This window comes from Eulemur rufifrons, chromosome 11, assembly GCF_041146395.1.
Source record: "Eulemur rufifrons isolate Redbay chromosome 11, OSU_ERuf_1, whole genome shotgun sequence".
Lineage (NCBI taxonomy): Eukaryota > Metazoa > Chordata > Mammalia > Primates > Lemuridae > Eulemur > Eulemur rufifrons.
In genome coordinates, this window is record NC_090993.1 from 14,267,709 (window position 1) to 14,339,326 (window position 71,618).

The following is a 71,618-nucleotide window of genomic DNA, read 5'->3' on the forward strand; positions in this document are numbered from 1 at the left end:
TGTGCCCAGCACCCGCGGCCTTGGTCACAGCCCGAGAGCCCGAGGCAGAAAGAGAACGTGTTTTCTTTTTTAACATTCACTAAAATTAACACACACATATTACGGGTAAGAAAGAGAGTCTACAAATAATGTTTCATAACTTTAAATTATTATAAGAAATACTTATTTTGCAATTAATTTCCATGTATCATGACTTTTCCCCATTTATCATGTTTTATCTGTTAAAAACTTTCAGGCTTTTTCTTTCCTTTAGTTGCAGCGTGTTTCTGTATTGATATTTATATTCAGTTTTCCTTGTTCCAGATCAGCGCAGGGTAGGAAATCTCCCTCCCTCCCTCCCCCTTCCTTGATTGTTGCTAAGTCAGCGTGCGGGTCCACAGCTCCCTGACTGTGACTCAGAGTTGTTAAGTCCCGACTCATTCCGACCACGTGGAGCCAGAGAAACAGCAGAGGGGGCATCCCAGGAGCCAGCTCTGGCCCTTCCCGCCACCGAGCCAGGGCGAGGGTGTTTCTCAGGGCCTCTCCCCAGTGCCGGGGTGTCTGGCTGAGCTCTCTTTGCCTTCACTTCACCCAAAAGCTGCCTTGGGGGCTGCTCCCAGCCCCCCCTGGACCCCATCAGAGGCTGAGGAGGATTTCAAGGCTGGCCCTGCCCTCCTCAGTCCCCTGTCTCTGTCCCTAAATTTCACTGCCAAACCCATTTCCTTACCTTGTCTTCCTCTCCAACTCCTCCCTATCTCCCAGGCCCTCGTACTTGCAGTAATCCCCAGCGGGAATGACTTGTGGATTCAGTGGATACTAGAGCTAAAATTCTGAGAAGAAAAATAGAAGCAAATTCACCTACACTAAAATATCAAATTTGGGGTTCGGGGAGGTTCGGGCACAGACAACAAGACCCCAAAGTATGGTGCTCTGACACGCTGAGCGCTTCGGACTGGGAGAATTGGGAAGGCCTCGGAAGCTGCCTCATAGAACCCAGAACTTTCCAGTCTTCTCTCGCCTCCCCCAGCCCCACGGCCCTTAGCACAGGGAGGGACTCTCTTTGGGATTTCCCTGTCTGACTAAGGAGAGGAGAAGAGACAGAAGGTCATCTCCATCCTACTAGACTTCTCTGTTCTTCCCAGGGCAGCACCTAGAGGTCATCCACGTGACAAGGCAGCCTCTGTTGCAGCGCCCTTTGCCCCTCACCTCTCCCTAATCGGCCAGCCCCCCTCATACCCACGAGAAGCATTTGCTCTTCAACTCCCCTGGTAATCGCTTACAGCCCTTGCGTTGCCGACACTTCCCACAGCGCCCTCTCCCCGAGCAGAGGGTGTGTGAACCTCAACTACCTGGCCCTGCCGTGAGTCTCAAATGCGCGGACTCCCACGTCCGTGCGTGTGCTGAGAAATTTGTATGTCTTTTTTTTCCCGTTAACATGTCTATTGCCAATTCATTTCTGCAGACTGAGACTCAAACCTTCGGAGGGAAAGTTTAAACTTCCCTACAGAGGGATTTCTATTCATTCGTGTCTCCTGAGCTTTAGTGGCATGTGAATTCAATGACCAGCATCCACCAGAGACTGTTTTCTCTAAACAGAATGAAGTGGATTTCCAGCTCAAAACGGAGCAGCGGGCATGTGTGGACGGAGGGAGGAAGAAGAAAAGGGAGACTCATGAGAGTCAAGAAATTTCCCCCCTTTTTTCTATAGCAGGTGGCGAGACAGCGGGATCCTGGCCTTCCTTGCTGACTGCCTGTGACATCGCTAGACAGCTTCCGTCAACACGACTGACCGTGTGGTGTTCTTAATTATTGACAGTTTGCAATTGTACTTCGCACATCCAGCATGGAGTTTGGCCTTGGTCCTTGTCCCAGCCTTGGTTGGGCATCCCTTCAATAAGACATCCTGGGCAGAGCATTCCTTGGGGATGATTGTACTTCCCAGGCCTCTGGCCTCATGTTTCAGAACATAAACTTACATCACGCATAATGGACCAGAAATGCATTTTCTGTGAGCTTTTATTGCTTAGAAGCTTTCAGAACTTGCCTCAGTCCTCAAATGCAATATTTCTCGATTCCCACCACCCAGTTGGACCAAAATAGAGCCTCCCTCAACCCACGAAGCACATGCACACTTTTCATCATAGATCAGAAGAGAGTACATTGCTGGGAAAATCTGAAATTGTCCAAGCTATGGGGACAAGAAGCTAAGGAAACATAACTCCAAACTTCACAAGCATCTTCTTGGTCCCCATGGCAAAGAGCTTGGGGAGGAGCTGGTGACAGTCACCCACACAGCTCTTGAGCAGATCTCCAGTTTCCAGAAGGGGAAAGTCCCCAGAGAGCCTGAGGCTGTTGACACTACTGCCAAGAGTGGTCCCGACTCGGGCTTCGAGTGTGAAGCAGAGGCTTCCTTTCTCCAAGTAGTTCTTCTCTGAAAGTCTCTTGCCGGCTTCCGTGGTAGAGAGAGACACCAAGTCGTGGTGGGAGGGCAGGGAAAGAAAACTGGTTACAAACCCCAGCTGGTAGCACCACAGGAGGAGGTCAGACCCTATTCCTAGAGAGTAGGCTCGTCACTGGCCCCGCTGTGTCCAAACTTGTGAGCTTCCACAGGTTACCTAAACTTTTGGCACTTCAGTTTTCTCATTTGTAAAATGGGATGACGATGTCTTTTAAAAAAATTATGTTAGCATGAAGATTAAATAATAATTATGCATATGAATCGGTCAGTGTACCCTGGCCCATAGAAAGTAGCTTAGTATATAATAGCTGTTGGTAGTATTGCTGTACCCAAGCAAGAAGCTGGAAACTGGGAAGAGTCTTAGAAGTACTGGGTGTTAGAATGGAACGAACCCTAATGGTCATCTAGTCCAACCAAGTTCAAAATCCCTGCCATGAGAAGGCAATGGGCTTCTCTTCCCCTCTCTGCCCTGCCCAGGCCTTTTCCTTTCCAAGCTGCCATTTTTTCCACATACTCAGGATAAAACCACAGGCCTGGACTGTCTTCCCCAAGCTTGAAAAGGCTGCCCTTTCGTAGGCCAGGAGCGTGGCTCACATGGCTTCATGTGCCACGCTCTTCCCAGAACTGCTACAATATGCTGAGTCTTCGTCACATTGTAGGAGTTGAGAATACTCCTCTGCAAAATATGCCTCTTTCACATAACGGTTATTTTGAGCTGATTATTTTGAGAAACTACAAAAAGAGGAGAAGCTCTAGAATCAGAGTAGAACTTATCCTTTTGTATAGGAAATAGACATCTATAAAGAAAATCCCCGTTTGTAAGAGTGTCTCCCTGTCTGTGCCAGGAAGAAAAGAATGACTCTGGATCACTAGAAACTCTTATCAATGGCGAAGGCACCAACTTAAATCTGCATAACAAACTTTACCCTTGTTTACCATGCTTTTCCTTATAACGTTTCCATTACTGGCCTCCCCACTGCCCTTCCATTTTCAGTTGCTTATAACGGAATACCTGACAATGGGTAATTTATTGGAAGAATTAATATTTTTAAAATATTGATGCTGCCCAAAATAATCTACAGATTCAATGCAATCCCTATCAAGATATCAATGACATTCTTCACAAAGAAAAAACAATCCTAAAATTTATATGGAACCACAAAAGACCCCAAATAGCCAAAGCAATCCTGACTAAAAAGAACAAAGCATTATACTGCCTGACTTAAAAATATACTGCAAAGCTATATTAACCAAAATAGCATGCTACTACCATAAAACAGACACATAGATCAATAGAATGGAATAGAGAGCCCCAAAATAAAGCCACACATTTACAGCCAACTCGTTTTTGACAAAGGTGCCAAGAACAAACATTGGGGAAGGGATAATTTCTTCAATAAATGGTGCTAGGAAAACTGGATAACCATATGCAGAATAATGAAACTAGATCCCTATCTCTCTCCACACCATACACAGAAATAAAAACAAAATGGATTTGACTTAAATCTAAGACCCGAAACTACAAAATTACTAAAAGGAAACTTTGAGGAAACACTCCAGGATATTGGTGTGGGCAAAGATTGTTTGAGTAAGGCCTCAAAAGCATAGACAACAAAAGCAAAAATAGATAAATGGGATCACATCAAGCTGAAAAGCTGCTACACAGCAAAAGAAAAAATCAACAAAGTGAAGAGCCAGCCCACAGAATGGGAAAATATATTAATTCCATCTGACAAGGGATTAATAACCAGAATATATAAGGAACTCAAGTCAGCAAAAAAACCTCAAATAATCCAATTAAAAATGTGCAAAAGATCTGAGTAGACACTTCTCTAAAGAAGCCATACAAATGGCCACCAGGTATATGGAAAATGCTCAACATCACTAATCTAAGCAGCAGAGAAATGCAAATCAAAACCACAACGAGATACTATCTTACTCAGTTAAAAATGGCTTTTATAAAAAAAGACAAGGAATAAGGGATGTTATGATGATGTGGAGAAAGGGAAACTCTCTACACTGTTGGTGGGAAAGTAAATTAGTACAAGTTCTATGGAAAATATTAGGGAGGAAACTCAAAAAACTAAAAATAGAACTACCACACAATCCAGCAGCCTCACTACTGGGCGTGTATCCAACAGAAAGGAAATCAATATATTGAAGGGTGTCTGCACTCCCATGTTCATTACAGCACTATTCACGGTAGCCACGATACGGAATCAGCTTAAATGCCCATCAATGGATGAGTGGATAAAGAAAATGTGGTCTACATGCACAATGGAATGTTATTCAGCCATGAAAAAGAATGAAATCCTGTCATTGCAGCAATGTGGCTAGACCTGGAGGGCATTATGTTAAGTGAAATAAGTCAAGCACAGAAAGACAAATGTCACATGTTCTCATTCATATGTGGGAGCTAAAAAAGTGAATCTCGTGAAGACAGAGAGTAGATTGATGGTTAGCAGAACCTGAGAAAGATGGGGGAGTGGAGGATGAAGAGAAGTTAATTGATGAGTACAGAAAATATAGTTAGAAGAAATAAGAATTACTGTTCAATAAATCAGTATGGTGACCATTGTAAATAATAATCTACTTTATATTTCAAAATAGCTAGTAGAGAATAATTTGAATGTTCCCAGTATAAAGAAGAGATAAATGTTTAAGGTGATGGATATTCTAATTATCCTTCGCCTGATAAACAGCGGAAGGTCAATAATGTTGCCATTCTTGTTTTTCCAATAACATGAGCCAATACAAGCAAAGAAAGAGGAGGCAGACAGGCAGGCTAGTTTTGCAGCCAGACGGCCAGTGCAGGAGGGACAGGCTCACACTCACGGTGCCTTGGAATCTGCCTAGGATACCTTCCCAGGTCATTAGGACAAAAGGGAAAAGCCTACAGTTTTGACGTAAAGCAAAGGTAAGAATCTCTGGGTTTTCTGATTCGGGACTAAATGACCGGAATGTGGCTTCCTCTGCCACATTCAGTCCAGTCATTGGTGCTGGGAGGCCAGGGCAGCTGGCGCGCCCTGGGTGTCGCCCTCAGTCTTTGGCATTTGGCTATAGGCCGCACCGAGGGAAGCCAGGCTGCAGGCAGCTCTTCTCTGTCTTGGAAGCCAAGACGGTGCCTTTGGCTGGGTGCTTTGTCTGAGCCTCGTCATCGCAGGAGCGGCTGCTGCAGACACAGACCCAGAGAAAGGGAGACACGAACACTCGTCCCTCGGGAGGAAGAGGGCTTCGGAGTCGTACAGATTTGGGTTCCAATCCTGGACCTCCCTTCTTAGATGTACAGACCGTCTCTCTAACCCTCGGTTTCCTCCTCTGTATGCTGGTAACTAACAATGCCTGCCTCAAGGCTATGGAGGGGACCCAGCGAGAGCGCGTGAGGCCAGCGCTGAGGACAGCGCCCGGTGCAGGGCAGGTGTTGGGAGCCTCAGCAGCCTCAGCAGGAGGAGCTGCAGGAGCTCAGCAGCTGCAGGAGCCTCAGCAGCCTCCACTGCTTACACGTGAGCACACGGGGCCAGCAGCGATGTTTCAAAAACCAGGCACCGAGCAAGAGGCGCAGCTGCGAGAAAACGCTGCAGGCTCAGACACCCACGGTCTTGAAGCCAAACCACGTCTTCCTGAGCGCCCCCTTCCCGAAGACTCCGAGTGTCGCTTGAAAGAGGCGCTCTCCTGTCTCCTTTTTTTCACAGAAGAACTTCCAGGTTTAGTGTTTAGTGGAATAAACATTGTACAAAGGGTCTTGGGAGTCTAATAACAATGTGATGAATTGAAGAGTGAAGATTTAGGTGGCATCCAAAATTTTCATCCCTGCCCTTCCAGCCCTGCGCTGGTACCTCTGTGGGGCGGGGGCGGGGCCCGGGGCGGGGGCGCGGTGGGGCCCCCCCCAGCAGGCTGCAGGTGTGAGTCCACGGAGGAGCCATTAGGTTCCTGAGAGCCTGGGAGTCGCCAGGCTGCCTGCAGTGCCAGGCAGTGTAAGCACGTCTCCCTCCTGGCATTGCCGCAGGGGAAAGGAGGTCTAAGTCCCAGGACACAGATACGACACAAATGGAGAAAGATGAACAAAAATGACTGTGAGACCCACCCCTGGCGTGGCTTTGCCACCTGCCAGCAGTTCTTGGGCCTCTCAGGGCCTCTGTTTCCTCACCCGGGAAATGAGCAGCCCAGACCCAATGGATGGTTTCTAGGGTTTTGTTTTTCAGTTTTTGTTTTAGCAGCAGAACCTTTTCTTTAAGATAAGCCATTCGCAGAAGCCCCGTATGTAAAGCAGGACCTGCCTAGTGGAGTCGAGTGAGGACCCAGAGGCTGGGTGTCCTGTCGGGTCGGCACCGCACGGGAGCACAGGCCACCTGCATGGGGGGCGCCCCCAGGTCTGCACCTGCCCCGTGTCCCCAGGTAGACACAAGTGTTTGCAGGCAGGGGCAATCCTAGCGCGCTCGGGCTGCCCGGAGCCCAGCCCCGTGCCCGCCCCCAGGTGCAGGTCGTGTCTGGGAGCCGGAAGAGGCAGGAGGTGACGTCAGTGAGCGGCGCCCTCTCTGCAGCAGCATCTCCCGGACCTGTGGGCTTCATGGGGTGGCCACTTTTTCATTTTGCCAGACACGGGTGTTAAAAGAGACAATTTTCACTATTTCACTACTTCAAAGAAAGGGCATGTTAGCAATGATAAAATGGCCCGGCACTTGGGGACAACTGCTCTAAAGCCACTTCATGTCCTGTGCTTGACTTTGTAGTCTGCCTGTCCTCACAAGCTGGCTCGGCCTTGGGCTGACCCTCCGTCCGTGGGCCGTCCAGGTCTGCCTCCTGATGGCCCTCAGGCTCCCCAGGCTACGACACATCTGAGCCTTGAGTGTTGTCGCCTTTGTTGGCACTGATCGCTGTGACATCTCTGCCTTTGGTCCAAAGTCCTGTCTGTGCTTTAATAAAACATGACAACTGTGTCTTGACCTCTGGGACAAAGCAGCCCTGGGGTTATTTAAAGTAAACAAAACAGCCTTGATCACCAGAACTGCCCAGGGAGACAGGGACAGAAGCAAAGCAGTGTGGGCCCTGTCCCCAAGCTGGGGCAGCCACAGAGACAAAGCCATGTTTTCTCAGCCCCAGGAGCGTGTCAACTGAGTCCTCCCAAAGTGAGTGGGGGCCACTGCTGGGAAGGAGCCCTTGTCTGCGGTGGAGGGCGAGGGTGTGCTTGGGAGGGAACCGGGGAGGCTGCTTACTGGGGAAACAACGCAATGGCGCTTAAAGAATGAGGAATCTGCCAGGCCAAGGGGGGGGACACCCAGCAGAGGGGCAGAGCAAGTGGTGGCACGAAAGACTAACAGTGTCACTAACTTTGGGAGAATGTGCCTATATCATCTTTCAACTAGACCATTTTCTTGAAAGTGTGATGAAGGCTCCACTAATAATCATTCTATCCACAAAGGCCTGAAAACTAACTATTAGATATGTAAGTGCCAATGTGCTTCCAGAAACTCTGCTTTTTGGCCACCTGCGCTTTGCAAGTGACAGTCCCGTCACTGCAACACGGCAGTGGAGACGTGAGCTGGAACCGGCAGGCGAGGAGCCGTTTCGAGGGAAGCTGTCGTCTCCCAGGAGGCTCACCTTGGGTGGCCCCACAGGGAAGAGCTCCTGACCGAGGTGTCCGTGTGGTTTCCTGTGGAAAGTTCTGGTGCTGGGCGGGTTGCAGGAAGTTTCCTCGAGGGGCAGAGTCAATTCCAGGCCACCATCCGAAGCTTCGGGCCCATGTGTCAGAACGTGCACCCCTTCTGCACGCAGAGCAGCCTGCCAGACACTGCAGGGGAGACAATGTCCCCAAAGTCACCGACCCCACTGTCCAGTAATTTGGGGTTTAGAGAGGGCTGCAAGACGAGGGTGAGGGTTTGAGTGGATTTCCCTGCGAGAGGCCCAAAGCCCAGTGAAGGCTCCAAGGCTCATCCGATTTGCGGACTTGGAAAGCCAAGGGAAGGCCAAGTGAGCTCTGAGTCTGCGAGAGGCTGGGGTGGGGTGGGGCGCAGGGAGAAAGGGCGCAGGGGGTGCGTTCCAGGCCGAGCGAGGGAACTGTTCTGGTGCACGCACGTAAATGATGAAAGAGGGACGACTTCCAACCCCCCTGTGGAATGGCCACACATCTTCCTCAGAACGGCCGGCAACTCCCCCTGACTTCTTCGGGAGGTTCCTCCGTTGGACACACAGGCCATTCTCTTCATGCCCCTTCAAGATCAGGCCAGTAGGGTCCCAAAGGACAAATCACATGACTGGGTCAGCACACACAGGCCGGTCAGGAGGGCCTTTGGACCACGAGGGAGAGGCCGCACAGCACGCCCCGGGCTTCCCGGAGCAGATAGCTCAGCCCACCAGCATCCCCGGGCTCACAAGCAAGCACGGAGATGGCGCTACAGAGGGGGCTGTGGGTTGCACCGCGTCTGTCCGAAAGATGTTAATGTCCTGACCTCAGGTACCTGTGGATGTGACCTTTAGTAATCGATCTTTGTGCATCATCAAGTTAAGATGAGGTCGTTAGAGTGGACCCTAATCTAGTGTGACTGGGTCCTTACATAAAGGGGAAATTTGAACACAGACAGATACCAAGGGAGAGTGACGCGAAGACACAGGGGAAAAGGGGAAATGCTATCCACAGCTGAGGCTACGACCAGACAGGACAATGGCCTGAAACAGACTCTCATTCACGACCTTCAGAAAAAACCAACCCTGCCAACACTCTGATCTCAGACTTCCAGCCTCCAGAACTGTCAGACGATCAATTTCTGTTTGCAGCCTAAGTGCCTGTCAACCCATGAGTGGATAGAGAAAATGTGGTGTGTATACCCATGGAGCACCACTGAGCCATGAGAAACGATACAAAATATCTTTTGCAGCAACATGGCTGGAACCAGAGGCCACTACCCTAAGTGAAGCAATTCAGGAACAGAAAAGTAAGGGTCGCATGTTCTCACTTAGAAGTGGGAGCTAAGCTGTGACCCCACGAGGACACACGGGGTGATAGAACAGACAGGAGAGAGTCAGAAAGGGTGAGGGGGGAGGGATAAATGATGACAAGGTACATACGGGGTACAGTGTACACTGCTCGGGTGACGGTGCACCAGTAGCTCAGACCTCGCCGTTATACAATATATACACGTGACAGAATTCAACTAGTACCCCCTAAATCTATTGAAATAAAAAAATTTTGCTTAAGCCACTATTTGCTAACAGCAGCTCTAGGAAACTAACACAGGGGTGTTAGTTTATTAATTTTAAAACTCTCAAAAGTTGATGATAAGGATAAATGATGATGGCTCAGAAATAGATGTCGGTGTTGCTTGCTGAGATGATGTGTTAGCTCTGTTCCACGTGAGGCAGTGCGGCGAGTCACTGTCTCGTTATTGGCATTCCTGGCCAAGCGGCATCTGACGGATCCCCTCCCCAGGACAGTAGCGGCGCACGCACTCCAAGCAGGCGGGTTTCTGCACGGAATTTCAGGGGCTCACGTGCCTGCACCCTAGTGTGACGAGTTAAGAACAACAGTGGCGTTGGCTGCCTGAGATGTCCCTGTGGAAACCTGAGAGGGGACCCAGCCGTGGTCCGCTGTAGTCTTGGGGACGGCACGCCTGTCTCCGTGCTGCGGGAAGTTGTCACAGATGATTAAGGACGTGCCCCGAGGATGTCGGCACCCATCGTGACTCAAGCCCCTGCCCGCGAGCAGGAGCCGTGTGTGAACTGACCCCTCCCCTGGCAGGTCAGCACCGCACCGCGTGGGCAGCGCAGAGGTGACCCGCTTCATCTGCTCACGTGGCACCCAGCGCTGTCCTCGCACGGCCCAGGGTCCTCCTCCGGCTTCTGTGAGTTTGCTCCAGGACAAAATGAAAGGCAGTCACAGGAAAAGGCTGCCCCCGACTCTCCTATGCACCCCAGTCATATTACCCCCACCATCGGGGCACCCACCCGAGAGGGTCACGCAGCCGGCCGCTCCCTGACTTTCCTCACCTGTCCCGTCTGCAGACGCCAGGCTGTGCTGCTGCAGGTGCCTGTGGACAGATGGGTTTTTGCCACATTCTCTGGATGGGGCAGAGCCTGAACTGGAGCAGCCCCCTCCTAAAACACTCACTGCCCCTCAGAGCGGAAAAAAACTCAACAGATAAAACCACTGCCTGGCGTACACGACACTGATTTCCCTCAAGGGAAGGCTGATGGCCCCTCCGCGTCACTCCCGCCGCCGCCTGCTGCTCCTCCGGAAGACAGGCTGGTGGGGCAGGGGACGAGTCTCCAGGGACTGAGGTGTCGCTTAGTCAAAAGTGTCCTCGTAGGTATCAGACTTGCCTCTGCCCTTCGCCGTGGCTTCGGTGGCTCCACAGGAAAGGACAGAGGCGCAAATAGAAACGGAGACGGAGTGAGAGAGACGTGGTGATGGACGGCCTCCTCCTCTTCGGCACATCTCGCTGGCTTTGCTGCATCTGATGCTGTTTGTTTTCCAACACGATTGGTGACTTGAAGAAATATTGCGATCCGATGCCCATCCCCCCTGCCTGTCTCCCTGTTGGGGGCTGAGTTGTGTCCCCAGCCTGCCCCGGATTCACGTGTTAGGGTCCTAACCCCCAGCCGCTCAGAACGTGACTGTTTGGAGATTGGGTCTTTAAAGAGGTGATTAAGGTAAAATGAAGTCATATGGGTGGTCCTAATTCCATGTGACAGTGTCCTTGTAAGAAGAGGAAATTAGGACACAGACACACAGAGGGAAGGCCATGTGAAGGCCCAGGAGAGGATGGCCATCCGCAGGCCCAGGAGAGAGGGCTCAGAGGAAACCAACCCCGCTGACACCTTGATCTCAGACTTCCAGCCCCCAGGACCGTGAGAAAGAAATTCTCTTCTTTAGCCCCCAGTCTGCGCCGCTTTGCTATGGACACCCCAGCAAACTAATACATTCCCCTGGAAACACCTAATGTTTGCAAAGAATAGTTAAAATATTAAAAAAAAAAACAAAAAAACCTTTGTAGCCATTTTCTTTTGTAGTCTTCCAACAACCCTGTATGATATGGCTGTGGCTGTCTCACAGATGGAGGAACTGAGGCTCGGGGCGTTAATGCAGTTTACTTCTCCAACAGCAACGGGCGGAACCAGGGCCTGGAGCCAGCCCTCGCTCCCCGCTCTCGCAGAAATTCTCTTTCACCAGCAAACCCACCTCGGTGCAAAGCTCCTGGGCGTCTGTCCTCTCCACGCTTCACTACACGAACACGGAACGTTTATAGAAATACCCAGTAGGGACTGGCTCCCTGCCGCCCTTCTCCTGGACACTGTTGCCTGCGTTCATCCTCCCTGCTGCTGATGAGCCTGTGTCCCAGCCGGACGTCCTCGCGGTGCAGGGACTGGCCCCACGGAACACACGTTCGTAAAGTCCGAGTGTCGAACACTCTAGCTCTGTCCTGCTGCGGCACGCAGGGAGCCAAAGTCACGCTGTGCGTGGAAACACAAGTTTGAGGGGACTGATGGGAGCACTTACACACACCAGAGCATCTAGGGTCTGAGGAGAGCGCGCCATGGGCAGCCCAGAAGGAATGGCTGCGCTCAGACGCGTCCTGCAAGGTGCCGCTTCACCGGGCTCCCCGCGCACCTGGGGCGTCAGGACCCTGAGGACAAATACGTGTTTACCTCATTCCACTCAAGCACTGCTTTTCCTCCAGATTTTATACAAGCTTTGTAAAAAAAAAAAGAAAAGAAAAGAAAAGAAAAGAAAAGAAAAATTGATGTATAATTAACATAAAACAAACTGCTCATATTTAGAGTACAATTTGGTGAATGTTGACATTAGTGTGCAAGTGTGAAACTGTCACCATAATCAAGATAATGAACATCTCCATCAGGCCTAAGTTTCCCCTACTTCCCCATCCCCCACACTGCCCAGCCTCCCGGGGGACCACGGATCTGTTTTCTCCACTAGGCATTAGTTTGCATTTGCTAGAATTTTATATCAATGGAATCATACAGCACATGCTCTTATTTATCTGGCTTCTTTTACTCAGCATAATTATTCTGAAATTTGCCCATATTGCTGCATGTATCGATAGTTTATTCCTTTGATTTCTGAGTAGTGCTCTATTGTTCGCAAATACCACGATTTGTGTATCCATTCTCCTGTTGAGAGACAGCGGGTTGTTTCCAGCTTGGGGCCGTCACAATGAAGCTGCTAGGAGGGTTCACGCACAAGCCTCTGTGTGGATGCGCGCTTTCATTTCTCTGAGTAAATACCTGGAAGTGGAATGGCTGGATCACATAGTGGGTTATATTTAGCTTTTAAGAGTTTGTCAGACTATTTTCCAAAGTAATTGTGCCATTTTACCTTCCCACTGGCAGTATAGGAGACTTCTAGTTCCTTCACATCCTTGCCAACACATGGTCTGGTCCAATTCTTTTTTTTTTTTTTTTTGAGACAGAGTCTCACTCTGTTGCCCAGGCTAGAGTGAGTGCCGTGGCGTCAGCCTAGCTCACAGCAACCTCAAACTCCTGAGCTCAAGCGATCCTCCTGTCTCAGCCTCCCGAGTAGCTGGGACTACAGGCATGCGCCACCATGCCGGGCTAATTTTTTCTATATATATTTTTAGCTGTCCATATAATTTCTTTCTATTTTTAGTAGAGGTGGGGTCTCGCTCTTGCTCAGGCTGGTCTCGAACTCCTGAGCTCAAACGATCCGCCCACCTCGGCCTCCCAGAGTGCTAGGATTACAGGCGTGAGCCACCGCGCCCGGCCTTGGTCCAATTCTTAAATGTTAGCGCTCTGCTAGGTGTATCTCGTTATGGTTTTAATTTGCATTTCCCTAATAACTAATAATGTTGAGCATTTTTTCATGTGCTTATTATACCTTTCATTTGTCTTATCTGGTGAACTGTGGGTGTCCAAATCTTTGGCCCATTTTTAAAAATTGGATTGTTCATCTTCCTGTAATTGAGTGTTAAGAGTTCCTCATACACCCCAGATCCAAGTTCTTTGTGAGATAGATGTTTTGCATTTAACTCACTATAACATATAAGCAAGAAAGGCTTCCTGGGAGTAGCTGAAGCGCACTAGGCAATGAGACACGTGCCATTTGTTCAACACTGTTTAAGTATAAATGACATATGAAAGCTGCGTATAACCCACAGGAGGATTATTTTCAATCCCGCCCTAGCGACACTGGCAACTCAGCCAGATGGGCTGGAGGGAAGCTCCCTGTCCCTGCCTGCCCAGGTCTGCTTTATTGCTTGCCTCTTGTCCTTGGAGCCCTTCTCTGTTTCCACTTCCGCTCTGGGCCGTACCAAGCAGTCACAGGCAGGGCCAGAGTGGCAGCCGGGCTTGTCGCGGGCTTTAAGGAGAGTCTCCGTCAGCTGCCCCCGCTGCCCCGGCTCACGTCAGGCAGGGGCAGCGGCCGGGAGACCCTGTCTTCTCTCCACTGCTGGCGGGTCAGGGCCTTTCCAGATTCTCCTGAGTTCTTTCAGGAAAAGACGAACGTTTTGGTTGTGTGTTACCACCGGGAGTTTTCCCCCTGATGAAAAACAACCCAAAAAACAAAACACCTTCCCTTTGCCACCAAACCTCCCTTCCTGGAGGCACCAGCAGGGCAGTTTCTGCTTGGCCCCGAGCACCCACTTCTGAGCAGGGCAGAGTCGCCTCTGCTTTGTTTCTCCCAGAGAGACCCTCAGCTGCGAGTGCGTGGCCCTAGTCTGTGTCCGGGCTCCCCGGCTTTCCGCAGAAATGACTCTGATCCCAGAGACACGCCCACGGGAGGGGAGCAGGGTGGCTCCCTGGGCCGCATGCTTCCCAGAAGCCACGTGTCAGAATGGAGTAGTGGGGGGCTTAGAACCAGACGGAGCCAGTTGCCAGTCCTGTGAGTGGGGCCCTGTCTGGCAGCTGCGTGACCGTGACAAGATGCCTTGTCTCTCTAAGCCTCCGTTCCTCGTTGGCCAATGATAAGAACACTGACCGCAAAGTTGTGAGCAGTAATACTTACTGCGAAGGACAGATGTGCCTGCCTTTCTTTGCTGGGCCACCGCAGTCACCTCCTCCGAGGCCCGGCTTCCGCTCCTGCAGTCTGTCTGCATACAGCAGCCAGGAGGCTCTTTAAAACCAGGACTGTGTCACCCACCTGCCAAAAACCTTCAGATGGTCTTCAGTCTGACTCAGGGTAAAATGGAATGTGTGCGCCATGACCTACAAAGCTCCGCACGATTAGATGCTCGCTACCCCGCTGAGCCTGTCTCTTACCTATCACCTGCCCTCGCCCATGGCCTCCTTGTCGGCTGGCCGTTCTGCCTCAGGGCCCTTGCACTGGCTACTTTGCAATGTCTCCCTTCACAGGTCCATCCGGCTCCCTCACTTCCTCCAGCGCTCTGCTCCAGTGTGGCCTAGCAGGGCCGCCCTCCTACCCTCCACCCCCTCCCTTCCTGCTTTACAGTTGCCCATGGCACTTCCTGCCACTAATGTATTGTGTTTGCAAATGTGCCTATTGTCTGCCTCTCCCAGTAAAGCATAGACTCTGTAAAGGCAGCCATTTCGCCCATTTTGTGTACAGTGATGTTTCCAGCCCTTAGAATAGTATCTGGCACATGCTAGAGGCTCAATAAGTATTTACTGAATAAATGAATAAATGAGTCTAGCACGTGACCGTATCAAACAGTTGTTTTCTCTCTATTTCTTCCTTCTCTTCAACAGTGATTTCTGTAGAACAGAAGATGAGACCATGTGAAAAATTTCAGGAATAAAATGCAAAGTGTTCACAAGTATTTTTAACATATCATTGGAAATTCATATGAACGTCCCTGGAAAACATAAGGGTTCTTTACATGCACACACGTGTTCCAGCCAACGCGCCAGCAGGTATGAAGCGCATTGTGAGGACAGTCTGGGAAGGGAGGAGCCGTCGGTGTGAGCAGTCGGGCCGCCGGCAAGAGGGGTGGGTGACACGATGAGTGCTTGTAGCGGACACAGGGACAAAGGAAGAAGAGAGAAGGTGGGAAGAGACACTGGCTCTCCGTGCCGAGAACAGAAATCCCGGGGCCTCAGCCGTGCAAGGCCAGGAGGCGCGGTGGGGGCCGGGTGGGAGTTTGCGGAGAGTAGTTCTGACCATCAGGCAAATACAGTCAGTGCCGGCGCCCAGACTGGACAGGATTTAATTCCCCAGGGCCAAAGGGCAGGAATCAGCCTCAGTAGGAGGGTGCAGGACTGGGAACTGGAAGGATTGTCACTCAGGCCACCCGGCTAATAAACACGGGCGATAGGTATAGAACCTGGCGGTGGCTGTCAGACGAGGGATGTCACAAGGGAGCGGGGCATGGCCGCAGCCAGGGGCGCAGAGAAGGGCCCACCTGCGGCGTCTGCAGGGCTCAGGGTGACAGAGATGCTTAGAGAAGCAGGAGCCCGTGCAGCAGGCAAATGGGGACCCGCAAGGACCGCAAAGGGCTGCAAGGGCGCCGCAGCTGGCGGAGACCTCAGCGGGCAGCGTCTGCCCCCCCGCCCCCCCCCCCCCCCCCCCCCCCCCGTCGCCCTGGCCCTCTCTGGCTGTGTGTTTTCACTGATGTCATGCAGAGGATAAAACACCACGTGATAAGTTATGACGTGAAATTTTAAAGGAAAACCAAAGTAATGGGAAGGTTGTCTTTAATGGTATTGAAAAAGTTTCCAAATTCATGAAAAAATGTAACCTTACAGTGATTTTTAAAATCATTTAATTCCTATATCTCCCATTTTGTCTTCTTTTGCACAAGTAACTTCCCATTTCTCTGTGTCCAGGGCGTGTCCCCGTGAAGAGCTCACTGTCATCTTCACTCACACACGTGAAACGTGCCCTGTGGCCCCTCGTCTGGGTCTTCCTTACCATTCGCTAAAACTGCACTGGTTTCCTAACTGGCCCGACTCTCGTCTCCATCATGACCACGCGGCTCACCTCGTCTTTTCCTGGGGCCTCTCTGCCCATCCTTTCCGTCCTCAGAAGCTTCAGGGCTGCCCCGTCACCTGCAGGGTGGGAAAACGGCTTCTCACGCACACACCCCCCCTTCTTAAACCGTGTTTTGGGGTGAATATGGCGATGGACAGTGAGCTCTGGCTTTGGTCCTGTGCTCACAGTCTAGGGTGGTAGGAGAATATTGAACAAATACACTCAATTGCAAATAATGACAGTGCTTTCAATGAAGTTAATAAAAGATGCAGTGAAAGATTATGACAGAGGAACAGATTTTGAAGGAAGGTGAGGACTGGGGAGACTTTTTCAGGAAGTGACATTTAAGCTGACACTTGGAGAATGAGTAGGAGTTGGCCAGGGAAGGACTGATGAGAGAGAGCTGGCGAAGCCCTTGGCGTATGGGAGGACTGACACACACCTGGGGCCGGAGTGTCGGCAATCGAGGCAGAGGGAGAAAGGTGAGCCTGGACGGAGAAGCAGGGTTCGACCACACGGAGCCTTCTGGACTGTGGTGAGCGTTGTAGATCTGCCTCCTGCTGGAAAGAGGGTGGCCTGGAAGCCGGGAGACTTTGGGAGGCTGTCGTGATAAGCAAGGCAAGAGCAGATGTGGGTTGGACCCGATGGAGAGCAGGAGATGGATGAAATGTCCTCGAGGTGGAACGAACAGGATGGACAGGACGTGGTGGTGGGCTGGGTGTGGAGGGGGTAGAAAATGGTGCCAGGAAAGACTCCCAGATTTCAGACTGCTGAGTCAAGGTGTCATTTTCCAAGGTGGGGAAGAGAAGAAAGGAGCGTGTCTGTGAGGAATGATCCCAGCTCAGTTTCAGGCAGATGAACTTTAGGGAAGTGGGGACTCTGGGTTTCCCCCTGGGGTTCACTGTAATCATCTTGACAATTGCTGCCACTCAGATGGCAGTGTGACTGCTTCACCTTCCAGAATGTTCCTGTGCTTTCTTCCAAACAAGACACCGTGCATCAGGGAGAGGAAATACATCTGACAGTCCTGCGTGTCCTCCTGCTGCCCAGCTCCACCACGCAGCCCTCACCCTCGCAGGACCCAGGAGGGAGGGAGGGAGTAATATCGGACTACGTGAACTTTAACCTTCAAAGCACTGTGAAGTGACAGTAATTCTCATGATTTTTCAGGAAGGGAGATCTAACATCTGAGCTGACTTTTTAATTCACACTGGGCTCTGGCAATATTTACACGAAACAGCTGTTCTGGGTGAAGATCCTTGTGCTAACTACTATCCTAGAATGTTACAAAGGAAAAGTCACAACTCAAAACTCCCAGATTATGTCCTTTGAAAATGGTTGGGATTTGCCTCTGCGATAAGGAAATTTCATTCTATTAAAATGAACCGTGGGAACAATAGGGCCATATATGAAATTATGGGACAGAGGTAGCTGAAGTTACTTAAGAGACCATAGATTTTAGCTCCTCGCTCTGCGGAAGTTAGTCCCGGGACAGAAGACGCAACGCCCGGCCTCAGCCCGGGCAGTGTCCCGTGTGGGCAGACCCACAGAAGTGACATCTTCCAATGGCCCGCAGCTGAGGGACTCTGCAGCAATTTCATGAGTCACCCTCAGACCTGTGACAGTTTTTGCTGAGCAGAGGACTGGGAGCCAGGGATGTAGGTGTTGGAAGAAAGGAGCAAAAGTAGAAAGGTTAGGGACGTCGGCACTTGCTAATTTCTGTTGTGAAATCCAGTCTCCGCCACATGTTTGCCTCTCTGTGCCTGTTTCCCCCTCTGCAAAGCGTGGATAATCGTAGCGTCCACCTAGTGGGTTTGTTGGGTGAGGAGCACACGAGCTACTACCTGGACAGCACTTAGAATCACGCCTGCTACATCCCAAGTGTTAGCTGTTATCACAAGGAGCGTCACCATCATCGTCATCGCCACCATCTCCCAACATAGATTCTTCTATATTCGTTTTCGCAGATGAGGAGACTGAGGTTAAGAGCGCACCAGTCGGCTGGGTTCTGTTACGCTGCGTTAACAGACAGCCCCCACATCTGTTCCTCATGCATCCGAACCCCAGCCGGAGGGGCAGCCCTCTCTGAGCTGTCACCGTCCCCCTGGCAGACAGTAGAGACGGAAACCAAGCTTCTCGCAGAAGGCGCCCGTGCCCCTCCTGCCACCGTGTCCCCGACCAGCCTCGTGTCAGCAGGACAAGGAGTGCAGTCTCTACCCAGGGACGACTCTGTGGGAAAGGGCAGCAAATATTTTAACAATCGCACAATCAACCGCAAAGTGTTCCTTTCAATAGCTCCCCAGGGTCACACAGATTTTCAAAAGCCAGAACTCAAAGCCACATCAGACTAATGCAATCGTCGTTCTGAGGAGCTGCCTGGCTGTTCCTCCCACCTTTTCAAGGATGGTGTCCTTGCAGTTAAAATCTTCTGTCTTTAAAATGTAGCAACAGTGACAATGGCAACAAAACAGCCACAGTAGAACTTAGAATCTTTAAACTAGTCTTTTTTCAGAGAGTCTCAAATGGCAGCATGTCTCCGTCCTTCCCCTAGTCACAGGCTGGGACAGCGTGTCCAGGACTGGGGGCCCGACCCCAGCATTCTGACCTGTGACTTTCCTACTGAGAAGGAACGTTGACATGACTCAATCCAGTTCTGACCAGCTCAGCTCCACGTGGCATTGCTCTCTGTCATTGTAAGCTTCCCGGGAGGTCATCCTTCCCTTCACAGTCCCTACCCAGCCCTCCGGCTCCCCACACGAAGGAGGCCAAGGACAGAGGGGGAGAAATGGCGCCGAGAGAATGACCCACATACCCCTCCTCTTTCTTCTCTGCAGTGTCACTGTTAAACAGCAACCACTGCCATATGACAAAAGTGTACCTCGGGGACCTAAATGACTCGCATGTTCCTCCTGGCTTCCTAGCCTTTACGTGCGCTGTGTTCTCTTCCAGAAATGCCCTTTTTACCTCCTGGCTGGCAGGGGCCCTCTTGTCTGTGTAAGTCCTATTTCATTTCAGTACCCAGCTAAAATCTCACCCTCTGGGTGACAGCTCCCTCCGGCCTCCCCACAGGTGGTCGCCACTGCCTCCTCCGTGGCCCCACAAGAAGTCCCTGCTCCTAGGCCTTCTCAGTCTAGCTCCACTGTGGCTGCCTCTCCTCCACTGGGTGGTCTGGGCTTTGAGGCTGGAAGTGCTGCCGGGTCACCTCTGTCCCCCCGGAGCCTGCCCCAGTGCGCTGAGTGCCTTCCGCCTGGATGGCTATCCACTGGGCTGGTGGACGGAGACAGAGAAAGCGGTACTGTTGGGAGGGATGGGTAGAGAAAGAAGGAGTGACTTGACCCCTTTGTGCCTCAGTTTTCTCGTCTGTAAAATAGGCATGATGGTGATCATACCTGTATCCTGGTCGTGGTTGTGAGAGTTAAATGAGTTAATAAAGCACTTATATCAGTGTCTGAAACTGGCACCTAAAAAATGCTCCGTGAATGTTAACTGTCATTATCTTAGGGACATTGATGAGATACCGAAATGAGCCAAATTTGGTTACTTAAAATAATGAGGAGTGCAGTAAGATGGTCGTGTTCAAACTCTGACCTTATCGGTCATTTCAATATCTGTTTTTTAAGCCGTAATGTGCTCCTGCCTCCCACTTTCATTTGCTCCATTGGTGAATGTTCAAAAGTGCAGTGGGCGGTGGGCTGGGGCTGGGGATGGAAGTGAAAACAGGATGCAAAGTCGTGTGAAAACAGTTTGGTCAGCCAGCCCTGAGCTGTAGGAAGAGCACAGACGGGCGCAGAGCCGGGCCGCGAGCGGGAGGCCCCGTTCCATCCCGGCTCTGCTAGGTGTACACTGGGCCTTTGGGGAGTGACTTCATTCCTTTTAGCCCCGATGCGCTCGTCTGTGAAACGGGGATGAGGAGGCTACAATGACTTCTCCTGAGTTCTAAAAGAAATCTCATGGTTCTAATTCTCAATTTAATTCTCCATATAAAGTCATTCTGTGCTGGAGAAATAACAAAAGGTTTGTTTATTTTACCACCAGCCTTGGAGGCGAGCAAGTGAGTTAAACAAACAGAAACCAATGTGTGTTTGCGTGTGTGTCTATTTCTTTTTAACGAAAGGAAAGACCAAAAACAACCCAAAAATCAACCTTGACCTGTAGCAGCAAATATTTTTACATTATTTACAAAGCTATTGTTATTTTTATAATAAAATGTATATTATATATAAATGTATATGAATGGCTATATGTATCATAAATACGTATATTTGATGGCTTTCATAACGGTCTCTCACCAATACATCATTTTAGATAGAAGTTGTGACTTTGAGCAATATGGAAACCCAGCCCCGTTTCCAGGAGGGAACCCGTTTCCCAGGAGGGAGCCCGTGTGGAGCCGCTGCTGCTCTAGAACAGCAGATGCCACGAAGCTGGGACACTCTGCCCTGGGAGAAGCATTAACACAGGGAGCGGCCAGTTCCTTGACAACTGGAGTTTTTAATTCTCACTCTTTCCTGCCTAGGGCTGCTCAGGCTTTTTGTGGTTATTTTCTAAACCTGGGCCGTGACCGCAGCGGAGCCCGGCTGCTGGGTACTGCAGAAATGCGTGTGTGCTATCCGCCCTGCCAGTGGGCTTGCTGCCTCCCCACCCATTAGTCATCCACCCGCCCCAAATCCAAATCCCCCGAGGGAGCTGGAGGGCAGGTGCAATCAGCCGCGACCCAGATTTATAGCTGGGGTTGGGGAGAAGGAAGTGGCCATCCTGGCAGGTTAAATGGCTTGACCTGGGTCACTCTGCCACCACTAACAGCAAAGAAAGGACTATTCAGCCTGCCTTTCACATCCCGGTGCTCACAGCTGCGTCCTGCAAGCCGCATGGCTTCCCTGCCGGCTGGCTCGGATTATTCATGCAGAAGTGCAGCTCCTTACTCAGGATTATCTGTATGCCTGGGAGGCCAACTCTAATTCTGGTGTTGTGTTACTTCTTAATCATTTGCAAGAAAAAGTCTTTTGATTTTTTTTTTTCAATTTAGACAAGGTTTACCGCATTTCGATGTCCCCAAACCAGATGAAAATGCATGCTTCTGAAATTTTTCATGTTTGAGGATGTGGTACTTGGAAAGGTCTGAGATTGCAAGCGATTGCTTTTGGGAAGTCTCTCTCAGCATGGAGGAAGTAGGAATTATAGCTACAAATCTCTCTTGCAATTTAAAGAATTGTGGCAAAATACATAAAACATAAAATTCACTGTTTAGCCATTTTTAAATGTACAGTTCTGTGGCATTAAGTACATCCACATTGCTGTGCTGCCGTCACTGGCGTTCATCTCTAGAACTCTTTTTATCCTCGCGAATAGAAACTCTGTACCCGTTAAACACTAACTACCCTCCCCGCTCCCCCAGATGCTGTGACCACCGTTCTGCTTTCTGTCTCTATGAAGGGACCTCATAGAAGTGGAATTGTACAGTATTTGTCCTTATGTGACTGTCTTATTTCAGTTAGCGTAATATCTTCAAGGTTCATCACTTGGCATGTGTCAGAATTTCCTCACTTTATAAGGCTCAATAATATTCCATTGTGTAGATAGACCACGGTGTGTTTATCCATCCATTTGTTCATGGACACCTGAGTTGCTTCTCTCGCTGTTTTAAATTTATTTCCCATGAGCCTTATTTCCTTTTGAATAAAATTTCAGAAAATTTTGTTCCAATAATGCTTAATATACATTAGGAAAATTATGTTTTTCTTGCATTTTGATTTTGGAAAAAAGGTAACTCAAACTGTGTAGGAATAAGAGTAATACTAATACTTTAAAATAACTTTAAAAAAATTAGCCAGTCATGGTGGCACATGTCTGTAGTCCCAGCTACTCGGGAGGCTGAGGCAGGAGGATCGCTTGAGCCCAGGAGGTTGAGGCTGCTGTGAGCTGTGATGATGCCGCTGCACTCCAGCCTGGGTGACAGAGCGAGGTCCTGTCTCAAGGAAGGGAAGGGGAGGGAGGGGAGGGACAACGTCTTTGGATTTTACATCTAACTGCCCAAGAAATCCTCCTTTTGTTTCTCCACCAGCAGAAGCCACGTGGAAGTCAGAGCAAGTTACAAACCTGGACCCCAGTTGGGAAGTTCTTTAAATAATGGAGCCAAGCTGTGAGAAGGGCCTGAACCAAGGCTGTGAGGGGACTGAGGAGGGAGCGAGCAGGCGGGTCTGAGGCATTTGGGGGTGGGAGGTCCTTGGGGAGACCTCAGGGCTGTCAGCTGACGGGGAGTCCAGGCGAGAGGATGCGATCGAAGCTGTCTGTGGGCACAGGGGACAGAGATCCTCCTCGCTTATCCGAATCAGTCACCGTGAGACTGACGGGGCTCCCCGTGAGCCTCGACCCTCGGCACGTGCTTCGCAGAGCAGTTCACCCCCAGGCTGTGGGCTCGCATCACGTGACTGGGTTTTGGGACGTCCATTTCAGCTGCTGAGAGTCTTCTTTTTTTTTTTTACCCCGATACTTCTTTGTGTTCTGCTGTTTTCTGAACGGGTGGACTTGAGTGTGGATTGGTTACGTTTCTTATGTTTGTCCTGCTTTCCGTATGTCACCACCTGTCGTGTTACCCGGCATGTCCCGCCGTCAGGTGCAGCCGGGCACGCCGCACACAGCCGTCCGCCCTGTGGCGCGGGACAGACGTTTCCGCGTTTACACAGTGAGCGATCTGTGGACAAAGGTGCTGCCCTGAAGCTAACAGCACTACATCTCCCGGGTCCCTCACTTACTCAAACCCTTTCCAAGGCCCTGAAAGAGACCCGAGCAACTTTATAACTGTAATTTTGTATTATTTTTCTTAATGAGGAGCCCTCAAATTTTATAAGTATCAGGCCCTCCGAGCCCTGAATTTGCCCGTGAGTCGGGACTGAGCTGGGAAGCTCGGGGCTGGGGTCGCCTTTTCAGAGGGGATTTCTGAAGGCCTTTTCCTCTCACAAACGGGGGAGCGTCTGCCCTCAAGGCCATGGTTGCCTCTCCCCCCACACCCTCCATACCCTCATTTCCTTTCCCAAATCTTCCTGATGTTTATAAAGCGTTTTCAAAAACAGGCTCGCTCAGCAGAAATGAAACGAAGAAAATTGAGACAATTGCCTCGGTTGAGATGAGAATCTGCTATTGGATTGTTGAATTTTGCTTCATTTTTCCTGAAATCACCCCAATTCTAGTGGTGCTTCCCACCCTGGCCTGACATCCTGGGGAGGGAGCCAGCCTGGGGCAGCCTCCCCGTCCTTGTCCTTCACGCACGTGCGAGATCGTTCTGGCAGGGAAACACCTGTGCTGCTCAGGACCTTGGGGACCAGGGGACAAATCAGATTGTTCTGCACAGGGAGGAATTAGGTCTGGGCAGCAAACCACTGGGTAACCCACGTGCATTTTTAATGCACTTTTCCTCGCTTTTGACACCATCCTTCTACCCAGCCCCGCCCCCTTGGATAATGGGGAACAAAGCCCCTTCCCCTTGGCCCTGCTCGCTGCGTCCCAGCAGTTGGACTCTTGCGGAGCCCGAGCCCAGCAGAGAGCAGCTGGCCCGGGATCAAATGCTGGGAGGGGGAGGGAGAGAAAGCCCCCCTGAGGGATGGGGGCTGGACTTTGGTGACAGATCACCGTAATTACTGTCTTTAGAGAGAGGGAAGGGCGAACAAAAAATCCCTATATTTGTGATGAATAAAACACGACTGGCCTCACTTTGGCAAAGTGCAATAGCGACCGAGTCTCTGGGGGGTTTGTAAACGGGTGTGTTCGCTCCCACAGCTCCGGAATGGCTGAGTCTCCCCAGGGACAGGGGGCCCCAGTGCTGATTTTCAGAATCGGGGTTACTTTACCCCAGTGTTAACTCCCAGAGAGGGAGAGCCCAAAAGCTACCTGGAGAAGGACTTTGCACTTCTCTATATCCAAAAATTAAATAGAAATGGCCTTTATTAGAGAGAGAAAAAAATATTCAATTTCAACAATGTCTTATAACTTTGAAGTTTTTAATTGAAATAGAAGATACGTAGAGAAAAGTGCATTCGTCTTAAATACACAGCTCAGTAGGTCTGAAACAACCAGCACACCAAGGGGAAGACAGTGTGGTCCCTCTCTCCAAGAGTCGCAGTGTGGTCATGGGATCCACGGCTTATGTGACCGGGCATCACTTTGGTGTAATCGACACCAGGGTCATGGGACCAGATTCCCAGGTGGGGGAAACGCCCGGCCCTGTTTCCCCTGACATAGTGAGGCAACTGTCTTCGCAGGAACATGTAGGGCCCCAGGCTTGTTGCATTAATCCCTCTCGTGACATCTGCCCTGTAAGGGGCCTGCCCTTTCTCTCTGCTTCTCCCCTGTGGTAAGTTTGCTGTCTGTCTTTGCTGCTCACCCCACATGTGGAAGGCCTCAGTACCTCTGAACTAGGGACTGGAAAATAAAAACAATAATTAAAAAAGGAAATTTTTCCTTATAGAAATTTCACCCAAGTTATTTGAACCCAACCCTCCTCATGGAAACAACCAAAGTTCTAGATTAAATATTCAAAATGTCTCCTTAACGATATTAAATAGCTAACAAAACAGTAAGGAGCTGCTAGGGCGAAGCCTCCAGTGAGGGGAAATTCAAATAAATAAAAGGAACGCTGAGGCCACTTCTGCCTGAGGTCCTTTGCCACGACAGGCAAACCCGGGCTTCAGTTCCGGCAGCTGGAGGGGTCCGAGGCCAGACACCTGCGCCCAGCGCCGCCCCGAGGCGGGGGTCGAACAGGTCCCTTCTCCAGAGCTGGCTGCAGAGGTCCACAGCCTCCTGGTGACAGTGAACTGGAAATAAAGTCACCCCCAACTTCTCACCTCTGGAAGACTGCAAGGTAACATTCTCTCGGTGATATGTGGAACAGAGAAAAAAGTGAAAGGAAACCGGTGTCAGCCCTTACGAAGCTGTGATTGCGAGCTCTCTCCCCTAAGGACGTGGTCCTGGTCTTGCATGGCCTGGGTGGCACAGAAGACCTTGAGCTATGAGTTTATTTTACAATAGTCCCAGGCTGGTGGTGCCCCCAGGTGCCCGGGAAAATGAATCCCAAATTCGTTTATGGATAGATATTTCCTCAACATGAGCTCATAAATACTTTTTCAAGGATGATCAGCAGTACATAGTAAAAAAATAGCCAAGCACACAAGGAAACAAGGGATCATAGGCGAAAAGTAACAGAAAGAATAAACAGAACAAATATGTCCTCATTACTGAGATATTGGAATTATCAGACAAAGTCAAATAACAATGCTCATCCTGTTTAAAGACATAAAACAGGCTTAAAAGTAGCTGCAGGGAACAGGAATCTATAAAAAGTGACCCAGTATATCTGGAAAAGAACAAATAGAGCTTCTAAAAATAAAAATACAATACCTAAAAGTTAAAATTTCTCTGATGGGTTTAATAATAGATTAACACGACTAAAGAAATAATTACTGCATTTCATAAAATCTAAGACACCATTGATTATAAGTTACATCATTGTTTTATGAACACTAGGAAAAAAATCTTATCAATTAAAGCAAAGCTGTGGCACAGTGGCTTTTTAATTAGAAATTTTAATTTGCACTTAAAGAGTTGTTTTAGGTTTATTTTATTTATTTATTTTTTGAGACAGGGTCTCAACGCACAATTAAGGCAGATTAATAAGAGGAAGAGGTTTGTTTACTGTGCACAGGGGGAGAACCCAATACCCCAGTGGGATCCAGATATTTTTTACCTGTCTTTTAGAGGGGAGGGGGGTGTGAGGAGTATATGTGATTCTGTTTAGGGGCAATAAATGGTTGCCAGGGAGAATGAATAGATCCTTGGGAGAATGAATGGGTGGGGGAAACAGACTGACTTGTAAATTCACCTGAGAGACAGTGTTAGGTTTAAAATGACTTGGGAGTTCGATCGGTAGCGGGAGCGGAGAGCGGACCCCAGAGAGCCCTGTGCAGCCGCACCGCCGCCGCCGGCCTAGTTACCATCACATATCGGGAGGAGCCGCAGCGGCCGCAGCCACCCCAGTCACCACCACCGCAACCGTGAGCAGCGAGGCCGAAACCGGCAGCCGCCCGCCGCCCCCTCCCCCCCCCGCCCCCTCCCCCCCCGCCGCCCCCTCCCCCCTCCCCGCCGCCCTCCCCCCTCCCCCCCCCGCCGCCCTCCCCCCTCCCCCCTCCCCCCTCCCCCCTCCCCCCCCCCTCCCCCCTCCCCCCTCCCCCCCCCCCCCCGCCGCCCCCGCCCTCAGCGCTGCCGACACCAAGCCCGGCACCACTGGCAGCGGCGCAGGGAGCGGTGGCCCGGGCGGCCTCACATCGGTGGCGCCTGCCGGCGGGGACAAGAAGGTCATCGCAACGAAGGTTTTGGGGACAGTAAAATGGTTCAATGTAAGAAACGGATATGGTTTCATCAACAGGAATGACACCAAAGAAGATGTATTTGTACACCAGACTGCCATAAAGAATAACCCCGGGAAGCACCTTCGCAGTGTAGGAGATGGAGAAACTGTGGAGTTTGATGTTGTTGAAGGAGAAAAGGGTGCGGAGGCAGCAAACGTTACAGGCCCTGGTGGAATTCCAGTTCAAGGCAGTAAATACGCAGCAGACCGGAACCATCATAGACGCTCTCCACGTCGCAGGGGTCCTCCACGCCATTACCAGCAGCGTTACCAGAATAGTGAGAGTGGGGAAAAGAATGAGGGATCGCGCTCCTGAAGGCCAGGCCCGACAACGCCGGCCCTACCGCAGGCCAAGGTTCCCACCTTACTACATGCGGAGACCCTATGGGCGTCGATCACAGTATCCAACCCTCCTGTGCAGGGAGAAGTGATGGAGGGTGCTGACAACCAGAGTGCAGGAGAACAAGGTAGACCACCAGTAAGACAGAATATGTATCGGGGTTATAGACCACGATTCCGCAGGGGCCCTCCTCGCCAAAGACAGCCCAGAGAGGACGGCAATGAAGAGGAATAAAGAGAATCAAGGAGATGAGACCCAAGGTCAGCAGCCGCCTCAATGTCTGTACCGCCGCAACTTCAATTACCGACGCAGACGCCCAGAAAACCCTAAACCACAACACGGCAAAGACACAAAAGCAGCCAATCCACCAGCTGAGAATTCGTCCACTCCCGAGGCTGAGCAGGGCAGGGCTGAGTAAATGCCGGCTTACCATCTCCACCATCGTCCGGTTTAGTCATCCAACAAGAAGAAATGAATATGAAATTCCAGCAATAAGAAATGAACAAGATTGGAGCTGAAGACCTTAAGTGCTTGCTTTTTGCCCGTTGACCAGATAACTAGAACTATCTGCATTATCTATGCAGCATGGGGTTTTTATTATTTTTACCTAAAGATGTCTTTTTTGGTAATAACAAACGTGTTTTTTAAAAAAGCCTGGTTTTTCTCAATGCGCCTTTAAAGGTTTTTAAATTGTTTCATATCTGGTCAAGTTGAGATTTTTAGGAACTTCATTTTTAATTTGTAATAAAAGTTTACAACTTGATTTTTTCAAAAAAGTCAACAAACTGCAAGCACCTGTTCATAAAGGTCTTAAATAATTTAAAAAAATAAAATAAAATAAAATAAAATGACTTGGGCCAGGTCTGGCTGCATTCTTGCTTTTGTTTCCTGTAATATAGTGAGATAAAGGGAAGGGAAGTCCATTGTTCTTTTGATGGGTCCGTCTGGTTTATGAAGCTAGAAGGAGAGCCCCTTCCAATGACTTTTTGTCTCAAAGGGCCTTTAATGCAAAATATTCTTTATACCAAGGAGTCATATTTTGGGGTAAAATTTCCAGAAGTCCTTCAATAGCTCACTGCAACCTCAAACTCCTGGGCTCAAGTGATCCTCCTGCCTCAGCCTCCTGAGTAGCTGGGACTGCACCTGACCAGTTTACATTATTTTAAACATCTATGCCCAAATAGCACCCTTAGGCAGACATAAAAGGAAAAATATGATTGAAATGAACTGGTTTAAAATGTTCCTACTGTTTGCCTGACTGGGCGCAATGGCTCATGCCTTTAATCCTAGCACTCTGGGAGGCTGAGGTGGGAGAATCGCTTCAGGTCAGGAGTTCAAGACCAGCCTGAGCAAGAGTGAGACCCCGGGTCTCTGCAAAAAATAGAAAAAATTAGCCGGGCGTGGCGTGCACCTATAGTCCCAGCTACTTGGGAGGCTGAGGCAGGAGGATCACTTGAGCCCAGGAGTTCGTGGTTGCAGTGAGCTATGGTCATGCCACTGCACTCTAGCTGCGGAGACAGAGCAAGACCCTGTCTCAAAAAAAAAAAATAAATAAATAAAATAAAATATTCCCAAAACGTCCTTCGCAGCCAGAGTCTGATTCTTCTAAGTCATTTTTAACTCAGAGTTTTGTCTGTGTTTCTTCCCCCAGTATTGGGGTGAAGCATTTCCCAGAGTGCTCCACGATTGCTCCCGGGATCGTCTCCCAAGACCCTAATCTCCACTCCGCAAGTCTTGATTCTGGTGCTTCCACAGCCTTACCAGAAATGACCGGTTCGTAATGGGTTTTCCACTGAAATTCAGTTCCACAAAAAGGTTTTAGACAACAAGGACTCATTTCCTTGTTTGTTGATTGAAACATCGAAGAGCTGCAGTGGTCCATTCCTGCCTCCACGAATGACAACCATGCTCGTCTCTGCCCAGGCAATGACTGTGACCATAAAATGCCATCAACTGTAAGATACGCCCCTTTTGCGGGACGTTAAAATGTGAACAAGGACCTACAGTCATCCCTCAGTATCCACAGGGGACTGGTTCCAGGACCCCCTTGGGTACCAACCTCTGCAGATGCTCAGGTCTCTGACATAAACTGGCACAACATTTGCACACAACCGCACACAGCCTCCTGCACACATTAAGTCAGCGCTAGATTATTCACAGCACCCCACGCAATGTAAATGTTAAGTAAGTAGTTTTTGTACTGTGGTTTTAAAAACTTGTGTTCTTTTTTGCTGTTGTGTTATTATTTATTTATTTATTCTGACCATTTTCGATCCGTGGTTAGTTGAGTCTGCAGATGTGGAGCCCGTGGCTGCAGACGCCCAACTGGGCTACAGTTTAAAACGGACACAAAAAATGGCAGATGAAGACCTGCTCCGGGACGTCTGGTGTCTGCCACCCGTCATTTTGTCAAGGGTAGTCGTGGACAGACTGCCTTTTGGCCAACAAATATTTCTTAAGTTTCTCTCCTGGGCACTGTGAAAAGAGCCCCCAAAGGGACCCTGCAGAGCTGACACGATGTGCCCAGTCCTTCAGGAACGTTCCTGGACGCACATGGAGCCACGAGAACAGCGGTGGCTGCACGAAGGGTTTTGCGAAGCCCTGGGGCGTGTTTGAGAAGCACATTGAAGTTTTAATAATGTATTGGTAGGTCTGGTCAAAGTGATTCATAACGGCATTTCAACTGTAGTTTTTCCCCTTTACGGTTGATACAGGCTTCGATTTTTCAACATAGGACAGTTTATCTTTTCGTCTAATCAGGGAAATAGGATCGCAGACTAGACTGCTTTGTATGGAACCATGCAATACATTTGTCATAAATTTTGAGAAATTTGCTTTTACTATCATTTACACACTGTTTCTATGCAACTGAGGTTATTAAAAATTCCCATTTCTGATTAGAAAAGGGAAGCATGGTTTTTCCATTGGCCAATCTTGTTAGGGATAGAAAATTTATTTGCAAACTCTTCCTCTTCAGTAGCCATAACCCCAAAACAGCTTTCTCTGCCGTGAACACCCTTGGAGTTTGATAGTCACGTGAATGAAAGGCTTAAGGTCTGTGTACTAGTTTTCTATTGCTGCCGTATCAAGTCACTTCAAACGTGGTGGCTTAAGCGATACAAATTTCTCATCTCACAGTTCTGGAGTCCGAAGTCTGACATGGCTCTCACTGGGCAAGTTCAGAGTTTCAGCAAGGCTGCCCACCCTCTCGGAGGCTCTAGGGAGAATCCTTCCTTCACGTTTCCGGGGTCTAACGGCAGCTGCCTTCCTTGGCTCACAATCGCCTTCTTGCCTCTTCAAAGCCAGCAACGTCACCTCTCTCTGATCACCCTCTGTAGTGACATCTCCCTCTGACTCTCCTCTTCTGCCTCCCTTTGCCACATTTAAGAACCCTGAGTCTTAAAGGAGGGCATTGGTCCCACCTGGAGAGTCTAAGACAATCCGCCTGCCTTGGGGTCAGTGTGTGAGCAACCTCGTCCTCTTTGCCATGTAAAGTAGCAGCACGGTCGCAGGATCCAGGGATTGGGACACGGCTCTCTTTGGGGAGCATTATTCTGCCTACCATGGTCTGGGTAAGATGGGGACCGGCCAGATCATGCAGAAGAGAGCGTCAGCCTTAGAGCTGCTTCCTGACACAAGCACAGCACACAGGGGACGGCCACGAGAGAGTTCTCCTCAGGGATTGCTGAGCGTCGAGAGCCTATGTCAGTGACAAGGGTCGTCCTGTACACCAGTGTCCAGACCCTATTGGTCCCCAAGGATGTTTCCCTCCCAAACAGATGTACCCAGCTCAGTGTGGCTCATACTTGCAGCATAGTTTAAAATGTGGGAAAGAGTCCCCCTGGGTCTCGAATGGGGTAAATATTGAGATTAGCGAGAATTTATAAAACTGGGAAGGTTGAAAAGGGGGCAAACCCTCCTTTATCATTCACATTCTGCTTAAATTTAGTGATTTACCAAGGTTACCTTGGGCCTCCATGCCAAGCTAGTCATTGTGGAGTGAGCATGGCCAATCCGTTTCGTACTCTTGATTGATCGGGCTTGAGTTGCAGAGACAACAATACACTCTTGCTAGTTTATGCAGAGAAGGATTTGTTTAGGATTTTAAATGGTTTACAGAATTGTTGGGAGAGCCGAGGACACAGACTCAAGGCTAAGCTTCTAGGAATGACAACTAGAGCCACGTGGCAGAACTGGTCACCAAAACCACTGCAGCGCCTGCGGCTCTAGGGGGACTGGCCGCGGAATCAGGAAACCGCCGCTAGAGCTGCAGTCTCCGGAGCTCCAAGTAGAAACCTGTCTCTGAGGGATGAGAACACTGCCCCTGTGGACGCTTACTGCAGAACCATGACCTTTCTACTCCAATCCTGCACCTGCAAGACTGGGTGCTTCACGTCCTGCCACTTGTCATCCTTAACTCAGTGCTAGAGTTGGCTCTCCCAGGAGGAAATTTGCTTGGCAAAGGCTAATCCCAGCTGGAGCCTCAGGCCTGGGAAGTGCAGGGTTTAGCTATCCGGGCTGTGTTGGGACAGGTGTGGAGGAACCAGCCCACGGTGCGCACCATCCTCAGTAGGAGTGTGGAGAAGATTTTGTACCCAAAGCCCCGGAAGACCACCGTGGAAGGTGACTTCCCTGCCACGAGGCTTGCCAGACCAGTCTGAAGCAAGACTCGAAGTGCATGCCGCATCATCCTCTTTCTTCTTTACATCTTTTCCTTTTAAGAAAATTTCCTGGGCTTGTGGTGGTTCAATGTTTGGGTTGGCTTTTGTTTTAGCTGAACTAGTTCACTTTTATTCTAGCCTTGTGGCTTCCCTAACAAAATATGTGCATATTTTGTCTGTGTGTGGCTACCTTTTCCTGTTTTCCTGCAGAGAAAACACGTTAGTGTAGAATCCGTGGTGCTGCTCCCGGTCAAACAATGCAGCAGAATGGTCCCACTGGCAGAGCCCTCCAGTTGACTCCTGAGGATTGGGAACAAATGACCAAATAGATACAGTGGAGTCGTGCCAAGTGAGGCTCCCTTAGAGCAAACAGTCCCCTGTGGTATGTGCAAAAGAGACTCGGGAAGAGCCCAGCTGTGGGCACCTTGCCATGGGCTGCTACGAGCTCACTGCCGTGACTATGCCAGGGCTCGGTGACTTCTGCTTTTTGGGGAGTTCCTTTTTCTAACAACCCCCTTTGGTGGAGAATTACCTGTAAGGCACAGGCTGCCTCAGTCAGTCATGTGTTAGGCCTGTTTGCCACATTGCGAAGGGTCCCCAAGTCCCTCCCTGGCTGGCAGTATCAGTGAGAGAGGACACGTTGGCATCCTTAGCCAAGCTTTGCTGGCCTTTAGCTGGCTTAGCGGCAAAATCCTCAGCTTACCTCATCCAACCAAGACCAAAGGTGGATGACTGATAGGTAGACAGATAGATCCACAGATGTTGGAAACAGATGAGAGATGAAGTAGGTAGTTAGATGAAAGAAAGATGGATTCATAGATACTTAGGTGACATAGGTAGCTAGGTAGGTAGAGAGGTGACTGATGATGGGTAGACAAAAGATAGATACAGGCACGATGGATAGGACAGGTAGCTAGATCAATAGATGTTCCATAAGTAGACAGACAGACACACAGACAGAGATGTACAGGCACCGTAGCATCAGCTACTGCGGGAGCCTGAACAGCCTCACATGTAGCTCAGGACAGGCCTCTCCCCTTCTCCTCCGACTCCACACAGGGGCTTCTGCCCAGAAACGGCTGGAGGCATCAGTGGGTGCCTCCATCGTTAGTGCCTGCGGGGGAACATCTCCTGAGGTCAAAGGACTCCCACTGGACCCAATGACACAACTTTCCCTGCTAGTCTCGTAGCCCAGAGTGACACTGTGTCCTGTGCAAAAGTGAGGAGGACGTCCCCTTTCCCAGCTCTGTCACACTTTCTCATCTGAGCCCTGGAGAATCACAGCGTATCCCTGAGTCTAGCAAAGACCCGCCTGAACATGTGGCGCTGCCTGTAGCCCCCCTCTCCACTACTCCGGCTGCACTCCCAGGGCACCGTGCCAGCTCTCAGCCGGGGCTGCTGGCCCCCAGGCCCTTCCCGCCGCATTCCCCGGCACCCGCACCAGCCACGTGGCCTGCAGGTGTGTGTGTGCGCGCACATGGTCATGCAGGGGAGCGCGGCCTAGGCTAAGCTGGTACCCTCGTTTACTTGGGTGGAAGGACACTAGGAGATCTAAGTACATCCTTCAACAGCAGTGGCTCTGCGGACACTCAGCGCGCGAGGGGGAGCCTCCCGGAAGCAGACATGGAAGGGCCCAGGGGAAGACCTCGTCTGAGAAGACCATGCTCAGTCCCCAGACCGTGCCAGATGACGCCGTCACACTCCTGAGTACGCTACTATCCAGAATATCTTTTCTCAAGCCCAGATGAGACCCATGGTCTGGTATTGGGACCATAATACGCGTTAGCTCAGACTGCAGGTCCAAACAGGTCAAGTGCATTTCCAGGAACTGCTGACCCTGCTCTGGGGGTGGGAGAGTCCATGGAAGTCCTTTGGACATGCAAGGCCACCCGTGCCACTGCAGGCCACCAATGTGCCAGAGGACTGATCCCTGATCCGAACGGAAGACAGAGGCAACCAGGGAGGGGCTGATGCTACGGCGAGCTCACACACCACTGAGGACACTCTTCTTCCTGGCCATCGCCTGCGATGACAGGGCAGGAAAGGTGAGATGCAGACAGGAACGTACAGTCTGCCAGTTTGGGTTTTTGTATTTTTCTGTAAGGTTGTATTAACGTGTGACATGAATCCATGGACCAAGGAAAAGTCCTAGATTCAATGATTAATGCTACTAGGGCCTGTTCCTGCCACTTGCGGGGGCCTGGGATAGACCAGGCCCTTCCGATCCACAGTTCTCCAGACCAGCCTGTGGGCCTGACTACACAGTCGTCCAGTGGGCGGACCTCCCACCCTCACCCTGTGGCCACAGCACTGGAGGTTAGAGCTGCCTGCTGGGGCAAGACCTCAGACCAGTCCTGTGAGGAGGCTGAAGTGCTTTATAAATGCTACAAACTGTCAGCCCATAAGTATATGCCCAGACAGCAAAAACATACAGAATTTCTAAGCAAACATCCCTCAACCTTCTTCCTTTGTTGGGTTTTGCGGTTTGTTCTGTGTGGCTGGTTGATTACTGGGGTCAAAAAGAGCTGGTGACACACTTTGGGGAAAAAGCCCACGATTCTTTTTGGGCCTGCCTCGTGTCCCTTAAGGAGTAACTTCCGTCACTGACTGGTTTTGGTTTCTTGTTTTTTCCAGAGGGGGATGTGGGGGTGAATGATGTCACACACAGTTTTCGTGGCCGCTTGCACCAGCCTGTTGCTGCCTGGGCGCCTGGGCTCCCTAAAGCTCGTGCATGTTTATGTTAGGAAAGAAAAAAGTAAAGTCTTATTTTCACCCTCGAAAATGGTTTTTAAAGTCAAAACAATTCCATTCTAGACTGCCGCAATGTTTCCTTTCTGCGCTCATGTCTAGTCCTAAACACGTTTCCGTAGCTCAGTCTACGCCGGCTGGAATCGTAGTTTGCTGCGGGGGCCCAGCAGCCCTTTCACTCCAACGTGCTCAAGAGCGTGGTCTTTTATCACTTCTGGATCCTGGCAAAGGCCCTCTCTGGTGGCCGCGCTGTTAGATGATGATCTCATATGCGCCCTAAGTGGAAACAGACCCTCTGCGAGAACGCAGCAAGTCCCTCTCCACACCCAGCCTCCGCCCTGCCAGACACGGCCCCCAGGGGCCTCAAGTCTGTGTGTAAAAGAGGCCACCCCCTCTACCCAAGCCACCCTGGCCCTGCAATATTTCCAGTGACACCACAAAGCAACAACTGCATCTCTCATTTAAATCACATGAGGGGTCGCGTTTTACAGGAGCTCAGCAGGTCAAGGAGAAACCACACGAGGCAGCTATTTTGAAAGCAGAAGGAAAATGGACCTGTGGTCGAGGCGCGTGGCCAGCAGCCCTGGGTAACTACTGCTCCACCTGTCCCTCGGCTGGCGCTGGGAACAGTGAGCCTGTGCACCCAAGATGCCCGGTTCCTTGTTTCCGCTTTTCTGTACTTTCTACATCTTTCACGATGAGCATGCTCTTTCCCTCAGTCCTGAATCTGCCCGTGTTCTGGGTCCTGGAGGATTCCAGAGTGGGCCACCCTGTGGGGACAGATGGCACGCACAGTGACTTCTGGGCCCACGGAGTTGATGAGACTGTGGGGCCTGTGCCTTCTCTCCACCTTTCATCGGGCTCCATCTGTGAACATCTGTCAACAGCTGCTTTACCTCTGCATGCCACTCAGGCAGGCCCCTCCCCCCAGCACACCCTGGACTCCTGCCTCAGGACCTTTGCACTTGCCCATTCCCTCCTTGCTCTGCCTGCTCAGCCTCTCCCAGAGATCCGTGTGACGTGAGGTTCGTGCCTTCCCCCTGCAGTCTGCCTGGCCGGGAGCCCTCTTGCCACCCGCCCCAGCGCTGACCACCACTGACAGCCTCCCAGCACCTGCCTTCGTCGCCACCGTCTGCTTCAGCCTCACCCTGCCCACACCCCAGCAGTCTCCGAGAGGGAAGAGATTTGGGTCTGTTTCCTCAGCAGCAGGCTGCATAGTGAGCACTGTGAATCTCCATATTTGCATAGCAGAGATGACAACTGTGCGTTCTGCTTTTTCACTGAGCCTTCTAGTATTTTTCCTGTTTCCACATAAGCATCGACTGCTTTTCAAATCAGAAAAAAAAAAATAAAAGAAACCCATAAACATGCATTTAAAAATCTCAAGCGGAGCCGCCTCGTGTTTTGCAGTTAGTAGTTCTTTTTTCATCTTTTGGTTTTTTTTGTTTGTTTGTTTTTTGACATTCAGAACACGGGGCCTGCAGTCGTGGTTCTCAACCACATGAAGGCCCACAGGGCCCTTCGAGAGTGTGATAGCAACTAGGGATGGTCTGCCCAGACGAAAATGTGTTCGTGCCCACACACACATTTCTTAAAGGAGGTCCCAGGCCCCTCATGCCCACAGATTAGGAACCTGAGGTTTAGATCAGTGACCCCTTCTCACCTCACCTCATCCTTGCTGCACAAAGTCACTTCGCGTGGATTCTGATAAAACAGTGTTTCTGTCTCTGTGTTGGACCCGTCATCCGTGGTTCGTGCCACAGCCAGTTTCTCACTAAGGGGAAGTTCCCACCTGCTCCTGCAGAATGCGGTGGCCAGGGTCACCTGTGTGTGCCCAGCCCTGGGGAGGGGCGAGGGGCGGTTAGAGGCAGCACAGAGAGCAGGGTCTGCAGGAAGAGGCTGGAGAACCTTCCAGGCCAGCCTGACCCCACTGGGAGTGGCTTCCCTCTTCCTGAAGTCCGACGAGTTCAGCTTCCATCTTGACTTCACATCCTTCAGCCCCCGCCCGTCCGTCACCCTGTCCTCGGCCAGCCAGGTGCAGCCCCGCCCAGGTGGGTGAGCCTGCGCCCGGCCCAGCACCGCCCAGCACCATCAGCAACGCCGGTGCACGCAGATCTAGTTCTTCTTAGTCACGGCCCCAGCGGCATCCACAGACCTTCCCGGAAATCACAGGGCACTCTCTCGCCCTGGCTCCAGTCTCTCCCTGCATGTCTAGGCACCTTCTGTTTACAGGGGAGAAGCTGCGACCCTTTTGATGGCTTTTACCCATTTGAAGGCGTTCGGCCCTTTCAGCTGGGAAGAGTGCGGTGTACTCAGAGCTGGAGGAGCAGCGTCACTGCCATGCCACACGCCTTCTTGATGGGACAGCCCACGGCTGGCCAGAAACCTCCTTTGCCCCTTGCCACATGGGCCAGTGGCTCTGGGCACCGGGCCGAGGAGGAGAGGGTGCAGGGGCTAGAAGGCAGGAATCCTGACTCTTCCTCCTAGTGGCTGTGTGGTCGGATGAGGTGGCTTGGCTTCTCTGTTCCTTGGTTTCTGTCATCAATAAAGTGAGGCAATGAAGCGTGGCTCCCAGAGTGAGCTGTGGACTCGGGTGCAGTGAGGTGTGACACAGCACCTGTGAACAGATGCGGCAGGGACCATGCTGTGTGCTCACAGCTGTTTCGTGTTCTTCCTCCGTGGTCAGATTAGACTTCCAGCTCCCCCGCTTCTAGGCGGGGCTGTGGGCCGGCTGCGGACAGTGGCACCAGGGCCGAACCCAGAGAGCAAACCGTCGCCCTCGCACACCCCGTCTTTCCTGCGTCCCCGGCTGCAACCTGCCAGGTCACGTAATGGGGCTGGTGGTTCCCCAGGACGGAGGGAGCCGGATCTTTGAAGCGCTGTGTGTGACAGAGCCCTCCCCAAGCCCCACCCATGTTAGTAAGTGACTTAATGAACAATACGCTTTTATCATGGAAGCCAGTGAGATTTCAGGGTTTCTGTGTTTTTGTGGCCCAGCCTTGCCCACCCTGATCGAGGTGCAAACATATGGCCTACAAGCCAGATGTGTTTTGTTCTGGCTAGAACAATGATTGAAAGTTGGAATTTAAGTGCCCCGCAGAGCATGCTCACTTCAGTTTGCCACAGTCCCCACCACTCCTTGTTGCTTCTACCAACCACGTCACACATTTTCCTGCCTGGGGCCATTACATATTCGAGTTCACAAGCCTGACAAGCTTTGGGTCAAAATCACGTTTTCATAAATGCTTCAAATCCATGTTGTCTTACCCTGTGACTGGTTCAGGCAGATGGCAGGGACTCACGCAAGCTGAGGGGACAGCACAGTCTGTCAAGGTCGGGATGCAGACAGCTCAGGTGTCAAAGACGCAGTGTGGCATGGTGAGGAGTGGCCTGGCTTGCGAGTCACATGCCTTGCTCTGGCTTTGGCTCTGTCACTCTGAAGCAGTGTGACTTCCACCAAGTCACATCTCAGGGCCTCACTTCCCTCATTTTCAAAAGGAGGGATTTTAAATATACACTCTCTGAGGTCCTCGTTAACCCTAGGATTCTGTGTTTGTCAGCTCGGGCTGCCACAGCAACACGTCACAGACTGGGGGCTTTACCAACAGACATGCACTTTCTCGCAGTTCTGCAGGCTGGAAGTCCAAGGTCAAGGTGCCTCATGACTTCATTTAACTTTCCTCACCTCCTCACAGCCCTACGTCCAAAAACAGTCACAGCGCGTGTTTGGGCTTCAACATGTGCATTTGGGGTGGGGGCACCATTTAGTCAGGAACAGATTCTGGTATTTCCAGACTGTTCAAAGGAAGAAACTGATGATACTATTTGACATTTTCCAGCACAGAAGGGAAGCCAGTCCGACAGAGCCGGGGGGGCAGGAGGGCGTTGGCCTGACCTACTGAGGGACCTGGAGAGGTGCACTTGAATTAAAGGTGGCTGTCCTCTTCCAGAAAACTTTTTACCCAAAATGTCATCCTGCGATTGGCCTTGGAGACTCCCATGAGACGGAGCAAAGCAGCCCTGCTGTGCCAGCCACGTGGCCCAGGGCCCACAGCGGGACCCCCAAGGTTTTCCCTGCAGTCTGGACCAGACACCCCCGCTGCAAACTGTGGGCTTTCCCGGGGTCTGGGATGAGGGACAATAATCCCAACCCACTAACAAAAGCGATGGGAAGTAATTAGCTTATGCTGACCTAGGACTCTGAAATCACAGAGCGTGCGAGGAATGGTTCTGAAATCTAGACGTATCTGTTTCGCAACGTGCAGGCACAGCCCTGGGGCACGCTGCCCTTCGTGGAGTCTCTACAAATTAGAAAGTCCAGGGGCCGGGGAGCAAGGTCAGACTTCCCAGCCTCGTGGTGTCCTTGGACCTGAAAATCAGTTATTCGGGCTCCTCAAATGCACAGAATCCCCCTAAATGCCCTCACAAGGCTGTGGGGAGTATTTGTGTAATACTGGCTGTTTAGAGTACCTTGGTGACTCAGAAGAAACCTACGTCCCCCTGCAAGATGCAGACCCTTTGCAAGACCATGGAACTCAGGGCGAGGCCGGAGGCACGGACGCCCGTCCTTGCTCAGTCTCGGCGCAGCCTCGCGACTTCAGACCTCTGCATCCTTCCCTGAACACTGGGAACAGGCACGGAGGGGAGTTGGACTGGACAGAACACAGCTCTTAGCAGCTGCTTACTTTCTCCAGAGAAAAGTCTGGAAAGGCTGAGCTGAGCTGTCTCGGCAGGCCCGGGAAGGAAGGGCCGTGGACGGGGGTCTGGAGTGTGCAGGCTGAGGGAGCCCTCGGGAGCAGAGTGCGCCCAGCCGTCCCGGGGTTGCACCGAGGTGACACAGCAGCCTGTTCGCACACCCTCCGCCCGGCAGGCTCGAGGACACTGCTGGGGCAGCCATGAGGGAAACGGGGCCACGGCAGGGCAAGGCTGCCTGCTCTGCACCCCAGAAACACAGGGAGCCCCGACTGCGGGGAGGGCTCCCTCAGCGCGTTGGACTTTCACTCATGGCCAGCGAAGCAGGAAAGACGCCGCAGGCAGCCAGGACGGGGCATCCACCCTCGGGCACCAGAGGGTGGACCTGGTGTGGAGCTGGCAGGCCAGCGTTCTGCAGACGCCGCTGAGCCGAAAAGGATGCCAGAGTCTGCATGTCTCTGCTCACAGGCCCCTGCCTCTGTGCCGTGACAGCCCCCATCATGCATAGACGCTGGTGGTTCATGAACAGACCGGCACCACCCTGCACAGCATGGGTGACACATGGGCACAAGCGGGAGGCTGAGTCTAGTGTGTCCATGACAGACTGGAAACAGCCCGGTGAATTCTCTTCTGGAGCAAGGCAAGCAGTAAACAAATACAGACAGGAATGGATGGAGATGGAATTTCCATGACCCAAACACCCACACCCACGCCAACAGCAAGTTAGATTTATAGCAGAACTTCAGGAAAGATGACTCCCCCTGCTAACAAGATGCTTAGGTCTCCCCTAAATCAAGGACACCCACTCACCACCCTCCAGCTGCCCTGAGATCTCTCTTCTTCCTTTCACCTGCTCTTTCCCTGCCTCCACTTCCTCAACGCCCACTGCCTGGTAAGCACTGCGGTCAAAGTGACACCCCATCGCCTCACTGGAAGTCTTTGGACAGTCACCGGTGACCTTTTCATCGCCAGATGCAAATTTTAAAAATTTCTCATTGATACATAATCCTCGTATGTATTTATGGTGCGCACGTGGTATTTAGACACACACATAAAATGGGTAATCATGAAGTTGGGGTATTCAGGGCATCCATCACCTTGAACATCTGTCACTTTTTGTGTTGGGAACATTTCAAATCTTCTCTTCTAGCTATTTTAGAATAACTTCCCTGCTTATATCTGTCCTCTGCCCTCTTTGCAAGCTCTTATTTTCAACACAATGTAGGTTCTTTACAACATCTTACCCTTCCTTTCTTTTTCCTTTTTCCCTCTCCTAACTGCTGTCTCCTCAGAGAGTCCATCCATGGCAATGGCTTCTCCTCTCATAGATTGGAACCTCTGGGTGGACCTCTGGGGCCTTGGTACCCTTCCCAAGTTAGAGCTATGCATTTTGAGCATTGGAACATGTCCTGCGGGTCCCCCAGGCACTGTGGGGCATGTCTCTTTCAGGCATCCAACTCGAATGCTGGGCCCTCTCTCTGCTGTCTCTGTTTCCCTTACATATTCTGAAAGAACCATTTACCAAGCTCTCCTCACTCAATTGCCATTGTGATTCCACCTTCAAAATTATTTATCAAGAATTTCACTTTTGAGATCCATGTTGGAGTAAACAAATAGGAATCTTAGCAAACTCTATGTTGCCCAAACTGGACGACAGGCAGGAGGACTGTGGGTCCCTGAGAGAGGCAGGGCCAGAGTCGCCCCAGCTTTCTATGGGGGGCGCGCTCTGGCGCAGCTCTGCTGGGTTAAATGGTGGGAATGTGAGGAGCCCGGGCCAGCTCTTGATTGGGGGGCGGAGTAAAAAGACAGGGGACCTGTGGAGAGGAGAGCTCCACCAGTCTGCTCGGGGCTCCTTGGGCGTGGGGCTGAATAGCAGTTGGGGTGAGCCCGAGGGCACCCCGCGAACGGCGTGGAGAAAGGCGGCTCACACCGGGCTCGCACAGTCAGCTCTAACCCGGGAGCGCGAAAGACTTGCGAAACGTCCAGAGGAAACTTTGAAATGTTGAGTCTTTTCCGATGCTGCTTCTGCACCCGTTGAGAGGATCACACACTCGGTCTTTTACACAATGCGGTGCTGATACGTTGGTAAGGATTTGTGTACCTACAAGGTGTGTCAGGAGAGCATCCAGCCATGTGATATGAAAAACAGAGACATTTATTGAAGAAGATACAAGATACAAGAAATGCTGTACCGAGGACAGTGACGCCTCAGTCACCTTCAAAGTAGGCACCTTGGGCCTCACACAGTTCGCCCGGCGTTGAACCTGGGCAACGTTCAGCATGCTCAGGTGTCCTGCTTGTTGCAGGCCTTCTGGAACGTGGGTCACATTCAACAGCTTCTCGACCATCGTTGAAGCGATTGTGCTGCTCTCTCTGCATCGTCCCCGAGAGCCCCTGAGTCGTCCCAACAGTTTCCACGGGGGATGGTCAAGCTTAACGCAAAACCTGGTGCACACTCATTGCTCTGCCCGCGCAGTCATTTGGAATGTGATGTCCACGCAGTGCACGTGTTCGCTCAGTGGCATCTAGTGCCCCGCTGATGAGCACATTGAGGCCATCTTCGCTCACGATGCGCATTCCGGTCCCCTGTCCTTGGCCGCCAGTGACATCAATGTCGCGGAAACTGTTCTCATTATATTAACGATGGCTGGATGCTTTCCGGACAGACCTTGTATGCTCTCGAGGGGAAATGACCTAGAGTATTCTGTTCTTATAATGTCTCTGTCAAGTTTTGATATCAGGACGATTCTGAGCTGGCAATATTGTCTTTGTTTCAAGAAAGAATTTGTGTAGGCTTAGTGTTATTTCTTCCTTAAACGTTTGATAAAAGCCAATGCTAAAGCCGTATGGGTCTGGAGTTTTCCTTATGGACATTTAATTTTAAATTAAATTTTTTTTAATAAATATAAGGTTATTAAGAACTTCTACTGCTTTTGTCAATTTCATTAATATGTGTCTTTCAAGGAATTTATTTATTTTATCTAAACTGAATTTATTGGCCTAAAGTTGTTCATAGTATTCTCTTACTATCCTTTTGACATCCCTAGGACAAGCTATGATGTTCCCTCTTCCATTCTTAATGTATGTAACGTGTCTTCTCTTTTCCTCCTGATTTTAAGTCATTTCAAAGAACGAACATTTGTTTTCACTGATTGTTTTCATTGTCTTTTCTATTTTATCAAATTCTTCTTACTTTCTTCTACTTTGGGTATAATTTGAGCCCATTTTTAGCTTCTTAACCTTTCTCATTGGTTTAGACCTTTTTCCTTGTCAAATGTAAGCATTTAAAGCTGTAAATTTTCGTGTAAGCTTTAGCTGCTTCCCACAAATTTCGATATGTTGTGTTTTTATTGTCATTTTGTTAAAGATAATTTCATAGTGGGGAAATATAGCAGAGATCATTAATCAAATGACCAACATGAATTTCATCAGTCATGGATAAATAGAAATCCTGTACTACCTGATATGAGAGGAACACAGCATCGTTTCTGTGACATTCTTGCCAGAGACGTATAATCTTCATCCAAACATGAGGAAATGCCAGACAAATCCACATTAAGAGTCATTGCATAAAATAAATAGACTGTGATCTTAAAATATTATAATCAAAGAAACTTTTCCAGAATAAAGGAGAGTAAAGAGATACGACAACCAAAGGGACCACGTAATTCTGAACTTGTATTCTTTTACTATAGAGACATCACTGAAATTTGAATGGAAGCTGAGGATTAGATGGCAGTGATGTATCAGTATTAATATTGACTGATTCCCATGGTTGTATTATAGGAAATACACACAAGAGTGTTCAGAGTATGGGGCATCATTGTGGCAACCTGATGTGTTATGACTCAGAATTAAAATGGTCTTTGGATTATTCTTGCAATTTTTCTGTATTTTTTCTGAGTTCTTTTTTTTAAAAAAAATCTCCCAATCCCCACAAAGGAAAAATTTTTGCTGAGAAAAAGAAGCTAGATGCAAAAGAGTAGCTCCTATATCATTCCATTTATATTAAATTCTAGAACATTCAAAACGAATCTATCAGTGGTTGCTTAGGGGTGAGGGTGGGGAGATTGCCTGCATAGTGGTGGTTACATGTTTTGTTTTAATAGATGCATTTTATAGTATGAAAATTGTATCATAATAAAGTTGATTTTAAAAGAAAATGCTTCCTTCTTGCCCAGAACATGTTCTCTAACACCATCTTCCCCGAAGAAATCAGAGATCCATGAGAAGTGGCTCATTTCTGTGTGAGACGGTTTCTAAGGTGAGCCTGGGACACCTCATTGTATTAGAAAGCAAAGAAGCTTTCAGCTACTAATGGGGTCATGTTAAAACAACCTCAGAGACAGCTTGAAAAAGAATCTGCTTGGCATAGTCACTACAATTTAAATATCAAAAGTGTAATGATTATGATGGATTGAAATACACTGAATCAATGAAAATCTGTTAAATTCATAATGACATTTTTCAATAATAGAAAGCCAGGAAATCCATTTCCCACCTCTTGAGGTAGCTAATAACTCCTCACTCTGCAATGGGCAATTACAGGAAGGAATGAAGCATCTCCCCTGTCTCCTAGTAGGGCTTGTATTTGGGGATATTCACGTAGTCTCAGGTGGTGATATAAATTACACTTTACTTAAAAACGCCGACTAATAAATGTAGAATAAATGACAGAATTATATTTAGAAATCATTTCATAAGCTCTAGATTTTATTAGTTGGTTTTAACACCATCATGTGAGTAGTGATAGAGCACTAACTGTACATTCAGGAATTTCACGAGGAATATTGCAGTCACGGAGGGAAAATAGAACTGCAAACTAGCTCTGACTTTCATCATCCTAGTCCAGACGTGGGTCAAGCAGGTATTACGTGTCTGCTGACCAGCCACAGTCTATTCCAGCTGACAATGCTTAGACGTAAGTTTCATGAGATGCAGGCGAGAGTCACCAGAAATATCTAGAAAATGAGATACCCTGCAGGCATTAGTAATGGGCCTAGTCCCTCAGCAAGTCAATGTAACTTTAAAAGGGACTTTTCTAGAATAAAAGAGTAGTAAGGAACATAAAAACCAGTTGCCATCCACAGCCCTGGATTGAATACTGAAAGCAGCAGTAAGCGAAATATTTTGGCTAATTGAGAAAACGTGAATATGGACTGGTTACTATATGAGTTCAGACTTTAAAACAGAGGAGTGTGGATCATTGATTTTAAAAATTACAATACAGTATGTACAGTAATATCTCATTTTGATAAAAAAATACAGATCGGTAATGTGTATATGTGCATATATGTGTGTTTGTGTGCAGATAAGTTTGTATGTGCGCGCACATATAGCATACACTGTATGATCTTATTTTGGTTAGGCAATAAATTGTATACACATGATGTGTGTGTACATATACATACGTGCGTATAAAAAGGGCCAGGATGATAAATGCCTAATGTATAAAAATTGTGATATTGGGTGGTAAAAATATATTATTTTTATCATATTTTTATCTTTTTAACTTTTAAAAAATGTACTTCTTACCAGGCATGCACACATTGTTTTTATAATGATAAAAGGTTATTTTTTCCAAAAAGTTTTTTGTTCTGACCATGGTTCTGCATTCTCTTAGTCTCCCACTTCAGGACGTCACTCGATCTTGCCTAAAATATTAACATTATTGTGAATCCCCCATCCTTAACCGTGACCCACTCCTACCATCCACCCTACGTATCATCATCAGATCAATCTTGCTAAAACAGAAGCGCAACTCTGCTATCAACGTGTTTCGATGGTGACTGTCCACACTGTAAAATCAAAACTTCTCAGCGTGCTAGTCTCAGTTTCCCGAGACTTGATCCTGACCCACATCTCTGAGCTGGTCTCCTGTCCTCTCCATGTCCCGAGTTCTGCTCCGCCTTTCCACCCCCCGGGACCCCAGCCTTCCCGCCCTGTGCCTCTGCGCACAGCCTTGCTGACACCCTGCCTTGCCCCTCGGGCCCAGTCCCCACGCACCTTCCACAAAACTTTCACGCCTCCCTACCCACAAGTGCTTTCCTCTAAGGTTTCACAGGGTCTTTACACATAATTTCTTTATGATTTCTAATGTCGACATTAAGGCACGTGGGCTGTCTCCCCCAGTCCAATTTAGTCTTTCGAAGGGCGGAAAGTCCCATCAAGTTTTACATCATTCACAGGACGAGCTCTGGTTCCTGCATGAAGCAGTTCCATAAAATATCAAATAAATAAATGAACAGATGATGTTCTCTAAGTGACCGACCTCATTCGAAGACTGTATCCAGGCTCTAAAAAAGTCTCGTAAGGACAGAAAATTTGTCTTTTCTCAAAATGGGAAAGAATGTGCTCCCCATACTCACACGGTCTTACGAAAGCAAGCTCGATGCAGTCAGTGTGGCCGGTGTTCTTCGATCCCCGGGGAAGAGTATGTCAAAGTCCAGGTCAGAGTATTCGTTCATTTCTCCCCTTTTGACCTTGCTACTGCCCAGCAGATAAGGTGGGCTCATTCCGTTTTGTGGTCACTTTGTCTCTCCTTTACCTACAATGCCCCATGCTGCTTTTCTTCAAATTTGCAAATACCTTTAGCTATAGAGGTAAGGGCTTATAGGAAAAGGAGCAAAGAGCCAGAGCTGCAGGGAAACAGTTCTTGCTCCTGTGGCACAGACGGAGGTGGTGGCCCTGCAGGTGCACGGCGGCAGGAAGGGGGTCCGGCAGAGTAACCGTCCTTACCCCAGCAGGGAAAACCTCTGTGAGCTTTCCTCAGAGCCAAAAAAAGGAAACAGTTGGGACCAGCCTCCCAGAGTTGTTATGGCTCCAGGGATCCCAACATGCAGGGTCCCAGAGAACTCTCCAGAACATCCTGGCCACAGGGCAGGATGACTCTCCCATCCCCCTTCCCTCCACCTGACTGAAGTCTCCTTATACAACTATCTAAACAAGACCAAAAGAAAATGCTCATTTGCTTTTAACAGAACCAGAACAATCACAGACTTCTCAAGTTTTAAATGTGTTGAGCTGTGGATTTTAATATTGAAATTTGGGGTTAAGACTGTAGAGAGCTGGGTAGGGTTGGCATAGGGTGTGTCACTGAGGGGCCCCTATTGGGACTGCCCTGGGGTTATAGTGAAGACAGAGCTAAGTTTCTTTGTCCATTGTTTTCTAACTTTATTGTTACAGACCCAGATGTCTTTGACACCTCACACCCATCATTTGCACATGAAGGGTGAATCTGGGCATGATCTGAAGCATTGTGTTTAAACTTACTCAGCAACTTCCATTCTAAGACAATGGGTAGGGCCCTTCAAAACTAGTGTAGGTCCTTCCTGGATGGTGGTGAAGGGGAAAAAAATCAAGGCATGGAGAGAGCAGGAGCTGTGTCCAAGTCACAGTGAAAGACACGTGAGTGGGTCTCACATAATTTAGAATCCACTTAATAACCTCCGTGGCCAGCTCAGTGTATGGATAGCAGGCTGGCTTCTTTGTTGCCACCAACAGGACCCACCAGAGCTAATCAAGCTGTAGGGACTTGTCAAAGGTTAGTGGGCAACTCACAGACCTCCTGGGAGGGTCAGGGAATGGTGCCGAAAGACCACACATCCGGGAGCAGAGTTCGCAGCGCAGAACCCCTCCAGCCAGCTGGGTGCGGTGGTGAGCACCTGCAGTCCCAGCCCCCGGGGAGGCTGAGGGGGCAGGATTGTTGAGGCCAGGAGTTCCAGACCAGCCTGGGCAACATACTGAGAACTCCGTCTCTAAAATATTAAAAAAAAAAAAAAAAAAAAATTAGCCGGGCACAGTGGTGCGCACCTGTGCTCCCAGCTACTCAGAAGGCTGGGGTAGGAGGATCACTTGAGCCCAGGAGTTTGAGGCTGCAGTGAGCTATGAATGTCCCTGTGAATAGCCACTTCAGAGCAGCCTGGACAACGTAGACAGATGTCATTTCTAAAACAAACAAACAAACACACAAAAACAAACACAAACAAAAAAACAGAAAGGAAGGAAAGAAGGAAAGAAGAAAGACGCCTCCAGGGAAGTCCCTTCTGAACCTTTAAAGGGGATAACAGTGAGTTCGACCTTGGAGGTGGACAGTTCAGCCTTCAAGAAGATTGTCAACACAGACAGAACAAAGTCCCCCGGAGAAGTCACTCTGGGTGCCCCACTGCTTATTCCAGTGCTTTTATCTGGGCTGCTGGTCGGCCTCATGGATTTGGGACCCAAACTGCCTCGCAGACTGTGCCTTTCTCCTTTGTCCCACTGGAACCGTATCTTCTCCACATGATCAGCCCTGGCCCTGGCCCCCAACCTCATCTGGCCGTGTACCCAGTCGTACACTTGGTGTGCAGTCCCGTGACCCCGCTGCCTTCAGCCCTAACTTCCAGGGACATTCGGTGCTCACACTGTCCCTGCCTCTTGACAGAGCCCAGGTCAGCCACCAGAGCCCTGCTTTTGGGACTATATGTGCTTACTTATATTTCTCTCAAATAACGTTTCTCCAACTATAATTTGACAAAACAAAACCAAAAACCACACAAAATAAAAAACTCCATTGGCCCTTTCGAGCCCAGCAAGTAACGGACAGGGCCTCACCTATCATTAAGTTAGTTTCATTCCTCGGGTTTTCCTTCCCTCCAACTCCAACTGCAGCCCAGACTTGAGTTCTCTTTCCCTCTCCCTCACCCTCCCCTTTAATTGATAGAGGAACCTTTTCTGTCGAAGTCCTTCCAGAATTCATTCTCTCTGGCTGAGCCAGGGAGGCGGGCGTGAGAGACCGTTGTTTTTCCTTTGGGGAAGTTGCTCCTGTCGCTGGGAGTTCAGTTCAGCCTCCTGCAACTCACAGCTGACTGTGCCGGCCCAGCACAGAGGCAGGACAGGTGACGAGGTGACGGTACAGCAGTTCTCACTGTGTCCCGAACATGGGAATCACCCAGGAACTCGTCAAAGATACAGATCACTGAGCCCCATTTCCAGAAATGCTGATATGTTCTCTGAGGCAGGGACCCACAGACCTACATTTTTAACAAGGTCTTCAGATGAGTCTGATAGAAATGTTCTGTAGCTCCCATTTTGAGAAACACTTAGAATTGTTCTGTAATATTTATTTAGACTTCTAAGACCAGATATTAGAGATAAAAAACAGGCAATGTGCTTGCTAGTCATCTGCTGTATTTACCGTGTCTTTTATTTTCTGTGTTCTGATGCTTCCGCATCTGGGGTCTTGCTTACCCTGGGGGGACTGCCCGTGTGGGGTTACCCAGGTCCTAGGCACGGTGGACAGCTCAGCCTGCAGCGCACCTCGCTGCACAGCCCACCGGCCCGCAGCCCACACCCCCAGCACCTTCGACCTGGGCCGCCATCCTCCTGTCCTGGTCACCTCAGGGCCAGAGACCAGACAATCAGGGACAGCTGCTGTGCCCAGAGCCCACCAGAATTATTCAAACCAGCCAGCCCTAAACCTATCCACCCCTCCTAGGCCCTTCCTTCCCTCGGAAACCACAAGGAAGGTTCTAGCTCAGGTTTCCCCTCACTCCTTCTGCCTCTGGACCAAGCCTGTACTTCCTTAAGCCCCTTCCGCCTGGCCTGGCACAGCCTTCCTCGTAGGAGCCGCGGGTAATAAACTGTCTCTTTGATGACTGAGGCAAAGATCTCAGTCAATGGAGGTTTACTAAGTCCAAGTTCGAGGATGCACCTGGGAAAAGCACAAGTCACAGACACATCTGGGACTACTTCTCCTGAAGAGGAAAGTGGGGACTTCAGCGTTTGTGGGGACAGGGCACAGAGAGAGAGAGGGCAGCAGGGACTTAAGCAGAGAGGCCAATGGTCACATTCTTGTGAGGCCCAGGAAATGCACATTTTACATAAGATAAGGTGAGTGTTTGAAGAGAAAAAGGGAGTGAAAGGGGAATCAGGTATGCAGATGTCCCGGGTATTTGGAAGAACAATTGATCTTATCTTGTTTCTGTTCTGCACCTGGGGAGATAAACTTGCAATCAACGTTATTAGCGTGGAGTTGAACAGACTTTAATTTTAGGAGCTAAACCTAGCCCATAGACCTAGAGTTACAATGTTCACGTCCTTGTCTATGGGAGGCAGAGGAATTTCCCTGCCAGTGATCTACGGGAGCAGTCCTTGTAGATGCCCAAGGTCTGGTACCTTTCCGTGGGCGTCTGGCCAGTAACAGACAAATGTCAGTTACAGCTCAGCCTCCAGGCCTTTCCCTTTTGCATAAGGAATTAGGGTGGTGGGGAGAGTCCTGAGATTTTTATTTTCCTTTACATGTTCAATAGCGGTCATCCACTAATCTGTTGGATTTACTCTACCTCAAATTCCCTAATTATACATTATATTTTAAAACACCTAGTGATATTGTGATTTACAATGAGAAATATGTATTTGGTCTTCATCGCCATTCCCAGCACAGAGCTCCTAAAGCCCTTAGAATTCCCTAAGAGATAAGAACAAAATGGTGAACAGAGCATTTTTTCTTACCCGTAACAACTGCCTGTCAACCCTGCTTGAGTTTATGTTAATGAGGTGACTTTTTTTTTTTTTTTTGAGACAGCATCTCACTCTGTTGTCCGGGCTGGAATGCAGTGGTGTGATCATAGCTCACTGTAACCTTGAATTCCTGGGCTCAGCTGATCTTGGCTGAGCCTCCCTAGTAGCTGGGACTACAGGCATGAGCCACTGAGTCTGGCCAGTGAGGTGACTTTTGGAGAGCCCCTAAGGATGGAGGGCTGGTTGCCGGGGAAACCAACCTTGTGATTAGAGGGTTGAAACTTTCATCCCTACCCCCTACCCTCTGAGGAGGGGAGAGAGGCTGGAAATTAAGCCAATCACCAATGGCAAATGAGTTAACCAATCATGCCTACAGAATGAAGCTTCCAGAACATTCCAAAAGATGAGGCTCAGAGAGCTTCCGCGTTGGTAGCACAGCCACACGCCAGAGAGCGGCGCACCTGGAGGAAGTGGGAAAGCCCCGTGTCCCTCCCGGACCTTGCCCTGGGCACCTCTTCCGTCTGGCTGTTCCTGAGTTGCATTCTTTGTAATACGCTTGTCATATAGTACGTAAACATGTTTCCGTGAGCTGTTCTAGCAAATTACCAAACCTGGGAAGGGGGTCATGGGAAGCTCTAATTTCTAGCCAGTCGGGCAGAAGCCCAGTGATACCCGGACTGTGGCCAGTGTCTGAAGCGGAGGGCAGGGGACTGGGCACTTGTGGAACTGAGCCCTTCACCTGTGGGGTCTGCACGAAACCCAGGTGGATATTGTCACCATTGAAGTGAATTGTAGGACACCCAGCTGGTGTCTACAGAGACCTGGAGACTTGCTCAGTGTGGAGAAGCACACGTGGTGCCTGGAAGGGAGTATGGAATGCCGTGAGTGACAGTGGCAGTGGAGAGGTCTTTCCTCATCCCCCTCACAACCTGCCACTTGAATTTGCACGGAAGGACATGAGTCATGAGTATAACAAGATGACTAAGAATAAAAGGTCATGACCTCAGATGCAAAAAAAAAAAAGGGCAGAAAATCAGAGCTAAAGCGTTGGGTAGATGGCATGTCACCATGCGTGGGGACAAAGGCCAGCTTCAGGAAGCAGGCAAACCTGAACAAGGCTTAGAGAGAGCTTAGGACTTACCCACAACAGCTCACAAGTCCTAGCGTCTACCGTGCGCCAGTCGCCATTCTGTGCTTCCACATGCAGCGGCTCCCTTGGACCCCAGCGACGGTGCCAGAGTGTCCCCCTCCTTGGGAGGCGGCGCTGGGCAGAGAGACTGTGCGTGGTCACCGCCCCGTACTCCAGCACCCCCGCGTGGCTCCGTTCCTCACTGGGTGGGTGACCTGCAGCAAGGAACCTGGCGACTCGTTTCTCATCCTTCCACGTCCTCGTCCACAAAACGGGAATAACATCAGTGCCTTTCTCACGGGACGGTCCTGGCAATCAAATGCGTTACTGCTCCTGAGCACTGGGAGGGCGCCTAGTTCTCAGTAAGGATTTGGTAACTGTTTGTTACTATCCCTGCTCCACGGCGGGGAGACCAAGGCCAAGGCAGGATTCAGTTGCTTGCCCAGATCACTCAGCCAGTGTCAGGACGGGAAGCTGCATTCTAACGACAGGGCTGGCATTTTAAACCACGATAGGAGGGGAAAGTCATTTGTGTTTAGTTACATATTTCACTTATAATTTTTCTCTTGTGAGCCTCCTGTATGCAATACCCACCCCGGTAGATATTTGTTAAAGAAACGAAGGAGGGTTTGCACCACAGCGACATGATGCAGCTCAGATGGCAGCGCGGGAATGCTCGTGCAGGATTTAGGGACAGAGGGGACGATTGTGCGTCCAGGTGGATGCGAGTGGCGGGAAGCAGGGCGGGAGCCACACTGCGTTGCAGCTGCAGCGGGTGGGCTGTGGGCACCATGGAGACTGCGCAGGGGGCTGCCAGGCCGGCCAGGTGTCTTCCAGCATTGCAGTGAGGGAAAGGGCGGCGTGGGCAGCACAGAGACTCAAGACTACGATCTCTTGGGTGTAGAGCTGCATGTTAGGCCGTTGGAACAGAAAAGGGGGCTAGAGGCCTTCTGAGACAGAACTGACAACTTTTAATCAGTGACAAGAACCCATAGAAGCCAAACAAAGGAGTCGTCCCAGGCATGGTCCCTCCGTCTCCTAACTGTTAAATGCATTAAGAATGGAATTTCTCTTTCCTTCCATTTTCCTCGTAATTTAAGCTTAATGATGAATCCATGTTAAGATGAAGCACATGCTAGGATACTGGCTTTAAGGAAGTTGCTTCCCTGCTATGTTGAGATTCTAAACTGAAGGCCTACCAAATAATACAGTTTTCCCTCATTCTTAAGCCTGTTGTAACTAATACAGACTCATGAAGTCATCTGAATTTTCACGGGAAATTTTTGGCATAAGTTGGCAAAGTTGCGATTATCTAGGGATTATATGTTAATATTTTAGAACTAAAAGTAAACTTAGAGAGAACAGCTAATTCAACACTTCTTCCCATCAAAGCCAAAACCAGGGAAAGGTCTCGTCACTTGTTTGCTTGGCAGGGAAAAGGGAAGCAGACTCCCCATTGCTCATCAAACATTTTAGCGACTTTCGTTTTCTTAGCAGAAAAAAAAAAAAGACTAAGAGAAAGTATAAGATTCAAGAGACATGTGGTTGGAGATAAGCAAACAGTCATGAGGAGATGATGATGGAGATTCATTTATTCCCTCGAAACTGTTTGTCGGACACCGAAGGAGTCAGTGTCTCTTCCAGGCTGGGGGACAATAAGTTCTTTGCTCATTACTGGGCCAACGGTAACGAGCGAACTGGAAGATGGTCCTCGTGAGGCTCACTTTCCAGTGGGGAGAGAGGTTTCATGCCCAAGCACACACGCGTGTGGGAGAACACACACACACACACGTGAGTGGGCACATTCATACACACACGCGTGTGGGCACACTTGTACATAAAACCAAAGTGTCGACTGAGGTGCTGAGACGTGCAGAGATACTGTCAAGTGTAAGAAGATGAAAAGGAGGATGTCGCTGGTGATGGCGATGAGTTGGAGAAGTGGAGTCAGCCCCTGAGGCCGTACCGCTGAGACAGGCTACCGGTCTACACGGCCGGGGCTCTGGGGGCTACACTTCTACCAGCTCCTGCTCTGCACGTGCCCACCCTGAAGGGCACTGAGCATGTGAAGCCTCTTTGAGGGCACCTGCCGGGCACCTAGCCGAGGGCCTGAGGGTCTCTCGTGGAAGAGCTTTGTTCGTGTTCTCGTGTATATTTCTGATGCCTCCGGGTCCTCCTTGGTGTAGGATGGCTTGGTGACGATCGTGTCACCTTCCAATCCAGGACAGACCACAGCTCACCTACGCGGTTCCTGCCGAATGTGAGGGGTCCTTAGAAATGATCTCAGTGACTCCCCAGAAGAAAACTCTGTGATTCTGTGATTGGGAGCTAACCCACCGTTGCTGCTATAACACCCCGCCCACCATCTCCAACACCCCTCCCAGGGAGGGTAGGGGTCTGCATGTGACCTGCTCTGAGTCTGGACTCTGTGAGGCTCCTTGGCCGCTGGAGCGCAGTGGAGGGGTGCCCAGGCCTCGGGACGCTGGCAGCTGTCATCCCCTGTCTCCTAGACTCTCGCCAGCACGACGCGAGGTAGCCCAGCAGCCACACGCAGGGCCACCTCGAACCGCCTGGTTGATGGCCCAAGCGGGGGCCACCAGCAACAGCCCCCGACGTGCCGAACGAGTGAGCCCTCAGATGACCGCGGCCCAGCGTCAGTCACCCTCGGCCTCTGCCCAGAGAGCGAGACAAGCTGCCCCGCTGAGCTCGGATCAAATTGCAGATTTGCCAGCAACATAATGTTGTTTTAAGCCACCAAGTTTTGGGTGGTTTGATACTGAGCAGGAGGGAATCAGAAGACCCGTCTGGCCCCGGGGAGCCTGACCCTCTCTCTCGGGGCCTCCACAGTGTCCAGTGTCCTGTCGAAAATACCGAGCCCCCAGTTCCCCTCCCCCAGTCCCACTATCCCTCGTTAGTATTTGCAAATTAAGCAGCTGGGTGGCCCTTTTGCAAAATAGGCAATGTTTGCTGTCATTTCTAGGAATAATGAGAGAAGGAGGGGACAAAAAGAGGCAGCTTTTGAGAAACGTCTTTCCCTTGCTCCAACGAGCAGCTCCTGCGCAGACCTGGCCCCAGGGCGCGGGAGCAGGCCGCGTCCCTCAGGGCACACGGACAGCTGGAGCAGGTCCTCAGTGTCAGCGCAGTTCTGTGTGACCTTGGGGGTCTCTGACAGCGTGACACAGTAGCCCAGCTTAGGTTCAGAGGACTTCTCCGCAATGTGTTCTGTGCACGTGTGAGGCTGTTTCACTTCTCCCTTCGCTGTATAACCCCCCAGTGCGGGGCCTCTGCGGACTGGCTGCGTCCACGCCGGCTCTTTCTGTCGCTCGCACCCGGGCCGTGGCCCTGACGTTCTCTGGATTGGTGGCTGGAGTTCCTCTTGCTCTCTGAGTAGCTCTTCAAAGGTGATCTCTCGAATTTCTCTTCATCCCAACATACAAGAGGATTCGGGTGGTTATTGAGCCAATGGTGGCCAATGGTGTCTCTCCCATGCTGACCTTCCCTCCACCCCCCGATGCTCTCATTGCTCACCATTATCAGACTGACAGGGAAACAAATAAGCAGGCCCAGCTTTGCCCTAATATGAAAAAAAATCTGCAAAGAACAGCGTTTTCCTATCTCTCATAGACATGGCAGCCAGAAAACAATTAGGAGAAAACTGAGACTTCTCATTTTCCCTTTCCGTTAAAATAGCCTCAGCAGAGGTAAAATGCATTGGGATTTGGGAGCGGGGGGATGTAAACAAAAGCTCCACAAATAGGGGGGCTTTGGAGTTTTCTAACCACCCAGGTTTCCTTCAGTTTGTTCCTTTTCCCCCCTGTAAATGAGGACCTAAAGCAGTTAGTGCTCAGAGCCTGAGAAGCCGCATTTTCCTCTGTCTTGGTCCAGACGTCTTGATCTAGGAATAAGCTCATCTCTGCCCCAGTCCAACCGCAGAAATGACGAGCGGACGCACATCTGTCCCCCACACCCGCGTCCCCTCGAGCGCCCTTGTCTGCGCCAGACACAAGGCAGGTCGTGAGGCGCTCACACTTCTCGAAGAATCGGCCAAGCTGTGTGTTAAAAGCAGTAATCGTGGGCAACTGCTTTACTGAACGATCAATAGCAGGACTGCACAGAGGCACAGCTACAAAGATATTCAATCAAAGTATTGTTCTGAACAGCAAATAACCTGAATAGCAAACAAAGAAATCAATTAGAATGAGGGTACATAAAGCTATGTCGCTGTGAACAAATGACGTTGCAGGTGACAGAAAGACAGCCAAGGTATGCTACCAAGTGAATACAGCAGATGACGAAAACTTATACACAGTTTTGCTCATTTCATTTCATACACACACACAGAGGAAAAGTTCTAGGAGAAGATAAACAGAGATATAAAAATGATTATATCAGTGTAGTGGGATGATAGATGTTTTAATATCTTCCTTTTGCTTATAATTTTTTATACACAAATGTATTTCTTTTGTTAAAATAGGTGTAGCAATAAAAAATATTCTAAGCTAATAAGTTTCCATCAGAGTTATTCCCCATCAGGGCTGCCGGGGATGAGCTTCAGGTGCTGCGATCTCACAGGCCGCCGCCACGGGCCACTTTTCGGTTTGCTTTGTGGGTCTGGAAGTTTGGGATTTGGACCCGCCTGGGCAAGGCCGTCCCAGGGAGCAGAGAACAGTCAGCGACGTCCATGGCCAAGGAGAGAAAACAGAAGCTACAACTTAGGGGAGAATTTCTGCAGCATCTTATTGGTCAAAGCAAGTCATAGGTCAGTTGGCAAAATGGCAGGTGAGATAGGGAGGTGTCTGTGACCACCTTTGGCAGCACAGACACGCATGAGCGCTGAGGTTGTGGCTGAGTGTTGACTTGGTGCTGGTGGCCACAGGCTAAGGAAAGTCACCGGCCAGGACAGACCCCTGTCCACCCAGCCGGTAGCTGCAGGACCCCTGTCCGTCACACGTGTCTTTGCTCCCTGTTAACATCCTCCTCTTTCATAAGAACTGCAGTGGACACGTATGTGAAGGCTCAGTATCAAGATGGTCACTAGTAGCTCCGTCACTGTGCTTCATCATCGACACTAACTTTCAATGTTTTCCATGGAAAGGACCCTAGAGGTGAAGGAGAGTGATGATGTTGCCCCAGCGAGACTGGCTCTATTTGAAAGCACAATATTGTCTTAACATCTGAAGTTCCATTTTAAGAACTCATATAGAGCTGGAGCCCATTCTACTAAGTGGAGTGGCCCAAGATTGGAAAAACAAGCACCACGTGGACTCACCGTCAAATTGGCATTAACTGACCAGCACTTCTGTGCACGTACAGTAGTAACATTCATGGGTGTTGGGCAGGTGGGGGGAGGAGGGTTGGGTACATCCACTCCTAATGGGTGCGTGTGCACCGTCTGGGGGTGAGCATGCTTGAAGCTCCGACTCGGGTGGGGCAAAGGCAATATACGCAACCTAAACATTTGTACTCCCATAATATGCTGAAATTTAAAAAATTTTTAAAAAAGAACTCATACAAATGTTATTTCTAATCCATAAAATATCTATATGTTTTGATGAAAAACAAAAACATGCTTTTCTCCTCCAAAGCTACACACAGAGTTGTAGAGGTGATGCTGTAGGAAGTGTACCCCCAGCATAGACCCGGGGCTGGTCCTGGCTCTGGAGCCCGGCTAGCGACCTCTGGGGCTTGGCTCCGTGTCGGTGGGCAGAGGAGCTCGCTTTGTGCCTTCGATCCTGGAATTGCTGCTCCTGCTGATGGAACCCTGCTCATAGAGACAGGACCCAAAACTCAGCAGGGAGGCAGGCCCCAAGGCGGTCACAACTAAACGATCATGTGACTTTTACAAAATGTGGATGGGGTTCTAAAATCCCAGAAGGAGACCTGGTTTCTAGACGGTGGAGCTTGGAGCACAAGAATGGGGACATCCCCACCCTACAAAACCAGCCCCCCAAGCGCCAGTGTCTATGCAAGACAGCAGCAGGGGGCTCATGGCTGAGGGGTTTGCGGCCCTTCAGGGTGTCAGATAAGCCAGCCAGGTGCTAACTGCTTGCTGAGCATCTGTGTGCAGGGAAGACCGGGCTCTTGAGGCCAGGGAACATGCGCTTCTGAAAAGAGGCTTCTTCCCACCCCGCAAGCCTTGGGGGCTCACCAGCCACGGGAATGGGCAGAATGGGAGTGCTAAGATAACCAGCAGGCTCAAGGGACCTCAGGTCCCAGGGCAGTGGGAACAAGACCTCACTGTGTCCCCTGCCCCAGCTGAGCTCCTGTGCTGCCCGAGGCAGTGCGCCCTAAGTGCGCATCCAACACCACCAGCAGCAGCTGCCGCTTGTCAGAAATGCAGATTCTAGGGTCCGAGTCAGAAACTCGGGGGTGGGAGCAGGCAACGTGCATGTCCTTCAGCCCTTCCAGGGCTTCCCACAGCCGAATTCCAAGATCTCTGGCCCAGTGTGCCCACAGCACTCGGGAGGGGCCGTGGCCAACACCACACCACAGCCCTGCCTGGCAGCGTGCGGCCACGGATGCTGTCTTCTCCAGAAGGTTTCGAAGGACAAAAGTCCAGTCTTTCCAGCCTCTCCCCCTGATTCTCCCCTGGAATTGGCTACAGATAACGGAGCTTTCTTCTCCAGCTGGTGAACTTGATAACGACCGGGAAGGAAGCCGGAGCGAAGGGTGGACGGGTGCAGAGGACTCCTGGGGACCGGAGGGGAGGCAGGAGGCACTGGCACCACCAGGGCACCCACCCAGGAAGAAGGAGGCGCCCTGCTCCTACCCCAGGGAGAGGGGCTCTTCCCGAGACAGGAACGGCAGAACACTGGTGTGGCATCAACGGGGACAGAGCTGCGTGGTGACAATCGGGAAGGCTCACGCAGAGGTCAAAGCCAGATCCACGCAGAAATCACGGAGTCACTTTGGAAGGGCCTGCAGAGCTTACTGTACAGTTCTAAAACCTTATTTTATTAGGAAATGGCCCCTCTCATCAGGGATATTATAGACTGATTAGGGGAGAAAAACTCCCATTTCTTCTGATCAGATTTTGTGTAGAACCCAATATTTAAGACCAATGCTCCCTCTGACAGCACAGCTTGTTGAAGGGGGAGAGAGGCCAGAACCGCTTGGTTCCCAGCCCACTCCTCGCCCCTGAGGGGTCTCCCCACCTCCCCGGTGCCCTGAGGTGCCTGTAGGCAGCCCCCAAGCATGGCTTGGAGACAGGCCGGGTCCAGAGGGGAAGCAGGGAGGCCCCGTGGCCATGGAGGGACAGCTCAGCCTGAAGCCCAGGCAAGGACGCTGCCCCTGCCTCGCGCCGGCCACAGGCCAGAGCCCACGAGAGGCGTGACCTGGGCCTTTCCAGCCGGAAGTTTCCTGTGTCAGTTTGCTGGCGCTGCCACAACAAGGCACCACAGACCGGGCGGTTTAAACGGATGGTCACTGTCTCCCGCTCCGGAGGCTGGAACTCTCGGGTCGCGGCGTCGGCGGCGCTGGTTCCGCCCGAGGCCTCTCTCCTGGGCTCGCAGACGGCGCCCTCCCCCGTGTCCCCACAGGGTCTTCCCTGTGCGTGTCTGTGTCCCGATCTCCTCTTAAAAGAACACCAGTCATATTGGATTAGAGCCCACGCTCATGACATTGCTTTAGCCCAATTTCCTCTCTAAGACCCTGTCTCCTAATACAGCCACATTCTGAGGCTCAGGGGGGTAGGACTTTAATATGTGAATTTTGGGGAACAAAATTCAACTCATAGCACTTCTCACAAGTGCTTACCACACCCCACGTGGAACAGGAGGAGGCCGCTCCTGTTCGCTCCACAGGGTGCTCTGGGGACCACACAGGAGAGGCCCAGGCCACCCACCCCTGGTTTGGTCTGGGTGGCCCTGGCCCAGCCACTGCTCCATGGCCCGTCTGAGGGCCTGTTTCCTGCCTCCCTGGAGTGACTTAGTTCTGAGGAATCCACAGCCCACAGGCCTCAGAACACCCCAGGACCATGAAGAGAACTGCCCAGGGCCATGGGTCACATGCCCTTTTTGCATTTCTATGGAAATCCAGTGGCCTCGGAAGTGTCGCCCTCTTGTAAAGAGCCCAAAGAAGTGAGCAGCCAGTGGGCATGGTGAGAGCAGGGCCAGTGGCCAGCCGTGCCTGACTTGCTTTGGAGAACAGTTGACAGCGCGGTGACTTCCCTGGAGCCCGCCTGTGGCCCTGCAGGGTGGCAGAGCAGGTCTCACTACCAGCATTCACAGCCCAGCAAACTGGAGCCCACGGGGTGAACTGACCGTCCCACAGTGGGGAGCGAAGATCAGAGCCCACCCCGGGCTCCTGTGTCTCCAGTCTTGGAGCCCCAGGTTGGAGGGAAGATTCCAGAAACCAAACAAGGAGAGGTACCGCAGCCTTCCCAGCCTGGGCTGTAGACGCTACAAAGAGGAGAAGAGGCATTCAGGAACCTCACCTGCCTCCATCTCCTGACCGGGTACCAGACACTGTCTGGCCCGTCTCCTGAGGCCAACGTGGGCCCCCCCTTGGCCGCCTGTGTCCCTGCTCCCCCCGCACGCTGGCCCACGTCACTGGTTCCTGGGGTGCGCCTGGCGCCTGCCTCCACCACTTGCCCAGGAGAGGGATCGTATCCTCCTCACAGCTACCGCGTCACTGACGCCACCAACTCACCTGGAGACTGGCACGTGCCTGGCTCTGGGTCACCGGTCACTGCACTCATACTTACTGGTTACATAGACTGTGGTTTTGGAAACACCCTGTCCAAGCCCACGTCTGCGCAGATTAGCAGGTGGCTGTGGACGGTGGAGGCGGGTGTGTCTGGGCAGACTAAATCTTCTCTTCCCAGGGTGCGGTTGGGACTGAGAGTGGGCGAGAGATTTTGCTTCCCGGAGAACAGTGTGATTTGATCCTCCCTCCCAGCTTCTCACAACCGGAAGAAATAGGAGAGGCAGAAGCCTCACAACCACAGGCCAAGTCCACCCGAGCCCCTAAGGTGGGTGGGCTCCCCCACTGCCCCAGGCAGCAAGAGCTGTCTCAGAGCCCATAGACCCTCCACCCCACCCTCCCCTTCCAGCCCAGGAGGCCTCTGCTCAGGACCCAGTCAGCTGTGGCAGCTTGGACTGCGACCTTGTGAACAGCCCCCACCTGCCACCAGGTCTGGCTTATAAGACAGAGCTTGGGCCCCCAGCGCACAGCATCCAGCTGTGTGAGCCTAAGCCTGGCTGTTCCTGCCTAAAAGCAAGTCCAGGGAGCCCCCCAAAGGCTACCAAGATGAAATGAGTCTGTGTTGAACATGTTAAAGCCCCGTATAAGTGTTGGGTCGTCCTTCTTGCTTTTCTGGGAGAAAGGAAATCCTTTATGTATTCATTTCGTCATTCCTTTACTTCTGTTCGTGTCGTTTCTGCTTCCTGGGTGAATCCCTGGACATCGCGAGTCGAGTCTTACGCTCCGTTGTTGCCTCCTACCTCCTGGCCCCCAACCCCAGCCCCGGCCCCCGCCCCGGGGAGGGCTGTCGGGGCGCGTGGCCTCTGAGCCCGTGTGGGGTACACCTGGGCGCTCTGCAAAGGGATCCAAAGACAGCGACCATCCTTCCCTCTCTCGTCCAGCCTCCTCCCAGGGCACAGGCGTGCTGAAGAGCAGCCCCGTGATTGCAGGAATCTGCTTCCCAGCAGCTCTAGGGACCCTGCCCAGCTCGTTTCTGGAAAACCCTATTTCCTGGGCAGTTCAGAAGTGCTCTCCTTCCGGCAGACACTGCACGGCATTGCGCGGCGTTTTGTGACTGCAGGCGACACTGCTTGTGCTGAGAAACCTCAGGGGGCCCCCCGCACACCTTCCCTCCTCGGAAATGCCACGGAGGGCCTGGTTTGAGCCTAAAGTTAAAGCAGTGCAGATTTCTACCCCCAAACCCCAGTGTGTGACTTTCTACACACGAAGCATTCTTTAAAAGAGGACAACAATATGGCTATTTCTGGAAAGTTCCAGTAAATATAAATCCAGGAATGCCCCACACAGTGGCCATTCCCAGAATAAAAGGGAAGCAATAAAGCTCTTTGCTTGTTTATTTTGAGCAAATCAATCACAGAAAATGACTCGGACTCTGTAAGGACTCACGATGGCCCCAGGCAGCGTGGCCACTAGCACACGGTGTCCCTCGCCAGCTCGGACCTCACACACCGAGATCGACAAGGAGGAGCTGCAGGAAAGAGGCTCCTGCTGATGTCTCTGCTCTGTGAGCCTCCAGGGTTAGCTCCCAGTAGGCTTTTGAAAAAAAATGTGAAACAGTTGAACTTGTATCAAATACCGACATTAATCAAGTGTTAAAGTAAGAAAACTACCTTATCTCTGTGTAACAGTTTGCAGTTGACAGGGCACTTTAAAACACGTTATCTGACTTTAGCTTTGTAACACCATAAAAAAAGGTTTTGTTGTTATCCCATTTTACAGATAAGGAAACTGAGGGTCACCGCAGGAAACTGATATATGTGACACTGCTGAGATTCAAATCCTTTTCCCTTCACGCTTATTACAGAAGAATGCATTCTCACCACTGCTGGCAGATTTTCCAATCACTTCCCAGTGTTGGAATGTCACTGTACCCGAATTTCAACCTCGGAGACTTTCCACTTTGATTCCCACTTTTGTCCCCAACCTATGAACTCACTTCTGTCTTCCTGTCTTTCCCCAAGTGCCTGGCCCCTGGGAAACAGCCCGTGATGTGGGTGGGAACGCAGGCTTCAGAGGAGGCCGTGGGCCGGGGTCTGGCTGGGACCTACTCACGGCACGAGCTCAGACACGTCTGCAGCCCCCCTGGGCTCTGTCTCCCCCCTGTGCAACCTGGGCGCTAAAAGTTTGACAAGGGACATGTGAGGTGAGGTGACGTCAGCTTCCTGGTGCCGGGCCTGGCCCAGCTCTGGCTGCTGCCTCGAGTTTCTCTGCTGACACTGCCCACCCACCCTTCCAGCATGTTCTCCTCCGCACCCCGCACACCAGCTAGAAACAACTCCAACGAGGCTTCCTCCAAGCAGTGCTCTCCCTGCAGGGGTCGCGTCCTTGGGTAGAGCGGCGGCTGCAAACCCTGGGCCTCGTCCCACAGGCCCACCTCCATGGCAGCCCTCAACAGCCGCCCCACAGCACAGAAGCCACCAAGAGCCCCCCCAGAACCACGGCACGACCTCTGCGCTCAGACTCCCAGGTAAGGGCCTCACACCTGCCCGGTTCTGGGACTGCAGATGTCGGACCCAAACCTGGTAATGAACTTGCCTCGCTGTTAATGACCGTGTGACCTTTCCAGGTTCGCTAGACACTTAACCTTCTCAGGACTTTGGTGAGAATCATATTATGCAGTGTTTGTGAGAGTACTTTGTCCCTTGTAAAACCATATACAAATCTCGGTTGTTGCTACAGATCATACAGTCTTTAATTCCCTTGCTGGCTACACTGTTTTCCTTGGATCGTAAATTCCTCAAGAGGGCTGTGTGCTTGGTACAGTAATTAATTCAATGCCCCGTAAGTGCTTGATAGACACTTTTTATGATGGCGGCCACATCTGCAAACCTACAACATGGACCCTTTAATTGGTCGGCTTTTCTTGTCCGAGGTGCGTGTCATACAGATATCCCAAACCTTAGGTTGAATCATGTAAGCATCTTTAGAGACGCGAAGTGTGTAGACCTGTCCCAGCTGTCGGGTCCTGATTTGCTTAGCGTGTGCACACAGAAACATCTGGGCCACACTGATTTCATACACGTTTCCCCCAAATGCTCTGACATCGAAGCAACCTACTTCAGTGTTTTCCACACTCACTTGGGGGCCTCCTCCCAGGGGGCAGGGAGTGTAGCGCTCCCCTCGGCGGGTCAGAGCTGCGTATGCTGAGGCACCAGCATGCGCTGCAAGGCTGCTCCCTGCTCTTATCAGGAGTGACTGGTACCTCTCTCCCCACGTAAACAGTCAGGGAGAGGGAAGGAGGAAAGCCTTAAATATTCGCTTTCCTTTACAAGACCACCTACAGGCTGTTGTTGAGACCCTGCAGGCTAAACAATCTGTCCTGCGTCCAGCGCTGGGCAAATATAAACACCTGGGGACTCGGCAGACTGGGGGCCCAGACGTTCGCACGGTTTTTTGGAGAGGGAGAGGGGTCTTGCCCTCCTCTGCCCTTCATCTTCTCCTCCTGTTCTATTTTTATTGTTATCGTGGTGAAGTATTTTATCAAAAATTGTCTGGGTCACAGAACGGGCACATGAACAAGTGAGCAGATGCCTTTTGCAATTTACAAAGTTGGGGGCCCCTCCCCCTTTCAGGAAAGGACACCGATACCGAAGTGGCGGCCTGCATGGGCTGCAGGCGGCTCTCAGGAGTGGAGTCGCAGAGCCTTGGCGTCCACAGCTGCCCCGAACCCAGGGTGGGCGACCAGCAGAGGCAGGAGGGAGGCTCAGGGCTGGGTAGGCTGCGCGCAGTGTGCAGTTCACACCGGAGACCCAAGGGGAAGGAGCCGTCACCGGAGAACACCTGGAAACATGGATGTGTTCTACTCGTGCACGGCGCTTCCCTCTGGCTCCTGGCGCGGCGGGTGCAGCAGCCGGTGGGGCCGGCGCAGCCGCTGCTTCTCCGCCAGCTCCCCGTACATCACAGGGGCCATGTCCGAGGAGATGCTAGAAAAGTTAGCATCTTCTAATCTTGCTGCTTTTCCTGAAGGCCCATTGGAATTTGCAAGTGACTATTGGGATAGAATGAAGAGAGGTCTGTCTGACCCTTTGCAGACCCACCCTACAGATTCCCCTGCGCCGACAGGTGAGCATCTCAGCTTTGGGCGGTGTCTGGAGAGGCCGATGGGAGCGGGAAGGGGAAGCTCTGGCAGGCCATCTCCCCATAAATAAACCCCCTGGGGCAGAAGCTGAGCAAGACCCTCCCTGGTCTTCGGCAACTTCCCTCCTTGCCCCCCTTCCCTCAGCTCCGGGCCCACCTGAGCAACCTCTTCCTCCAGCAGCCTCCCAAGTGCCTGCCCCAAAATAAGCTTTCATGGAGCACCAGCACATCAGCCTTCCACTCGGAGATGTCACCTCTACAGCCCACCTTGGGGACCCTCACTCCCTGCAATACCAGACTTGTCCCTGTGTCCACAGCTCTGCTCAGGCCGCCCTGGGCTTGCTCGGGACACACGGACGCGCTCCCATCCCTGGAGCTCCACGTGAGTCCCGGGCACGGTCACTGTCTCCACGCCTGCCCCACCCCAGTGAGGCCGGCAGGTGACAAGTGTCGTTACTTTCTGAACTCAGTCTTTCCATGTGTTTTTTAAAAATTAAGTTAAAGGCATTAGGGTCAGCATTATGGTCAAACTGACCTTTCAGAGTAGGTTATGAGAACTGGCGACAACGTCTCAGCCCAGTGTCTGGCACGTACTAAGTGCTCAGTGCTCAGTAAGTGCCATCAAGAAAAGCCAACCAGCCAAGCAGACACATCAACAGAAAGCAGTTGCAGATCTCAGAATTCTTAAGAGACCTTGATCTGAGTTCATCATTTACCACCTTACCACCTCCACGGGCATTTAGGTGTTTGCTTTGGTTTTATCCCAAAATCTAAACCCCTGGTTTGTTTTTAAATTGTCAATAAGGATTTGCAACATCTAGAATATGGTTAGAATACAGGCAGCTGAGATTTTATGTCCCCCCCCATTTTCTCTGGCAGGAGGTGACTGCCCTGCATTTCCTCTCCCCCACTGCCCCGCATGCCAGTGTCCCTGCTGTGTTACCAGGGGGAGGCGTGAAGCCTCAGCAGTGCACGTGGCAGGCTGTGGTGGCCGAAGGACACTGCTGCCCAGCCGTCTGCACCCGCAGGCTTGGAAGACAGTCTGGCCCGACCCTTCCACGTGTGCCTTCCCGAGGGACAGCCTCCCCCCGTTAGGCTGGCCTGAGCTGTGGAGCATGTGTGTGATCCCCTGTGGCAAGGAGAACTCCCCCTGCTAGGAATGCAGCTAGTGCTGTGGCCCACCCGGTGGATCAGCCACACCAGGGTGCCGCGAGCTCCGGGGGGCTCGCCTTGGGCCCAAGCCACAATCTTCCTCCCCGAACCTTTGCAATGGCCCCAGCGGGCCTCCCCACGCCCTCTAGCTACTGTGCAATCTGTCCCCTCCACTGTAGCCACAACGACCTTCATTACTTCTAGAACATGAGCCTGCAAGGCCCGTGGCCCTCACAGAATTTGCTCCACAGCAACACTGCCTTTCAGAGCTCATATTGTTCCCACATCAGGACTTTTGTATACACTCCTTCATCCTTCTGGAAGGTTCTTTACCTCCCCACTCCCCCACAGTCAACTTCCCTGATCTTCCAGATTTCAGTTCAGTTTCATTTAAGGAAGATTTCTCCAACCCCCAGGCAGGGCCAGACCTCAACGGATGCCTTGTAGTTCTCCACGACAGTTCGTCGTCGTAGCCCCTAACCTGGATTTCACTGCTCACCTGGTCAACACCTGCCTCAGCCCCAGCGCCCCGTAAGCGGCACGGACGCCCGTGGTGTCCAGTTGGCAGGGTGCCCTCTGGGGCCGACGGGGCTTACAAGTGTGTGTTCTCGGTCGTGGGTCCCGGGAGGGGAGGGCGTGAGGACACTTAGCATCTCTGTGTTTCATTCCCCTTCTGCAGTAGAGATGACGATAAAAATGGTCTCTCCCTCATCGTGGTTGTGAAATTTTAAACAGTTAAGAGTTAAAAGCATTTAAAACAATGCGTGAAACATGGTAAATGCTGTGTAATTGATGATGAGAAGGGTGATGACAACTGGATTCCCAATGGATTAAAGGCCTTCAGGTAAACAGTAAAACCACAAAGTTAACAGGAAAACTATGTATAGCCTTGTTACCTAGGAATGAGGAAGGACTTCTGAAATCAAAGTTAAAAAACACAAACCAAAGGCAAACGAGGGAGAGACAGAGAGATTTAATTACTTACGGGAAAATTAAAAGCTTCCGTTCAGCAAAGGACACTATGGAGAAAGCTAAGACACTGATGACAGATGGAGACATTAGTTTTCTTCTAATGGCTAAGATTAACAAGGAGAGACTAATATCTTCAATATGCAAAAGCTCCTATAAATTCAAAAAAACAAAAAGAAAAAGGAACCCCAAGAAAACAGGTAAAAGAATTCTCAGAAATACAACCCACACATGGCAGCTGTTCAGATCACCGGTTGCTGGCGCAACACAGATGCCCAGCGACGTGGGTCCACCGCGCACCTGCCAGGAGACGCCAGGCAGGTGGGAAGGGCGGGGCTGCCAGGTCTGGGCTGCGGTGGGCGGCGCAAGCCCCTCCTGCACAGGAGGACGAGACCCGCCGCCAGCAGCGAGTCTGCCCGAGTGCCATCCTGGGGTACCCTCCTGCACCTGGCCCGGCCCTGGGCCGGGAGGAGTGGCAAGATGCTCTTTTGCCAGCCTCAGGGGAGTGACCAGGACAACCACCTGGGACCCCACACAGCCATTCAGAGCAGCAGACAAGGTGTGCACCGAGCAACCTGGACCCGGCGTCAGCCAAAGGCAAGGAAGGGATGAGTTCCCTAACAGGACAGTGCCCACGCCAATTTTAAATGCATGCAAAAAACCAGCATATTTCACAAGACACACACATGCAGAATGAGACATGGCGGCCCATGGGAGGAGGGGGCTGGACAGGAACCGGGAATTAAAATGGGTCTTCCCGGGCTTGTGAACGCGTCAAAGTCTGAAGACTGAGTAGTTCAATCCTAGCCCTCTGGAGATAAAAGGAAAATGGGGGGGGGGGGTTATTGAATAAATAAATGTTCTCCAGAAAAGTTCTATTGAATTCTGCTGAAGCATGTGGTGCTCTCAATGGTGAGCTGCTTCCTCCACGGGGTTACGCCTCAGCACAGCGACCCTGAGTGTCCCCTCTGCCGTCCTCCTCGCTGTCACACAACAGCCCCAGTGTAAAAGTCGCAGCACCACCACAGACACCCCCAACACACAGCGCAGACGATTTCGCATGGCTCCTCCCGCGCCAGCCCCTCCTGCGTCCCCGCCAGGCCGTCTTCCACGCAGTCGCAGCATGACTGGATTGTGTTACTCTCATGCTTCAAACCTCTCCGCGTCTCCTGAATCAAGTTGAAATCCTCAGCAAAGCAGGCCGGGCTCGCCACAGTCTGACACCTTCCTCTCCCTCCGGCCCCATCCCCCACCGCACCCACCCAAACAGGCCACGCCGCCTCTCCACGCCTCGCCCTGCACACGCCGTTCCCTCTCCATCCCCCGAGGTTCAGCTCCAGCCTCCCACCTCACACCCTCCCTGGGTAGCGCGGACCCCTGATTGAGCCACCACTGTGCCTTGTGCACACCTGAGCCTCCGAAACCAGGGTATGTGCCCTCCCCACGGCTCCTGTAGCCCCTAGGTTTGCCCAGACTGTGGCACTGTGGGGTCATTGCTCGGGTACCCTCTGCTTCCCTTTTAGATGTAAGTTCTTTACAGAAAGAAGCAGGTCTCGCTAAAAATTAAAATCCCAGCCCCTCGCACAGTACTAGGCACGGAGCAGGAGCCCCAGAGATATTTGCTGAATAGAGGAATGAGTGGAAGAGTGAATCGCGCCTACCCGCCGTCACAGTGAGTTCCTACATCTCTGTCCCTCGTTAGGAGACGAGGCCCTGGAGAGCAGGCAGGGTCTGAGTCCTGTCTGCGTCTCTGGAGTCTGGACAGACGCCGGCCTTTCGCAGGCAGGGAGAGGGCGCTGCGCTCTGGCTATTCCGGGACCTGGACAACTCACAGCCCCTGTTTCTCTGAGACCCTAGCAGGAGCCGGGGACAACCTACAGGAAGCCTGGAAGACTGGGGTGGCGGTGGGGGTGTCTTTGGAGCCCACACTCACTCCTCACACAGCTGACCCAGGGTTCTCCCAACCTCAGAGTTCAGACAGAGGGAGCCGCCAACACAAGCCAGGCCTCAGCCGAGGCGTGCACGCCCAGGATGTGTGTGTGTGTGTGTGTGTGTGTGTGTTTCCACACATGCCAAGGGGGGCTGTGGGCATCTGGGTGGTTGGGAGAGGGGAGGGTCAGCGCAACAAACAGCACTGCAGGAGCCAGGAGAGAGCACAGCGGCTGCAGGGTGACAGTCAGTGGGGATCAAAGGCTCAGCCTGCCTGGCTCAGGCTCTCCCTAGCCCCTCTGCAGACCCTGGCGTGGAGCCCTCCATCTTGCCCTGTGGCCTCACAGTGACGCTCCTCCCCTTAAAAACAAAAAAGAAAAGGAAGGGAGGTGGCCAATTAAAAACAAACAAACTTCTCCTCTTTCCTCAACTCTCAGGAATCATCTCCAAAATTTGGAGATCCTTTTCTTCTAAAATCAAGGGGAATTCATTTTTCCCATAGCCACTTTCTTGCTGCTGAGATGTATGGTCTGAATCCTTGTCTGCTGGCGGCTTTGCATGATCAACCGAGAGCACCGAGCCTCGAGCCCCAGCCCTGGTCCACTGCGCCCCAGTTTCCCCACCTAGAAAGAGGCAGCGCCTCCCGACAGAGCTCTCTGCAGTCATGGAAACGTCCTGCCCTGCGCTGTCCGTCAAGGTAGCGCTCACCACATGTGTCTTTGCAAGGTGGCTGCACAACAGAGGACTTCATCTGTGATTAAGTTGCTTCATTAATATTTAATTAACTGGACAGTACAGTTCTAAGACCTAAGCTGGCTCGAACGTCACAGCCCATTCTGACAAGGGCTCCCGCCATCTCTCTAGCTCTCGCAGGCACTTTCGCCACAGAGTGATAACTTGGGTTATGTATTTTATGTGCAGCCTTTAGATATAGGACCTGGGTCAGAAAGAGCAGAGGGTCAGCGAGACAGCTTCCTTCGAAGGTAAAAGACAAGGCTAAAAATGACACACCGAAGAGTCGCGCCTTGCCCCCACCCCCTTCCCTTCCGTCCTCCTGCAGAGCCAGCGCGGGTTGCAAGGTGCGGTGCTCTGCTCTCTGGCCAGGTCCAGGCGAGAGCAAAACTCTCATCTATCGCATTTACTTCCTTCTGCATAGTCCGTCTCAAACCCAACACCTCCCAGCCTGCCCCTTGGGATCTGTTCCGATAGCAGTGACTGTAGCTGTCATGCTAGGACAGGTGACTCACAGGGCAGGAGCTTGGGGACCTCAGAGTTACCAGGACACAGCTCAGGAGACCTGGGCACACCCGGTGCTCCAGCAGGCGCAGGCACAAGGACTGTGCGAAGTCCGGGTGCTTCGGCATCCTCAGGCCCTGAACATGCTGTCCGCTGAGTCCCACCCGCCCCGCCGAGGGCCGCGTGAGCACGGTCCCTGTCCTGGAGTGCTGGCTTTTCTGCCCTTGGGCACACTTGCTGATTCTCCCAGTACAAGCCAATGTTCCTCTCCCCAGAGGCTTCCTGGCAGACCCCTTGGCCCTGCCTTCTCTTTTCTCTGACCCTGCCATGCAGCCCTGGTCACTCACGACCTGCAGTTCTGCACAGCTGTTGTCTCAAACACTTCTGTACTGTCCCAGCCGGGCCACAGCCTCCCTGTAAGCAAAGGCTGAGCAATCTATCTTTCTTTATCCAGCTGGCAGCACTCAGCTCAGACCTTGCCATACGCCACCTACTCAACTAGTACTGAATGACTGATTTATTCACCCAGAACCTCTCCAAGATGCAGTGGTGCCGGCTACCCTGACCTTCGCAGGGCAGACAGCAAACTAACCTAACAGGGTTGGGCCCAAATGACTCGACGGGGCTTTCTTGCTCTGACTACTTACTACTGACTGGATACCAGAACGTCCTGCCCAGCTCCCGGGACCCAGCTTCGGCTGACGCCGCACGGTGCCTGCTCCGCAGGGCTTCCGCAGCTACGCAGGGGAAGGCCGGGGTGACCGTCATAAACGCGTGCGTGACAGCCGCCTCGTTAGTGCAAAGGGCAGGTTCGCGCCACATAGAACTAGTCCGGTTACAGGGTTAGTCAGGGCAGCAGCCAGGACACACCTGTTCTTTTCTGCTACATTAAAAATTCCTTTTCTCTCTGCACACATTTCTTTCCTTCCAATTTCCACAGGGTGGCCAGAGACCCTGCTGGACATTCCTTAGACTTCTTGGGAACCCGCAGGGAAGCCCCCTGATGGGCTTTTGGAGCCTAAGATTCACTGCCTGAAATGGAAGTCCCCAGTACTTGGGGACCTAGCACTTGCCTTTTGAAAGCCACTTTCCCGCCACCCCCGCCGTCCTTCCAGGCTGCCGTCTCTTCCGCAAATCCTCCCTTTGGGCCGTTCAGACGTCTCGCTCACCGTGGAGCCCCCTCGGGCCCTCACGTTGGCTGAATGGCCCATTCCTGGGTCAGACCCCCGGAGGAACTGCTCTGTGACACTGTGGAAAAAGGACAAAACCACGCAGTGCAAAGGCCCAAGCCTTGCACGATACAGTCAGGAAAGCCACTTTGCAGGACCACACCGGTTCCACGTCTGTGACTCCAACACAGTCTGGTTCACAGGACTCCGCTATCTTGTTTTGGACTTCTTGGCCGTAATTAACACGGGCCAACAGGACCTAAAGTTCTCCCTGGTTCTTCTGAAAATGTTCAGGAAGTTTGTGTAGGCAGGCGATACAAACAATGTCTGCATTTCTGCCCCGTAGTCAGGCTCAGAGCCTGTGACGGTTAGTTTTATCTGTGAACTTGACAGGGATAAGGAATGCCCAAAGAGCTGGTAAAATATTTTTCTGGGTGTGTCTACGAGGGTGTTTCCAGAAGAGGTTAGCTTTTGAATCAGGAGACTGAGCACAGAATATCTGCTCTCACCAGTGTGGGCGGCAGCATTCGATCCACTGAAGCTCTAAACAGAAGCGAATGTCGAGGAGGGACAGATCTCCCTCTCGTCTGGAGCCGGGCTGTCCGTCTTCTCCTGCACTCAGACATCGGGGCTCCCGCTTCTCTGGCCTTTGAATTTCAGGCCCCCACGTCCCGTCAGGCCTTTGGTCTCAAGTAGCAGCTGCACCATCGGCTCCCCTGGTTCTCAGACATTTGCCCCCAACTGAACGACACGAGTGGCTTTCCTGGGACCCCGGCTTGCAGGACATGGGGCTTCTCGGCCTCCACAATTGCCTGATCCAGTCCCCGTGATCAATCTGACCTTATATCTATATATCCATGTCTCTGTGTCTCTCTCTCCATACACACGCACATGCGTGCACACATGGCCTGTTGGATCTGTTTCTGCTGGAGAACACGAATACACAGACTCATCTGTTCCGAACCACTTCCAATATCCCTTCATAAAAACCCTTCCTAGAAGGTGCCACTTTTAATGATTTTGGGCTCTTAATGAGGACCATGATCATTCTCTTAAGCTGTTTTTCCCTTTGCTTTTCCGTGACCTGCTTCTCAGGCTGGAGGCGGCACAGCCCCAGGTCTGCGCAGGGAGCACAGGGAACGGCGGAGTGTCTGCGGCGCCTCTTCCGGGAACATCAATGTTATGATAAGATTTGAAAGAAATGAAGTGAACTTACAAAACCCCCCCTCCCCCTCCCAACATGGAAGCAAAGAGGGAGAAGCGCCCCGGGAAAGCGGCCGGTCCCCAGGGCTTCCCTGGGGGGACAGAGGGCTGGGCTGAAGTCGGGGCCAGTGGCGCCTCCCCTCTTGTCTCTCAGGTGGCTCCTGCTGTCTTTTAAAATTTAAGCTGGGAAATTACTTTGGACACATGATTTTGAAGGACACGGCGGTGCCAGGTACGTTCACAAGCCAGATGCCTTCCTAAACGACAATGCCCCAATGCCTCCGCCGTAGTTTGCACACCGCCATCCTCCTCTGCCGTGGCCCTGTCGGCCGGGCGTGCCCTGCGCACACCTCGGCGTGCTTTGCTGCAGTGGCCCGGCGCGC

General features: G+C 51.2%; 1 pseudogene; it reads left to right on the forward strand.

The window, feature by feature from the left end:
• The first annotated feature begins 11,964 nt into the window (after positions 1–11,964).
• LOC138393427 (Y-box-binding protein 1 pseudogene) lies at positions 11,965–27,550 on the forward strand (annotated as a pseudogene).
• The last annotated feature ends 44,068 nt before the right edge of the window (positions 27,551–71,618 follow it).